We start from the raw sequence: 72,089 nt of genomic DNA on the forward strand, positions 1-72,089 counted from the left end.
AGGATTGTCTTGAAAATTTCACTGCATTTCATTTGATCTTAGGTGAAGAAAAGTAAAACATCTTAAAGATTTGTTTGTACAAAATTGGGATGACAAATTTTGAAGTCAATTTATAAAAGATTCTCAAACTTTTATGAATACTGCAAATGAAAATTACTGTCAACATTTTTGAAATTCTGAGCAACTTTTCTTCACGAATGGTTACTCTATTAGCAAGCCTTTTAGACTTCAAATAATGCTTAGACCCTTAAAAGAAAAACCAAAGACTTTAGTGTACTAAATTAAATTCCTGGATTTTCTGATATTTTAGGTTTCAGAAATTAAATTTTTCATGATGTGAAAAAAAGAACAAACATTACTGGATTAGACCAACCTTGATTCAAAGTTGGAATCTGATACTTTAAAAGCTGTACAACTTTGGGGAAGTTATTTAACAGTTCAGAGAATTAATTTATTGATTTCTAAAGTGAGGCCAATAATTCAATGACTACCTAAATAGAGAGGCATCCAAGAATCTCTACTTGATGGTCACATTCTTCCCCCTGATTTCCTAATGTTTGAATATGTTGACTCTTGGTTGCTGCTGATTGGATCAGGGAATCCCTGCTTGATGCACAGAAAGGGACTTAGCATCACAATTCTGCCCAACGGAAGGCTCCAAAACAGGCTCTGATTCTCTGAGCCCATATGTCCCCACCTTTACAGAATTTATTTTACCTTGTTTTCTTTTACTGAAGTATAATTGCTTTACAGTGTTTTGTTAGTTTCTGCTGTGCAACAGTTATATGTATTCATATATCCCCTCCCTCTTCAGCCTCCCTCCCACCCATCACCCCAGTCCTCTGGGTCATCACAGAGCCGTGAGCTGAGCTCCTGTGCTATACAGCAGCTTTCCACTAGCTGTCTGTTTTACACATGGCAGTGTATATATGTCATTTGTCCTTTATAGAATTTCAATTCTTGACATGGGAAGTCAGCTGGTCTGAGAGCTACTGTATTGTACTGAGGAGGCTGAACAAGGTGAAGCAGTTCAATACAGCGGTTAAGATGATTTCTGGAATGAGAGCACATCATTTGAAAATCTGACTCTGCCCATTCACATCCAGTAACTCTGGGTAAGATATTTCTCTTTGCCTTTGTTTATCTGTAAAATGGGGTTAATAGTATTTGCCTAATAAAGTTACTTTGTGGATTAAACCAAGCCATATATGTAAGGTCCTATCATACATGGCACTTAGAACATGTTCAACAAATGGCTGAGGCTTGGGCTGTTTTTAGTATTATTATTTTTCATGCAGCTTATCAGTGCAATCTCATTACCTATATCCATTTACTGCAGGGGATAAGAAGATAAAATTAAAGGAAATTGTCAGGAAATTTAGAGATTGCCTATGGCCTTTGTAAATCCTCACTCTCTCTCTTTTCTCTTCTTCTCCCATACACCCCTTATAATCTAGCTAATACACCTCCAGCAAATTCCTCTTAACTTAAAGGCTGAGTAAGAATCTGCCTCCCACTATATTCCCTGTGACTACATTGTTACATTGACCCCTCAGTTTAAATGTGACATTAAGTCTGCTACTTAAACTATCTGGGAAAATATAGCTAATATACTAGTGCTTATCATTGTGATAGTATTAAAAATTAAGTATTTAGCATAATGCCTGTCAAATGCTAGAGAATTGACAGTACTACGTTCTGTATATTTCTATATTATTTATAAGCACAGTTACTGAGATATCTTATTCAGTTGTTTGTGACAGAGCAAATGTATCAATTAGAAATGTAGTGGAGAAGAACAGTGTCTTAAACATCACTTAACTCTAGCAAATTTATATACTAACTTAGTCCCAACTGAGCCAGAACCATTCTGCTCTATGGGTATCACCCAGATTTTTCTCTAGATTTTTGCAAACTTTTTCTATAAAGGGGCAGATAGTAAATTCAGACAATTCAATCTCTGTTGAGACTACTTTTCTGTAATTATAGAGTAAAAACAGTCATAGACAATACATAAAGGATTGGGTATAGCAGTGCTGAAACAAAACTTTATCCACAAAAACTGACTGCCATCAGTCAAATTTGACCCGTGGGCCATAGTTTGCAGATCTTTCACAGGTAATGAAAAGATAGTATGTATTATTACTAATAACTCACATTGTTTATTTCTTCCTTAGTTTTAAAATGTATGATTTTTTTGTTTTACAGAAACATTTTAAACCTTCTTAGAATTTCTGTATTTTCTTACCTGCACAATAATAAGAAAAGATATTCTAGTTAGAGCTGAATAAGAGTTACCTATTTTAGAGCTGGGAAAGTCATCAAGATGAATGGTTTTTAAGCTTATTTTAAGATAAATGATTTATTTTAAAAATAATGTGTATCAAGGTCTTTGATTAAAGGTTGCGTGGAAATCTTGGGGCCCTACCCACCAGCTCTGCACAGGATAGTTTGGGAAATAATGGCTTGAGGACAGGGTGCATACTCAGATGTCAACAGAGGCAGAGCAGGGAATGTAATGTGTGACAGTGGTTGAGTTCGAGACTACTGGGAGAGGTGGAGACTAGGGCATGCAAAGGAGCTGACCACATAGAGGGATGAGCTGCTACCACCAGCTGATTATTGTACTAACAAAATTGGGGCTTATTTTTCTTTTGGGGAGAGGGGCCTATTATGCTAGATGGTTTCTTTTCACAATAACCAAGCATTTTTCTTCTTTCATTCTTTTTTTCTTTTTAATACTTATGAAATATCTAATTTAAAAAGCCAACAACTAGTTAAAAACAAACAATAAAGAAAAATTCCTTGTCAAACCAAAGACACAACTCCAGGGTATAGCTGCCAGTCAGCAACCTCTGCTCAGGATCGAAGTCCTCATTTTAGGGGTAGGATAATGGAATGTCAAAAATCATGACTTGGGTAAGTCTGGTACATATGTTCCTTGACTTCACTGCCTAAATGCACTTTTCACTAACATGTTTTCTTTGATTTGAGAAGAGAACTTGGTTGATCAAATAGCAGCTAAGAGTACACTTTGTGATTGGGCAGACTTGTGCTAGAAATCCCAGCATTGTCCTAGATTTCTCATTTGTAACAGAAGGTGATCAATTAATACTTCACAGGGCTGTGATGAGGGGTAAATAAGATAGTGAATGAAATGTCCCCTCCATTCCTGGCATGCAATAAACATGATAAATGGGACTATTAAATTTTAAATTGTAATGAAAATTTTCATATGAGGAAGTGAGAAAATAAGGCTTCCTTGGTGGCTCAGTGGTAAAGAATCTGCCTGCCAGTGCATGAAGTGTGGGTTTGATTCCTGGTCCAGGAAGATCTGGAGAAGGAAATGGTACCCACTATAGTATTCTTGCCTGGAAAATTCCATGGCAGAAGAGCCTGGTGGGCTATAGTCCATGGCGTCACAAAGTGTTGGACACAACTTAGCCACTGAACAACAAGTGAGAAAATACAAGTCTAATCAGCTTCATTAGGTAAGCATGCCCATGCACACATATGCATTTTTGTCTTTCTGGATCTATAGACTAAATATCTCAAATATTATCACACAAATCAGAATTATTTGGCCACATTTATACCAAAAGGGTGAGGGTCTGGCTGTTTACTGCCCAAAAGCCAGTAAACAGGCCAGGTTGATGGAAAGGAAAGTTTGCTTTATTTCAGATTCCAGCAACTGAGCAAGAAGGTAGACACCTGTCCAAAGGCCAACTCCTCCCTAACTGACAACCAGTGGGGCAAGAGTTTTTATAGACAGAAATGGAAGTGCTGCTACTGCTACTGCTAAGTCACTTCAGTTGTGTCCGACTCTGTGTGACCCCACAGACGTCAGCCCACCAGGCTCTCCTGCCCCTGGGATTCTCCAGGCAAGAACACTGGAGTGGGTTGCCATTTCCTTCTCCAATGCATGAAAGTGAAAAGTGAAAGTGAAGTCGCTCAGTCGTGTCCAACCCTCAGCAACCCCATGGACTGCAGCCTACCAGGCTCCTCCATCCATGGGATTTTCCAGGCAAAAGTACTGGAGTGGGGTCCTATTGCCTTCTCCAGAAATGGAGGTGGGAGGAGGCTAAATACAGAAACAACATATTCATCTTTAATAGTCATCTTCAAACTGGTCATCAGTGTCTGACTACCATCATCTTGGTTGTTTTAGGTGCAGTTCACTTCAGTTCAGTTGCTCAGTTGTGTCCAACTCTTTGAGACTCCATGAACCACAGCACACCAGGCCTGACTGTCCATCACCAACTCCCAGAGTTTACCAAAACTCATGTCCACTGAATTGGTGATGCCATCCAACCATCTCATCCTCAGTAATCCCCTTCTCCTCCTGCCTTCAATCTTTCCCAGCATCACAGTCTTTTCCAATGAGTCAGCTCTTCACATCAGGTGGCCAAAGTATTGGTGTTTCAGCCTCAGCATCAGTCCTTCCAATGAACACCCAGGACTGGTCTCCTTTAGGATGAACTGGTTGGATCTCCTTGCAGTCCAAGGGACTCTCAAGAGTCTTCTCCAACACCACAGTTCAAAAGCATCAATTCTTTGGCACTCAGCTTTCTTTATAGTCCAACTCTCACATCTATACATGACTACTGGAAAAACCATAGCTTTGACTAGATGGAACTTTGTTGGCAAAGTAATGTCTCTGCTTTTCTATATGCTGTCTAAGTTGGTCATACCTTTCCTCCCGAGGAGTAAGTATCTTTTAATTTCATGGCTGCAGTCACCATCTGCTGTGATTTTGGAGGCCAGAAAAATAAAGTCAGCCACCATTTCCACTATTTCCCCATCTGTTTGCCATGAAGTGATGGGACCAGATGCCATGATCTTAGTTTCCTGAATGTTGTGCTTTAAGCCAACTTTTTCACTCTCCTCTTTCACTTTCATCAAGAGGCTTTTGAGTTCTTCTTCACTTTCTGCCATAAAGGTGGTGTCATCTGCATATCTGAGGTTATTGATATTTCTCCCCACAATCTTGATTCCAGCTTGTGCATCTTCCAGCCCAGCGTTTCTCATGATGTACTCTGCATATAAGTTAAATAAGCAGGGTGACAATATACAGCCTTGATGTACCTTTTCCTATTTGGAACCAGTCTGTTGTTCCATGTCCAGTTCTAACTGTTGCTTCCTGACCTGCATACAGGTTTCTCAAGAGGCAGGTCAGGTGGTCTGGTATTCCCATCTCTTTCAGAATTTTCCACAGTTTATTGTGATCCACACAGTCAAAGGCTTTGGCATAGTCAATAAAGCAGAAATAGATGTTTTTCTGGAAATTTCTTGCTTTTTCCATGATCCAGCGGATGTTGGCAATTTGATCTCTGGTTCCTCTGCCTTTTCTAAATCCAACTTGAACATCTGGAAGTTCACAGTTCATGTACTGCTGAAGCCTGGCTTGGAGAATTTTGAGCATTACTTTACTAGTGTGTGAGATGAGTGCAATTGTGCAGTAGTTTGAGCATTCTTTGGCATTGCCTTTCTTTGGGATTGGAATGAAAACTGACCTTTTCCAGTCCTGTGGCCACTGCTGAGCTTTCCAAATTAGTTAACCTTTAATTCCAGGGTCCACTTGTTCCCATTTCTTTGAGTTCAGTTCTGAGAATTATGGCAACTCATGTCCTAGGTACAGTCTGGTCATCATATACTTAACTTCTTCCATCTGGGGTTTCAGTACCTATAAGACAGCTCGCAGGATATGGCTCAGACTATTATATATAGTCTTTGAGAAGGAGCTAAAGATCCTTTACTATGCTTAATGACTACATTATTATTATTTGGTCTCCTTTGGCTGTTTTCCTTTGTTTCTGCATTCTTCATTTCTCTGATTAAATTTATTCTTTGGCTAAAGTATTCCACAGACAAAAGGCAGGCAGAAGGCATGGGGCAGGGCAGTTGCGAAGGGAGTGGGGCTGGCGTTGAGGGGAGTTTCCAAAGAGAGATAGGATAACACTGCTTATATAACACTGACAGTTCACAGGCAACCGGTCACATAGGGAGCCCATTGCTGCTAGGTGACAGTGAATGTATCTGTTTCATCCTTCATGTTGTGACAGTCTGAATGAGAAAGGAAGTACATCTCAATATAAGCAACAGATGAGTGTAATTCACTACCAAAGGAGACTGAGAAAATTGCCATGTTGAGGAAACATGCGGCTTCTTGTAAATTATGTCATGTTGAGCAATGGTTTTAATGAGAGACTTCTAGTAAAGTGAAACCTTTGACTTGTTCCTCTCTAACTACCAAAGAAAATCCTCAGTCTAGTTTCAGGGAAGTGAATTTCCTGTCTATTATTTCTTAGAGCTACAAGCTGTTTCTAGTAAGTGGCTGTTTCAACTTTAGGCAATAGTGAAAAAGGCATGTGCCATTAAAGCACTGTAATAAAAATATTTTGTAGATGATACAGGACAATATCTAAATTGAATGAAGAACGTTTTTAAAAAACAATTCGGCATGTTTAGATTTTATTTCTTAAGACCAAGTTAGTAACTCACTATTAGAAACAGGATATAACACAAGAAGATTTCTGGGAGTCCTTGACCAGGAAATCATTTTTATGTGCTCTTTAATCTTTATTATTTAAATAGTGTTCAGCTTGCTTTAATAAATCAGCATGACCTATTCTTAATGATAATGACTGAAAACTATAGAATATAGTAAATGTCAAAGTAGCAGCACAGCTGTGTTTTACAGTGATGAAGTTTTAGTATTACAGTAAAAATAAATGGTAATGAGCATTCTTTTCATTTAGAGATAGACTGACCACAATAATTCAGATACAAAAAATTTCATAAAAATCATTTGTTTCACTCAAATTGGATTGGGTACATCAGATCAGATCAGTTGCTCAGTCGTGTCCGACTCTTTGTGACCCCATGAATTGCAGCACGCCAGACCTCCCTGTCCATCACCAACTCCCAGAGTTCACTCAGACTCACGTCCATCGAGTCAATGATGCCATCCAGCCATCTCATCCTCTGTCGTCCCCTTCTCCTCCTGCCCCCAATCCCTCCCAGCATCAGAGTCTTTTCCAATGAGTCAACTCTTTGCATGAGGTGGCCAAAGTACTGGAGTTTCAGCTTAAGCATCATTCCTTCCAAAGAAATCCCAGGGCTGATCTCCTTTAGAATGGACTGGTTGGATCTCCTTGCAGTCCAAGGGACTCTCAAGAGTCTTCTCCAACACCACAGTTCAAAAGCATCAATTCTTCGGCCCTCAGCCTTCTTCACAGTCCAACTCTCACTTCCATACATGACCACAGGAAAAACCATAGCCTTGACTAGATGGACCTTTGTTGGCAAAGTAATGTCTCTGCTTTTGAATATGCTATCTAGGTTGGTCATAACTTTGCTTCCAAGGAGTAAGCGTCTTTTAATTTCATGGCTGCGGTCACCATCTGCGGTGATTTTGGAGCCCAGAAAAATAAAGTCTGACACTGTTTCCACTGTTTCCCCAACTATTTCCCATGAAGTGGTGGGACCGGATGCCATGATCTTCGTTTTCTGAATGTTGAGCTTTAAGCCAACTTTTTCACTCTCAACTTTCACTTTCATCAAGAGGCTTTTGAGTTCCTCTTCCCTTTCTGCCATAAGGGTGGTGTCGTCTGCATATCTGAGGTTATTGATATTTCTCCCAGCAATCTTGATTCCAGCTTGTGTTTCTTCCAGTCCAGCGTTTCTCATGATGGACTCTGCATATAAGTTAAATAAACAGGGTGACAATATACAGCCTTGATGAACTCCTTTTCCTATTTGGAACCAGTCTGTTGTTCCATGTCCAGTTCTAACTGTTGCTTCCTGACCTGCACACAAATTTCTCAAGAGGCAGATCAGGTGGTCTGGTATTCCCATCTCTTTCAGAATTTTCCACAGTTTATTGTGATCCACACAGTCAAAGGCTTTGGCATAGTCAATAAAGCAGAAATAGATGTTTTTCTGGAACTCTCTTGCTTTTTCCATGATCCAGCAGATGTTGGCAATTTGATCTCTGGTTCCTCTGCCTTTTCTAAAACCAGCTTGAACATCAGGAAGTTCACGATTCACATATTGCTGAAGCCTGGCTTGGAGAATTTTGAGTACATACTGGATAATTAATATGCTTGACAGATTAACAACTTTAATCATTTACTCAGTCAACAACCAATTCTTGAGACTACTGGGTTCCTATGATTCTCACCCTTCTCCAACATCAACACACAATGTGAGTTTGAGACATTTTCTTATCTCTAAAACTTCCATAAATTCTTTCCAAGATCTTTCCCCCTTAAATCTATAAGTAGGCACAACTATAACATTAAAACACTGACTACTAACATTAAAACAACACAACTCTAATGATACAATGCTAACATTAAAACAAGATCAACAGCAGTAGAACAGTTTAAAATCCCTAAACTATTTATTAATGAAAAGGCTAGGAACTGGGACCTGGGGCCCTTTGCTGCAGTGCTTGAATTTAGACAGATGTCTCCTTAGGCAACAAAATATGAAGAAACTATAAGGTACTAAAAATAACTGCACACGTGTGGTTGGGGCAAATTATGAACAATAAGATACAAAAAGACCAAAGATCCAACTGTCACTTCTGAAGAGACAGGAGCACTGTGCATGCCCCTTGCACACACCACCACCAAAGGGGTGGGCAAACCATCTATGCCACCGCTCCAGCTGGACCCCTGGACACACTCCCACCCTCATTCCATAAAAGGAACCAGCTTGCCTACCCCCTTGGGGAGCAAGCAATCAAGGGAACTTGTTACTTGTTCTCTCTCCTCTCTGCTGCAGCTGCTGCTGCTGCTGCTAAGTCGCTTCAGTCGTGTCCGACTCTGTGCGACCCCATAGACGGCAGCCCACCAGGCTCCCCCGTCCCTGGGATTCTCCAGGCAAGAACACTGGAGTGGGTTGCCATTTCCCTCTCCAATGCATGAAAGTGAAAAGTGAAAGTGAAGTCGCTCAGTTCTTCTCGATCTCAAGGACTGCAGCCTCCCAGGCTCCTCCGTTCATGCGATTTTCCAGGCAAGAGTACTGGAGTGGGGTACCATCGCCTTCTCCCTCTGCTGCAGCAGGAGTCCCAATAACACCTTGTCTGAATTTCTTTTCTGGCCTCTTATCAGTTTCTATTGATTAAGGAGGCCAAGAACCCTGGTCAGTAACACTAATATCAAGCTTCTTGATAGTCACATGTATCATTTTCATTTTTTTCATTTAGAAGTACACTTTCTTGAAAACAGAGCACTTGAAGGATTTATATGTCTTTTCTTTTTCCCAATTCATTTATACTTTCTTATAGAACTAGCACACAAGTACTCAATATCAAGTTGAATCAGTAAATCTATTTTGTTGATTTAGTTCATTGAGATGGCAGAAGACATAAAGGTGTAAAAATTCTAAATTAATGCACAGAATACCATGAAGACCCATAAAGAAAAAAATCTGTCAAATATACTGTTACCTACAAAAAAATAAGTTCAAAGCCAAAACTATTGTGACTTTGTTCTGCTATCACTAGTTAAAACTCTTTTGATATATATAAGAATCAAAAGCTTCATGACATATAATGTAATTTCAAAAGACAGGAGTTTGAAAAGGACCTATTTTAATGGTCAAATTCTAGGAAATTCTAGTACTATGTAAAATGATACAAAAATTCTAGCAGTATGTAAAATGATACAAAACCTAAACTATATGATGTTAAATATACTCCACTTTTTTTTAATTTTATTTATTTTTAAACTTTACAAAATTGCATTAGTTTTGCCAAATATCAAAATGAATCCGCCACAGGTATACATGTGTTCCCCATCCTGAACTCTCCTCCCTCCTCCCTCCCCATACCATCCCTCTGGGTCGTCCCAGTGCACTAGCCCCAAGCATCCAGTATCGTGCTTTGAACCTGAACTGGCAACTCGTTTCATACATGATATTTTACATGTTTCAATGCCATTCTCCCAAATCTTCCCACCCTCTCCCTCTCCCACAAAGTCCATAAGACTGTTCTATACATCAGTGTCTCTTTTGCTGTCTCGTACACAGGGTTATTGTTACCATCTTTCTAAATTCCATATATATGCGTTAGTATACTGTATTGGTGTTTTTCTTTCTGGCTTACTTCACTCTGTATAATAGGCTCCAGTTTCATCCACCTCATTAGAACTGATTCAAATGTATTCTTTTTAATGGCTGAGTAATACTCCATTGTGTATATGTACCTCAGCTTTCTTATTCATTCATCTGCTGATGGACATCTAGGTTGCTTCCATGTCCTGGCTATTATAAACAATGCTGTGATGAACATTGGGGTACACGTGTCTCTTTCCCTTCTGGTTTCCTCAGTGTGTATGCCCAGCAGTGGGATTGCTGGGTCATAAGGCAGTTCTATTTCCAGTTTTTTAAGGAATCTCCACACTGTTCTCCATAGTGGCTGTACTAGTTTGCATTCCCACCAACAGTGGAAGAGGGTTCCCTTTTCCCCACACCCTCTCCAGCATTTATTACTTGTAGACTTTTGGATCACAGCCATTCTGACTGGTGTGAAATGGTACCTCATAGTGGTTTTGATTTGCATTTCTCTGATAATGAGTGATGTTGAGCATCTTTTCATGTGTTTGTTAGCCATCTGGATGTCTTCTTTGGAGAAATGTCTATTTAGTTCTTTGGCCCATTTTTTGATTGGGTCTTTTATTTTTCTGGAGTTGAGCTGTAGGAGTTGCTTGTATATTTTTGAGATTAGTTGTTTGTCAGTTGCTTCACTTGCTATTATTCTCTCCCATTCTGAAGGCTGTCTTTTCACCTTGCTAATAGTTTCCTTTGATGTGCAGAAGCTTTTAAGTTTAATTAGGTCCCATTTGGTTTTTTTTTTTTTTTTTCTTTTTTTCCCAATATTCTGGGAGGTGGGTCATAGAGGATCCTGCTGTGATGTATGTCAGAGAGTGTTTTGCCTATGTTCTCCTCTAGGAGTTTTACAGTTTCTGGTCTTATGTTTAGATCTTTAATCCATTTTGAGTTTATTTTTGTGTATGGTGTTAGAAAGTGTTCTGGTTTCATTGTTTTACAAGTGGTTGACCAGATTTCCCAGCACCACTTGTTAAAGAGATTGTCTTTAATCCATTGTATATTCTTGCCTCCTTTGTCAAAGATAAGGTGTCCACATGTGCGTGGATTTATCTCTGGGCTTTCTATTTTGTTCCATTGATCTATATTTCTGTCTTTGTGCCAGTACCATACTGTCTTGATGACTGTGGCTTTGTAGTAGAGCCTGAAGTCTGGTAGGTTGATTCCTCCAGTTCCATTCTTCTTTCTCAGGATCGCTTTGGTTATTCGAGGTTTTTTGTATTTCCATACAAATTGTGAAGTTATTTGTTCTAGCTCTGTGAAGAATACTGTTGGTAGCTTGATAGGGATTGCATTGAATCTATAGATTGCTTTGGGTAGTATACTCATTTTCACTATATTGATTCTTCCAACCCATGAACATGGTATATTTCCCCATCTATTAGTGTCCTCTTTGATTTCTTTCACCAGTGTTTTATAGTTTTCTATATATAGGTCTTTAGTTTCTTTAGGTAGATATATTCCTAAGTGTTTTATTCTTTCCGTTGCAATGGTGAATGGAATTGTTTCCTTAATTTCTCTTTCTATTTTCTCATTATTAGTGTATAGGAATACAAGGGATTTCTGTGTGTTGATTTTATATCCTGCCACTTTACTATAGTCATTGATTAGTTCTAGTAGTTTTCTGGTGGAGTCTTTATGGTTTTCTATGTAGAGGATCATGTCATCTGCAAATAGTGAGAGTTTTACTTCTTCTTTTCCAAATGACAGCATACAACTTATCAAAAATATCTAAAGTTCTGGAACTCTCCATTGTCAAGTGGATATATACTTTGTTAGGACACATCTAAAATGGATCCACCTGTGCCCTCTGAAACAGCAGAAGCTCATGCCAAAAAATAATTAGTATGGAAAAAATCAAAAATAGCCCTTTATATTCATATTCTATTACAAATAACATCCAAGTATAATCATGAGATTAGAAAAGAATTTTTGTTGTTAATAACAGTACAAAATAACCTAGAATATTTTTAAAATGGATGAACAAAATGAAAAGATTACCACTTGATAATGTGTGCTAATTCCACACAGTTTCCAATGTAAAGCATCAGACTGGGCTATCTTAACTACAGTTTGGTCATGTATGTAAGAGGCTTCCTGGGCTTCCCTGGTGGCTCAGAGGTTAAAGTGTCTGCCTTCAATGTGGGAGACCTGGGTTTGATCCCTAGGTCGGGAAGATCCCCTGGAGGAGGGCATGGCAACCCACTCCAGTATTCTTGTCTGGAGAATCCCATGGAGAGAGGAGCTTGGCGAACTAGGGTCCATAGGGTGACAAAGAGTTGGACATGACTGAGTGACTTAGCATAGCACTGTTCAGTTCAGTTCAGTTGCTCAGTTATGTCTGACTCTTTGCAACCCCATGCACTGCAGCACTCCAGCTTCCCTGTCCATCACCAACGCCGGGAGCTTGCTCAAACTCATGTCCATCAAGTCGGTGATGCCATCCAACTATCTCATCCTCTATCGTCCCCTTCTTCTCCTGCCTTCAATCTTTTCCAGCATCAGAGTCTTTTCTAAGGAGTCAGTTCTTCACATCAGGTGGCCAAAGTATTAGAGCTTCAGCATGAGTCCTTCCAGTGAATATTCAGGACTGATTTCACCAACAGTCATGTGTAAAAGAGGAGAAAGACTGATGAAGATTATTTTCAAACGTATGTTGATTTTATATTTGAACAAGTTCTAAAATATCATTGGTGTGTAAATTTAAAGATTGCAAATGTTTAATAACATTATATGTTATTATTGGGCTATATGTTCAAAAAATAATAAGAAATATACAGTAAAGAAAGTATATTGTTACACCCAATATGTGAACAAACAATTAACAAACAAAATCTTAAGTATAATACATGAGAGAGTTTTTCCTCTGTGCCTGCAGTATATATTCAGAATACAATATGTCTGACAATTAGAAATATGTCAACTGTTTTAACTGGATCCTCCTATTTTGACTTAAGTCTATTTTCTCTATAGCTTCTTCTTCAAGAGAACCAGGTATAAGATAGCTTTATTTCCCATAAAAAAATTTTCCATACTGGTTCTAAATTGGGATTTCAATGAAAATTTACCTTATTATCTTTATATTTTTTTAATTTATTTTATTTTATTTTTTAACTTTACAATATTGTATTGGTTTTGCCATATATCAACATGAATCCGCCACAGGTATACACGTGTTCCCCATCCTGAACCCTCCTCCCTCCTCCCTCCCCGTACCCTCCCCCTGGGTCATCCCCGTGCACCAGCCCCAAGCATCCAGTATCGTGCATCGAACATGGACTGGAGACTCGTTTCATATATGATATTATACATGTTTCAATGCCATTGATGCCAAAATTGAATATCAGTTATAATCTTATGAAGATATTCTAGTAAGTAGCTATAACAGGATTAAAAAGCATTGACTCCATAGTTACTTGCAGACGCTGTAAAACTAAGGTATCATCTATTGTGTGTGTGCATGTGTGCTCAGTCACTCAGTTGTGTCCAGCTCTTTGTGACCCCATGGATTGTAGCCTGCCAGGCTCCTATATCCATGGGATTTTCCAGGTAAGAACAGTGGGGTGGTTTGCCTGTTCCTCTTCCAGGGGATCTTCCTGACCCAGGGATCAAACCCAGGTCTCTTGCATCTCTGCATTGGCAGGTGGATTCTCTACCACTGAAGCCACCTGGGAAGCCCAGGATATTATCTAATACCACATGTCAAAGATAAACCTGCTATATTTCTGGTTCTAATGACATAAATAACTCTATGGTACTTCAACTGAAATGATCTTTCAGTTTAATGAAGATTGTTTATAAGGGCTTCCCTGGTAGCTCAGCTGGTAAAGAATCCACCTGCAATGCAGGAGCCCCCAGTTCTATTTGTGGGTTGGGAAGATCCCCTAGAAAAGGGATAGGCTACCCACTCCAGCATTCATGGGCTTCCCGGGTGGCTCAGCTGGTAAAGAATCTGCCTTCAATGCAGGAGACCTGGGTTCGAGCCCTGGGTTGGGAAAATCCCCTAGAGGAGGGCATGGCAACCCACTCCAGTATTCTTGCCTGGAGAATCCCCATGGACAGAGGAGCCTGGTGGGCTACAGTCCATGAGGTCGCGAAGAGTTGGACATGAGGGATATTATCTAATACCACATGTCAAAGATAAATCTACTATGTTTCTGGTGCTAATGACTTATAAATAACTCTATGATACTTCAGCTGATCTTTCATTTTAATGAAGATTGTTTATAAATATTTTCATGTCCCTACAATGCTTGCTAAACATAAAGGATGCTCAATAAACATTAATTTCCTCCTCTCACTCCTCTCCTGTCTCCACTTGATTAAATGATATTACCTACTTTACTTTTATAGGATCTTAAAAGTAACCTGGTAAGGGACAATATTTATTTTAGAGATGCCAATGCAATTTATGTGAAGACTAAAAAGGAGACATGGGGTCTATAACAAAATAATGAACTTCCTTCCTTATTAAATTTTGCTCAAGTTTTTTTTTAATATTTTGTCTAACTGAAATAAGTGCATATTTACTACTAAATGTTTTCATTTAAATAAGATGTTTATTACATCTTAACCATGGTAAATCTGCTAGCAAAGCAAGGGAGGTACCAGTCAATGAAACTTGGAGTTTAGAACATGTTTGAAAAATAAACATGTTTGCCCACAGAAGACAGATGACAAGACTAAGTTAAGGGTAAAAAGAGGATATGTGGTCTATAGTAAAACTATAATAAAGCCCAAAGTCTCTTCTTCTTAAATTTTTGTGAAGTATTTTTCGCAAAATGTTTTGTCTAGCTATAATAAGTACATATTTTATACATTATATGCATCCATTTTAAATGATCATTATAAGACATGGTATTTCTGTTAGAAGAAAAAAGAAAGGACTCATATGCAGGTGAGTTATTTCAGGATATGATCTAATAAATTGGGTCTAATATTCATTTAAAAATTTTATGGTGGGTGAGAAGATAACTCCCCTTTTACAAATCAGACTAAACTTAATAAAATTGATTACAATCCACACAATAATAAAAAGACGGTGTGTTGTTGTGTTCAGTCCTATTTGACTCTTATGGCTGTAGCCTGCCATGCTTCTTGTCCATGGGATTCTCCAGGCAAGAATACTGAAGTGGGTTGCCATTTCCTTCTCCAGGGAATCTTCCCAACCCAGGGATCAAACCCGTGTCTCTTATATCTCATCACTGGCCAGCAGATTCTTTACCTCTGGTGCTACCAGGGAAGTCCAAAAAGACAGAATTATATCCTAAATGGGTACGTCTTGAACTTAATTTTTTTAATTATTATTTTTCTGCACTTCTTAAAAGCTGAAAATAGTTGTACTTCACATATATGAGACAGATTTAGCTTTTCAAAAACATAAATATACTTGGAAAATAAGAATAGCCTATTTTTACTTTGATTTTCCTTTCTATATGAAAAATAAACAGTAACTAGGAATGAATACTGTTCTTGTTGTTATACATTAGCTATGTTTTCTTTGCATAGATTAAAGCAGTTGGGAGCGGGAGGATTGTCCCTCAAAAGAGATCTAATTTACAGTAGCAAGAGGGATCGAAACAGAAGCAGTGTCTGATGATCCTTTTTGCTAATTAGAATTTCCTTGCTGCTAGAATGCCGGACAAGCGCTGAGATTATTGAGGGAATTTTAAGGAGCAGGATACCAGCGACAAAAATAGAAGACAAGGGCCAGTATGCAGAGGAAAACTAAAACCAATGGAAGAAATGTGACCCCTGAAAAATCTGGATCAAGGCAGGGTGGCCATGGGTCAGGGTCAGTCACAACCTCTAGTTGTCCAGGAAGATGCTCCTCGTGTCGTCTCATAGACGGAGCCTCCTACCTCTCCAACCTTCTTCGTGGCCAGGAACACTAGCTGGTGACCAGCCTCCGAAGACGTCAGGGAGCCCAGGTCGCGGGAACGGGGAGGATGGGGCCATCCTGGGCTTCCCTGTCTGTTCCCCCTCCAAGTTTGGGTTGACCGCGGGTTCTCACTTGGATTCTCAGCCAGGCCTTCTCTTGGACAGCGATGACAACCTGTGCTCCCGCCTCCGTGACTCCTGCCTGAGACACCAACCCAAATCTGTGCTCTGTCCCTTCTATGGCATTTCCAGCTCCGGCATCGCACTGCCCGTGGGACCCAAGCGCCTGTGCTCACTGAAGGTAGCATGGCCCCACGCGGCTGGCTAGGTGCAGTTATTTCAGGGAAAGATTCAGGAAGTTTCAGAGTAGTTTCAGAAACTTCAGAGATGGACTTTTAAGAGGTATGGTTCAGCTGGAAGAAGCAGCACCCCTAATTATCCCTGCAGACAAGTTCCTCACTCTCTAATGGCTCGTACTGGACTGTGCATGAGAAAGATGCTTCTCAGAGGATGCTCCTGGCACCTTCTGCCTCAGTGAGGAGAGGTTGGAGGAAGTAGAGGGTTAAAGTTGTAGCAGTGACATTCCTCTATCCCTGCAGCTTTCACAAAATTTCAGAAATGAAAAGAGCAACCTGAGATGTGTCTTAGACATGGATTTGGGTGGACTCAGGGAGTTGGTGATGGACAGGGAGGCCTGGCGTGCTGCAGTTCATGGGGTTGCAAAGAGTTGGACACGACTGAGCGACTAAACTGAACTGAACTGAACTGAGACGTGTTTTTAAGTACTCGGCACCAGTCATTGCTATATCATGGTGTTTCCAGGGTTTCCTCAGACACAACCACTCAACTGCTCTCCTGACTCCACTCAACTGCTCTCCTGACTCCATACCCATAAGACCAAATGCATATTCAACAGCTAGCTTGTGGTCTCCACATCCCAGCATGCCAACTCTGGACACATGCACCATTTACACATTAAGTTTCAAAATTCTTCTCCATGATCTCCTATCTCAGGAATAATTCCCTTGTCTCCTCTCAACTGAAAGCCTGCAGGTCATTTTCATTTCCCTCCATTGCGCCTCCCACAGTCAGACAGTCCCTTCAACCCATCTGTTCCTTTAACACCACTCGGTCCCATTCATGTTCTTCTTTCCCTCCTGACAATACATGGGCAGATAGCCATCACTTCTTGCCTAGTTTATGGACAACAACTTCTTTTTTGTTTTCATTTTTATCCATATGTCTATTTAAATCTGTCAGTTCATCCTCACTATCTTTTGCTTGAGGCCTCATGTTCAAAATATAAGCTACAAAGTATTCAAAGTGGCCCCTCTCCTTATCCTCTTCTTCAACCAGAATGCACACCTTTGCTCCTAGGCAGCAGATCACAATCCTGATAGGACAGGCTCTTATTCTTGTCTTGTTTTTTGTTTTTTTTTTTTTTTTTTTTTTTACTTTTGGGTGGCCTCATGCAGCATGTGGGATCTTATTTCCCCCACCAGGGATCAAACCCGAGCCCCTTGTACTGGATACACGGAGTCTAAATCACTGAACCACCAATAAAGTCCCCATTTCTTTCATATCCCTGGTTGTAAGGCTTTCTGTTTCTTATCTTTTACCTGGTTATTACCTACTCAGGTTTGATTTTTCCAGTGTTTTCTTAACATGTCAAAGATTCCCATAGTTCGAAGTACCGAACATTCTTACAGCTCTTTTTCAGTAACCATTTTTAAAAATTGTTATATAGCTAATTTGCGATGTGTTAGTTTCAAATGTACAGCAAAGTGATTCAGTTATATACATAAATATACACATGAATATTCTTTATTATTCTAGATTACTAGAAGATATTGAGTATAATTCTCAGTGCTATATGCTAGATCCTTGGTGTTTACCTGCTTTATACTGGAGTGGGTTGCCATTTCCTTCTCCAGGGGATCTTCCTGACTCAGGGATCAAACCCAGATCTCTGGCATTGCAGGCAGACGCTTTAAGCTCTGAGCCACCAGGGAAGCCCATATATATGTTAATCCAAAACTCCTAATTTATCCTCCATAAATTTCACACATATATATGTGTGTGTGTATATGAATATTACATCTTCTTTAGCCATTCATCTGTCAATGGACTTTTACCTATTTCATGAAAGTTTCCCACTTCCCTGTATGCCAACCCCACCAAATTTTGAGGTCCTTGAAATAAAGATTGTCTGGATCAATGTGTTATTTGCAGACGATGGCTCAGTAACTGAGACACTGATGACACTCAAAAAGTTCTTCATTAAATTACCAGGTTTGTTGCAGGATACAGGATGCTTGGGGCTGATGCACTGGGATGACCCAGAGGGATGGTATGGGGAGAGAGGTGGGAGGGGGGTTCAGGATGGGGAACGTGTGTACACCCGTGGCAGATTCATGTTGATATATGGCAAAACCAATACAATATTGTAAAGTATTTAGTCTCCAATTCAAATAAATAAATTTAAATTAAAAAAAAAGAAAAAAACACATACAGCAAAATAAATAAAAAAATAAATTTAAGCCAGGTAAAGTATGAATTATGCTGATTAGGAAAGGTACGTCAAGGATCTGAATGGACACTGTTATTCAGTAGGTTCATGAGGGAGTTAAAAATAAGCTTCATTATTGGTCTCAGAAGACCCAGTAACTTCTGTACTCCTTGCTGAGAGACCTGGCATTAATACACAAGGGCACCTAAAAACCTGCTTAAAAACAACTGCTTTGTCCTTTCAGTTTTGCCCCTCAAATATTTAAAAAACAAAAATGATAAAAGCCCAAGTTGTTATACAATCACTGCCATTTGGCTCTAATTACCTACCTGATCAACAAAATGCTTGCTAATTATTCATATTCTCAAAAATGTGTCTAGCATTTTTTCAAATCACAGTATAATCCACTCCAGTTATACTTGCTTAGCATGACACAACTCAGTGATATTATATCTAGACAGCAGAATATCAGATGAAAGAGGGGTCTTGTATTTGAACTAGGAAATTGAGATAATGCATGTCCTTTTCTGCGATCACATATATTGCACTGTGACGTCAAAATGTGCCATGTGATTTTCCATGACCATACTCTTGTTCTCGCTGTTTCCTTTGCCTAAACTACTTTCCCCTTATTTCTTACTGGAAAGATCACCTTCATGATTCAGCTGAAATAAATCCAGTGATAAAGGAGTTGTAAATTTCATGCCAAGAAAAGTGAGCCGTCTCCAGAGTGTCTCATGCATCGCTGACTCTGCTCCCTCTTTGTTGCCACCATTAATCTTCATTTATACTTGCATAGTGATTGTCAAGCTCTATTTTAATAAACTTTATATGTCTCTCCCTAACATTAAAAGTGATTTATTTCTTGTAAATAAGTGGCTCTGGCAAGCTGTGTTTGGAAAAAATGTTGCTGAACAGGCAGCACTGGAACTGTAAAGCAAATATGGCATTTTTCCAAGGATTAGTCTCAGTTACATAATGCTGTGTGAAAATAGACGGACTGAAGTGGCTATTTACTGTATGATTCCATTTATATGATATTCTTGCAAGGCGATATATCTGCTCAGAGAACACGTAACTAGATTCCAGGGGCTGACAATGGGATATTTGTTGATTCCAAATGAACGAAGAAATATTAATACATTTTGGGATGAGATATATACTGTATACTCTCCTTATAGAGGTAGGTGCACACTGATTATGTTCATGAAAACTCTCAAAACTATACATAAAAGGGTACATTTAGTGTATGGAAATTATGTTATTTTCAAAGGGAAAAGAAAAAAGAATTGGAAGCAGTCATATTGGTGTTTTAGACCCATAAACCCAAACCTTATTTGTGGTTAAGCTTTCCAACTGTGTAAGAAGTGAGGTGGTTGAGGAGAACTTGCTGTTAATACTCTCTCGAGTAGGTGCTGTAACAGGAGATCACTTTGTACTTGTATATCACAGAACACTGTGTACCTCTGGTTTATTTACATTTCTGTATGTGTGTTATGAAGTGAAGTGAAGTGTATTATATGTGACATTAAAAAGTTCATAAATATTTTAAAACTCTAAGCCACAGATAACCTCATTCCTAAGTATCAACCTGTGAAAATACATGCCAAATTTAGTAAAACATGGAACAAATAATGATAAATTCTGAGATATTAAATAATATGCATAGCTCTATACTTTTTGATTAGCTCACAGAATTCAACAAAAATAAAGAGCAACAACTGAAGTGCCAGTGTTTTATTTCTCACCGAATATGAGAAAGTGAAGGATGTGGTATCATGCCATAATTTTTTAACAAGTTCACAAAATGATGTGGGGCATATTTGGGCTAAATTAGGAAACCTATCATCAATATAACAAGATAATTATAATGTGTTTGGTGTGGGGTTGGATCGTGAGTGTGTATTCGACTCAGGGAATTTTTAGAAGATAAGAGTTCTTGCTTCATGTGGTATGTCCCTGGTATTGTCAGTACTGGGGGCCCCGCAGAGTGGCAAGGCTTTGTTAATTTGGAGAGTTCTGCCCCTCTTCTTATCCACTGCAGTAGACTTTGCCTTGCTAGTCATGTGTACCCAGGTTGCTGCTGCTTCATAGCCATTTTCAGGGCACTGAAAACTTTCTTCAAGGCTGATCCTGATCTTTCTGCCTAGATCTGCCCTATAGCCACTCCTTTAAAATTCTGCCCCTGCCTCTCCTCCCTTTTCCAAATCTAGGTTAGTCTGGCTAGAGCATGCCCATATGTCTTTGTGTTTCAGGTGGGTGACAGGTGAAAGGGTACATACTGTTCCTGCCATCTTTCTCCCAAAGGTATTTTATTCCCTCTCCAAATTCTCTCTCTCCTCCAGGGTTTAAGTTTTCAAAATAAAAGTTGAAACACATGGAACAAGTTTCTGGTTTCTGTTATCTTCCTGTTTTATCCATTCTCTCAGAGGTTATGCAAAGAGGCTAACTGAAGGAAAGAAAGAAGGAAAAAATGAAGGAAAAAAAGCTTAACACCTTAAAATGTTGTATTTGCATAATTATTGGCAGGTTAACATGCTTAAAAACAAGTCTTAAATGTGCAGCATGTGAATGAAGAAAATTCTGCTGAATATATGAAAGACAGTTTATTAAATACTCATGTATGTTTTTCTGTGGATATGAGACATCATTAAAGATGTCAACTCACCCTAAAATAATCTATAAAATTCTTATTAAACCAATAAAAATCTTAATAGTAGGTTTAATCGGGGCTATCGAAGAAACTAAACTAAATTATATCGAACTCTGTACTGTCTAAACTACATGATGGATATGAAAGGCAGCATCAATTGAGGAGGGGATTTATAACTTAAAATGGAGTAGAACACACAGAGACGAAGGCAATGTAGAAAATGAAGGCAGAGATAGGAATGTTGCAGACTCCAGGAGCTAGAAAACACGGGAAAAGAACTCTTCCCTAGAGCATCCAGAGTGTGAGCCCCTGCCAGCCGATTACTGACTTCTGGCTTTCAGAACTGTGACAAAATACATTTGTTGGTTAAAAAAAATGAGAGAGAGAGAGGAAAAGAGTACAAACTGCCCAAAGTTTATGAAAACATTACCTTTACATACTGAAAACTTGATACCTACAGTAACATGGCCAAATGTGGGGAAAGAATCAGAAAGCACCACTTCTTTCTAGATACAGGATTTTCTCCTATGACAAAAAAATTTGAAGTTGCTTGGCAGCTCTGTTGACTGAAAGCTCAAAGAGCTAAGAAAATGATCAAAACAGACAAAAATGAGCAGAATCAGAGTTTAGAATCCAGTCTTTGCCACACCTGGTATTCCACTTGCAGCCCAGGGCAGCTGCTAGAGAGGGTCAGGGAATTTCCTGCATCCTCAAGGTGCCAGGGGAGGAGGGGGATGTAAAGGCACCGGGTCCAGGGTGATGTGCAGGTTTGATTCAGTTGCTGAGAACATCCATATGTACAGCCAAAGATCTGTGTGATTTCCCCTCCTTAAAGAAATTTTGATTGACCTTTTTCTAGTGTAGGTGCTGCCCTTTAAATGATGACGCATTTTCTCTTATTAAAGTTTTATATAACTCCTAAAAGAGTAGTTTTAGAATATAGATAGCTGAAACTATAATTCTTATTAAAACATTATTTTCATTTCAATTGGACCCCCCAGAATTCGATTGTTTAAGTATTGTATTTTAAATGAATAAATTAGTCCATGACAACTGCAGCCATAATTGAAGCCTGACGTGAACAGTCAGAGATATTTGAAATATAAAAGTCTATTTCTATGTGCTACCAGTTATATGAAGAAATCAGTACAAATAACCTAATATTTACTTTAATAATCAATGACTGGCTTTGAAAATAATGCTGTAGCCACGTGTTCTGGGAAACAAACTCACTTAGAAGGACAATGGAGATAGTGGAGTGCAGTTTATTACACCGGCGGGCCCAAGGCAGAGTCTCCTCTTAGCCAAGGACCCCGACCAGCTTTTGTGAAAACCTTATATACCCTAAGTGTACGTGCCCAAACCCACCTCCCCAAATTCCCTGAAGCTAGTCTGAACAAAGGAAAGAAAGATACAATCAAAGTTAGCCCATGATTCATATGCCTTAAGCCTAGGTAGTTAGCAGTGGACAATTATCAATAGGCCTGTGGTCATACCCCAAAAAACATAATAGAATTTATTATTTTATTCGATTACACAGATAATTAGTGTGTTCTTTTAGGCAATGGAGCGTCTAGGTACAAGCCCTGGGGCTCTTCCATCTGGGGGGTCTGGTTTTCCAGTTGCTATGTCGTTTCCATAAATACTGGGCCTACAGCTAAAAGTCCACAGTCCAGCCCAAGTTGGAGTCCTGCTTTCAAGATGGTGCCTGTTCTGTCTCATTTTTCTGAACCACCTTATCCCCTCTGATTTCAAGTTGCCTTCATCAGTGTAAGTCTTCTCTAATGAGATGAGGTACACTTATCCTCAGGAAGTTTCAGAGATTTTAACTGTCTCTCTTTATCACTTACAAGTTCCCATTGTGTGTTGAAGTTTTCAAGCATTTTGCTGTTGTTATTCTTTTAGTTTCCCATTCTTTCCTGCCATTCAGAACCTTTAAGCTTTCTGAAGTTGAGCATTTGCATCAAAACTATTATTCCCATGTGACATAGTTCTTTAAGGTTCTGAGATGACTTGAACTTATTTTTGGACTCAGTCACTCTGAGTTATAGGGATTTTGGTGCTCTTAAGTGATTGTGACTGCCTCTAGAGATAAGTTTCCCTGGTAGCTCGCTGGTAAAGAACCTGGCTGCAATGTAGAGGACACTGGTTTGATTTCTGTGTCGGGAAGGTGCCCTGGAAAACAGTGACCCCTTCCAATATTCTTACCTGGAGAATTCCATCTAGAGGAGCCTTTTAGAGATAAGCTATCCTCTTTCCATTAAATGAAACTTTTTGTAACTCTCTTTACTGTTCTCTGCCAAGGTTTTTTGTATCCCTCAGGGACCTATTTGCATCTCTACTAAGTGCTGCCAAACATAGTTTGTAACTTCAGAGGACTGGTCTCCACTGTGTGTGATTTGAAGATTTTAAAGTCGTTTGTAATCAGTCTGATCTCACTGATTTCTTGATATTCTTCAACTCAAACAGAAAATCTTTCCATTGTTCTTTCTTTTTCCCTTCTTAAAGTAAATTGACTTTTTATATGAAACCCAATCAAAGCAGTTTGCACTAGAACTTCATGGGGAAATCTAAAGACTAGAGCCTTGTGTTCACGACACAGACAACACCATCAGAGTGTATTCATTGGGTTCATTACAAGTTCAAGTACCTGGCCGCCAGGAGGCCCTCTCTGGTTCCAAAGGGCACTACAGCTCTACTGTGGAAGTTATTAATAGTTTGTGGGTTACAAGTGCTTGCCTTGACCCCTGCATGTGTTTTACTCCAACACAAACAAGTACCTGGCAGCCAGTACAGACCATTCATGGGACTGGTGTGGGGAATGGGTGGGGTGGGGCAGATTTTATAAATTAGTGCTCTCTAAAGATAGAATATTCAAAAGCAGAGACATTACTTTGCCAACAAATGTCCATCTAGTCAAGGCTATGGTTTTTCCTGTGGTCATGTATGGATGTGAGAGGTGGACTGTGAAGAAGGCTGAGTGCTGAAGAATTGATGCTTTTGAACTGTGGTGTTGGAGAAGACTCTTGAGAGTCCCTTGGACTGCAAGGAGATCCAACCAGTCCATTCTGAAGAAGATCGGCCCTGGGATTTCTTTGGGAGGAATGATGCTGAAGCTGAAACTCCAGTACTTTGGCCACCTCATGCGAAGAGTTGACTCATTGGAAAAGACTCTGATGCTGGGAGGGATTGGGGGCAAGAGGAGAAGGGGACGACAGAGGATGAGATGGCTAGATGGTATCACTGACTCTATGGACGTGAGTCTGGGTGAACTCCAGGAGTTGGTGATGGACAGGGAGGCCTGGTGTGCTGCGATTCATGGTGTCACAAAGAGTCAGACACGACTGAGCGACTGAACGGAACTGAACTGAACTGAAAGATTCTGTCTCAAGGTATAGTCACACTGGGGCTTAGGGCTTCATCATCTGAATTGGGGGTAGAGGCCAGAGAGGTAGGCACTCAAATCAATCCATAGCAGGACACTCCAAGATAGAGCTGATTCTTTAAACCCATTCTCTAGACTCATTGTGTCTTTACCTTTGGAAAATTGAATTCATTACTTGAAAAGTCAGCTGGGTATGGGGTGGGTTGCTGTCTGGTTGCCATTCCTCAGAGGGCTACTGCATCATAATCAAGGACTTTCCCAATGTAAGGCACTGCAGTGCAGTGGTTAAGAGACCTATATTCAGAATGGCAAGTTTTGAAAACTAGCTCTGCCACTTACCAACCAGGTGAAAATTGAAAGTGTTAGTCACTCAGTTGTGTTTGACTCTTTGTGATCCCATGGACTGTAGCCCACCAGGCTTCTCTGTCCCAGGGATTCTCCAGGCAAGGATAACTGAAGTAGGTTGCCATCCCTTTCCCCGTGGGAACTTCCCAACCCAAGAATCGAACCTAGGTCTCCCGAATTGCAGGCAGATTCTTTACCATCTGAACACCAGGTAACTCTGGCAATATATTTAACTTATTTCTACCTGTTTTGACATCTGTAAAATCGGGATAGTAATAATATTTGCCTCATAAAGTTATTTTTTTAATTGTTGTTGTTCAGTTGCTAAATCATGTCAGACTCTTTGTGACCCCTTGAAGCATGCCAGGCTACTTTGTCCATTGCTATCTCTCTGAGTTTCCTCAAACTCACGTCCATTAAGTCAGTGGTGCCATCCAACCATCTCATCCTCTGTCACCCGCTTCTTCTCTTGCCCTTAATTTTTGCCAGCATTAAGGTCTTTTCCAATGAGTCAGCTCTTTGCATCAGGTAGCCAAAGTATTGGTGCTTCAGCTTCAGAATCAATGAATATTCAGGGTTGATTTCCTTTAATATTGACTGGTTTGATCTCCTTGTTGCCCAAGGGACTCTTAAGAGTCTTCTCCAACACCACAGTTGGAAAGCATCAATTCTTTGGTGCTCAGCCTTCTTTATGGCCCAACTCTCACATCCATACATGACTACTGGGAAAACCATAGCTTTGACCAGGTGGACCTTTGTCACCAAAGTGATGTCTCTGCTTTTTAAAACACTGTCTAGGTTTGACATAGATATTCTTACAAGGAGCAAGCTGCTTTTAGTTTTATGGCTGTAGTCACCATTCACATTGATTTTGGAGCCCAAGAAAATGAAATTTGACACTGTTTCCACATTTCCCCCATCTGTTTGCCATGAAGCAATAGGGCCGGATGCCATGACCTTAGTTTTTTGAATCCTGAGTTTTAAGCCAGTTTTCACTCTCTTCTTTCACATTCATCAAGAGGCTCTTTAGTGCCTTTTCACTTTTTGCCATTACAGTGGTATCATCTGCATATCTGAGATTGTTTATATTTCTCCCGACAATCTTGATTCCAGCTTGTGATTCATCTAGCCCAGCATTTCACATGATGTACTCTGCATATAACTTAAATAAGCAACAGACTTTATGTTTTTAAAAAAGTTTTACTTTATTTATTTGTTGATTTATTTTTGGCTGTGCTGGGTCTTCGTTGCCATGGGAGGGCTTTCTCTATTTGCAGCCAGTAGGGGCTATTCTTCATTGAGGTGCACGGGCTTCTTACTGTGGTGGCTTCCCTTTGTTTGGAGCATGAATTTGAGGCACATGGACTCAGTAGCTGTGGGACATGGGCTCAGTTGCCTCGTGGCATGCAGGATTATCCCAGACCAGGGATAGAGCCCATGTTTCCTGCATTGGCAGATGGATTCTTAACCACTGGGCCACCAGGGAAGTCCTCATAGAGTTACTGTGTGGATGAAACAAATGGTACATATGAAGCTTTAGCATTCCTGGTATAGAATGTGCTCAATAAGTGGGGAAACTTTTGTTATTTTGAGTATTATTATTTCTTAGCTGACTGTGGCTCAGACCATGAACTCCTTATTGCCAAATTCAGACTTAAATTGAAGAAAGTAGGGAAAACCACTAGACCATTCAGGTATGACCTAAGTCAAATCCCTTATGATTATACAGTGGAAGTGAGAAATAGATTTAAGGGCCTAGATCTGATAGATAAGAGTGCCTGATGAACTATGGAATGAAGTTCATGACATTGTACAGGAGACAGGGATCAAGACCATTCCCATAGAAAATAAATGCAAAAAAGCAAAATGGCTGTCTGGGGAGGCCTTACAAATAACTGTGAAAAGAAGAGAAGCGAAAAGCAAAGGAGAAAAGGAAAGATATAAACATCTGAATGCAGAGTCCCAAAGAATAGCAAGAAGAGATAAGAAAGCCTTCTTCAGCAATCCATGCAAAGAAATAGAGGAAAACAACAGAATGGGAAAGACTAGGGATCTCTTCAAGAAAATCAGAGATACCAAAGGAATATTTCATGCAAAGATGAGCTCGATAAAGGACAGAAATGGTATGGACCTAAGAGAAGCAGAAGATATTAAGAAGAGATGGCAAGAATACACAGAAGAACTGTACAAAAAAGATCTTCACAACCCAGATAATCACGATGGTGTGATCACTGACCTAGAGCCAGACATCCTGGAATGTGAAGTCAAGTGGGCCTTAGAAAGCATTACTACGAACAAAGCTAGTGGAGGTGATAGAATTCCAGTTGAGCTATTCCAAATCCTGAAAGATGATACTATGAAAGTGCTGCACTCAGTATGCCAGCAAATTTGGAAAACTCAGCAGTGGCCACAGGACTGGAAAAGTTCAGTTTTCATTCCAATCCCAAAGAAAGACAATGCCAAAGAATGCTCAAACTACCACACAATTGCACTCATCTCACACGCTAGTAAAGTAATGCTCAAAATTCTCCAAGCCAGGCTTCAGCAATATGTGAACCATGAACTTCCTGATGTTCAAGCTGGTTTTAGAAAAGGCAGAGGAACCAGAGATCAAATTGCCAACATCCGCTGGATCATTGAAAAAGCAAGAGAGTTCCAGAAAAACATCTATTTCTGCTTTATTGACTATGCCAAAGCCTTTGACTGTGTGGATCACAATAAACTGTGGAAAATTCTGAAAGAGATGGGAATACCAGACCACCTGATCTGCCTCTTGAGAAATTTGTATGCAGGTCAGGAAGCAACAGTTAGAACTGGACATGGAACAACAGACTGGTTCCAAATAGGAAAAGGAGTTTGTCAAGGTTGTATATTGTCACCCTGTTTATTTAACTTATATGCAGAGTCCATCATGAGAAGCGCTGGACTGGAAGAAACTCAAGCTGGAATTCAAGATTGCTGGGAGAAATATCAATAACCTCAGATATGCAGATGACACCACCCTTATGGCAGAAAGTGAAGAGGAACTCAAAAGCCTCTTGATGAAAGTGAAAGTGGAGAGTGATAAAGTTGACTTAAAGCTCAACATTAAGAAAACGAAGATCATGGCATCCGGTCCCACCACTTCATGGGAAATAGATGGGGAAACAGTGGAAACAGTGTCAGACTTTATTTTTCTGGGCTCCAAAATCACTGCAGATGGTGACTGCAGCCATGAAATTAAAAGACGCTTACTCCTTGGAAGGAAAGTTATGACCAACCTAGATAGCATATTCAAAAGCAGAGACATTACTTTGCCAACAAAGGTTCGTCTAGTCAAGGCTATGGTTTTTCCTGTGGTCATGTATGGATGTGAAATTTGGACTGTGAAGAAGGCTGAGCACCGAAGAATTGATGCTTTTGAACTGTGGTGTTGGGGAGAAGACTCTTGAGAGTCCCTTGGACTGCAAGGAGATCCAACCAGTCCATTCTGAAGGAGATCAGTCCTGGCATTTCTTTGGGAGGAATGATGCTAAAGCTGAAACTCCAGTACTTTGGTCACCTCATGCAAAGAGTTGACTCATTGGAAAAGACTCTGATGCTGGGAGGGATTGGGGGCAGGAGGAGAAGGGGACGACAGAGGATGAGATGGCTGGATGGCATCACTGACTCGATGGACGTGAGTTTGAGTGAACTCCGGGAGTTGGTGATGGACAGGGAGGCCTGGCATGCTGCAATTCATGGGGTCACAAATAGTCGGATACGACTGAGTGACTGATCTGATCCGATCTGATCTCTGATTTCTCATATGACCCATGAATGAAATCTTGTTACTCAGCGCACCCAGAAACAAACTAAATTACATATTACTCTGCAAAATGTTCAGGAAGTTTAGAGATTGCCTATGGCCTTCATATACCCATCCCCTCTTCTGTTTTTCTGATTAATGCTTCCTCTTTCCTTATAAGTTAACTAAAATATCTAACAAAATTACCTGCACTCAAAGGATGGGTATGAACAATCCTCTACTATTTATCCCTTGGCCCTCTAATCTCATATTAAGTATTTAGACTCTTGACATTGATGGTGTTGGTTTAAATGTGACCTGACGATGCTACACAAAGTAACCAAGCCTCATTTTATCCTCTCGAAAATGGGAATAATATAGAATCATTTGCAACTGAGTGGTATAGTTTATATAAATAAAGTGATGCATATAAAATGTTGAGCATAATGCCTAGCAAGTGCTCAATAATCAGCAATTCTTACTGCACTATCATTGCTGGGTCATTATTACAAGCACAGTGATTGAAATATCCTCTTCTGTTGTTGGTAACAGAGTAAATACACTAATCAGCATATAAGCGCTAAGAGAACAAAAGGCTGCCTTAATCAACACTTAGCCAGAGATCTCTAAATACTATTTAGTCCCCAGCTGAACTAGAATCATCCTGCTCCATGCACGCTGCCCAGCTTTTGTTCTAGGTTTGGCAGGGTTAGATAGTAAGCATTTTTTATTTTACTGGCTAATCTTTTGTAGAAACTATTTATCTCTGCTATGGTGAGGCAAAAGCAGATATAAACAATCTATAAACAAATGGGTATAGCTGTGTTCTATTGAAACCTTATTTACAATAACAGAGCCCAGCTGTATTTGGTATGCCAGCCATAGCTTGTTGACAGATTGCTTGCAAATTAATAATTGTCAACATGTCATCCACAGACTGTACACTGTATTTTTTTCTTTAAAAATATCTGCCTATTTTGGAGCTTCTGTACATTCTAATCTGCACAATAATAAAAAACAATAAAAATATAATCTAATATCTGGATAAAAAAATAACTCTTTTAGAACTGGTGATCTCATCCAGATTGATAGTTTTTAAGCTTTGTGAAGATAAAAAAACTTCGAAGGAAATTTTAATGTGTCTAGAGCTTTTGTTAAAGATAGAATGGGAATCATGGAGTCCTTCTCTTGAATAACAGGACAGCTGCCAACCTGCAGTCACACATTATTAGTAGGACAAACTTTGCCAGAGAGGTTGATCTTTGCCATCATCAATCTGAAGACAAAGGCAAAGACGTAAAAGGATCAGCTTAGAGTCTTGGAAAATTCTGATGTTACATTACACTTGCTTACGCTTTTTTTGCAGCATGGGCTTTGTAGTATATATTCTATATATAGCTATGTCATTTTATGAGTCAAAGTTTTTTTTAGCACAAGATTAAATTAATTTAGTATAATATATAATCATTATTTCACACATAAAAGTCTGTTCTGAAAATTAAGAATCAAATAATGACATCTTTTCTAATAAACTCTGCTTTTTTCTTACTTTCAGTTTTCATTTCTATATTTGAAAATATAAAACTAGAGGTACAAGGGTGTAACTATTAGTTAATACTGACTGTACAAAGCACATTAACTTCTACAAGTGAATACTAACTATATTGGTTATACTGGCTATTATTAGTTAATATTGCATATTCTATTTAACATTATTTAATATTGATTTTACTGGACAAATGCACACATGTTTTTATCAGATATTATACAAGAATCCTGTGACATGGTAAAAAAGTTTTAAATCTCTTTTTAATGCTTTAGGGATCTCCTGGTTTTACCCTTATAAACTCCTGGTAGATTTCTTGCTCTTCTGATTCTCAATAAATGTGTTCTTAAACTCCCTTATTTGGCCCCTTTTCCTCACTTTGCCTGTATAGTAGTCTCTCATACTTTATCTGTTATTCATATCCACCAACCCATCAATGTCAATCTCCAGTCCCAATCTGTTGTTGGAGCTTGAGATATACATAATTAACTTCTTCATTCAACACATGTAGGACCTAACTTATTGTATATTATCATCAACACACAAATACACTTATGTTGTATTAATTTACTTGAATAATTTTCTACTTTTAAGCACACTATTTTCCATATCTGGACTGTGTCTAATTTCCCAGCCTTTATTTTCACATTTCCTGCTTTATGCCTTTACATTATTAAAGCTAAACTCTGCTCTTGCCCTGTAGAACATTTTCTTTTATCTCATGGTATTGAAATTTGATCTGTTTCTGGGTTTATCTCACTTACTAAACTCTAAGCTACTTGAGGATCAAAGCCTTGTTTATATATCTCTGATTGTCCAGTACCTAATCAAGTGTTAAATACTGATGATAACATTGTTTGAACTGAATTGAAATGTATGAAACTCAAGCTATATCTGCAATTCACTGCTATGTTATTACTCACGAGTGGACTGATGTTGGACAGTCTTAATGCAAACCGTAAAACTCTATTCTTATCCATACGTGGCAGCAGTCTCCTAAAATGAAGAAAATTGTCTGTGCACAGTTAATGATTGATCATAGAAGTTAAAACCACATATTCTAATATATATTTTGGCCTTCATATGAATAACAACTATGTAAGTTCTCATTTTCCAGAAATACTAAGGTGAAGAGAACACACCTTGAACTAGAAACTCTTTGAAGTATCTTTTCTGTCTTAATTATTCAGTATCTCCACAGTCACCTACAAAGCCTTTGTCTAACTCCTTCCAGTTTATTCTATATAGAGGCTGTTGTGCGGCCTCTACATTTTTGTTTGCTGGTTGCTGAGAAAAACTGTGAAGTTTTTTCTATTCACTTTTAGTGACATCTTTTTTTTGCTGACCAGAGCATTTATCACATATTGCATATCAGCCTTCCTGAAATATCCACAAATCAATTTTTAATAAAATATTATTTATATCTTCTGTCTATATAGCCATGGACAGGAGTTAGAAACATTCTTTTCTTTTCTTTTTTTTGGCTGCACTGGGTCTTAGTTTACACTACTCATGCAAAGACGTTAAGGAGAAAAATAGGCCGGAATGGACCCAGTTGTGAAGGAGAATGAAAAAGTTGGCTTAAAGCTCAACATTCAGAAAACTAAGATCATGGCGTCTGGTCCCATCACTTCATGGCAAATAGATGGGGAAGTGGAAACAGTGAGGGACTTTATTTTTTTGTGCTACAAAATCACTGCAGATGGTGACTACATCCATGAAATTAAAAGACACTTGCTCCTTGGAAGAAAAGCTATGACCAACCTACACAGCATATTAAAAACAGAGACATTACTTTGCCAACAAAGGTCTGTCTAGTCAAAGCTATGGTTTTTCCAGTAGTCGTATATGGATGTGAGAGTTGGACTATAAAGAAAGCTGAGTACTGAAGAATTGATGCTTTTGAACTGTGGTGTTGGAGAAGACCCTTGAGAGTCCCTTGGACTGCAAGGAGATCCAACCAGTCCATCCTAAAGGAAATCAGTCCTGAATCTTCATTGGAAGGACTGATGCTGAAGCTGAAACTCCAATACTTTGGCCACCTGATGAGAAGAACTGATTCCTTGGGAAAGACCCTGACACGGGAAAGACTGAAGGCAGGAGGAGAAGAGGATGACAGAGGATGAGATGGTTGGATGGCATCACCGATGCTATGGACATGAGTTTGAGTAAGCTCCGGGAGTTGGTGATGGACAGGGAGGCCTGGCGTGCTGCAGTTCTTGGGGTCGCAAACAGCTGGACACAACTGAGCAACTGAACTGAACTGAACTGGACCCAGTTGTGAGAGGTTTGGTGGAATAATATTTTGAAGTATCAGTCCATCTTTCTCTTCCTTCCAATATTTCATCTTTTTTCTGCTTAGGTATGAAGTATAGTCTTCTCTGTCTTCCTTGCCTCAAGGAGAGTTCTGAGACAGAAATCGAGAATATAGTACTGAGAAACGTTCAGCTTTTGCTTGAGTTGCATGAGTTTGTAGGATAACTTAGTGGATGACAATACAGAAAGAATAATCTGTACCTTGAGAATAGAGTGATACAAATGAACTTCTGTACTGTATGTAAAAAAATATTCCAGAAAAGGATGGATTAGGAAAAGGAGAGTGATGCTACGTGCACAGAGAACACCAGTTGGAGAGTAGAGGACCATGCTCTGTGTCATTGTCCCAAAGACCTGGCTAGACCAAGCTAGAGCACATGTTTCCTGGCTCATTATTTTTGTATTTACAACTTTCTATATCTTGCCAAACGTGAAGTTATTATAATTAGAGTGACATCTTATTTTTCTAGAAATAGCTGCTTTGTTGATGTAATTATTATAGACTTTCAATTTCACTCTCAAAAAATGCCATGGTTTGAGTGATAAATTATAGTCATTCTAATTATAATCAGTTCATATCAAATGTATGCTCTTCTTTATGTTCTTCCTTATCCACCTTTTTCATTTTCAAGAGAACTTAAAGCATCCTTATAAATAAACATGATAAGAGAACATGAAAAAATAAATATATTGAATTCAAAAGGCCATAAATAGAGAAAATAAAATAAAGCAAAGAATAATATCAGCACACACAGTGAATAAAATAAGGTTTCCTGTATCCAAGCTAGGAACATGCATTTAGGTTTAAAACCAACAACAGGATTTATAGCAACAGTGTGATGAAAACATATCACTAGTTCATTGCAACACACCAACAGGAACTATTTGATGGACTAAAACCAGATGATCTGAATGAAAATGTTTTTGAGTCAGAGTTTATCAGTTTTCTCATTGGATACCTGCTGTAAACAATGCATGAAACTGAAGTACTAGAATGAACAAAGCCAGATCTAGACCTCGTGAAACTTATATTCTGTTAGAAAAAACAGATAATTAACAAATAAAATCAATAATTTTATTCTATTCAACTATAAAGGAAGTAAAACTGGTGCTAGTTTTAGATAGAGGTATCAGAAGGATCCAAGAATAAAATATAAAATAAGAGTAAGATAATGTGGCCTCAATATCAATTAAACAAGCTAACACTGTTTCTGAGAATTAAAGGCTCAATTAATAATTAACCAATCTGTAATTTAAACTATGTTCATTAGATTTACATGTTCATAATGAACACCTAAAAAGGTTTTTCTAATTCTCCAGTTTGATTTTACATTTTATCCATGTTTGCTATTAACATCAACTCAATAAAGCTATATTTTAAGGTTGAAGTAATAGATGTTTAAACTAGAAAATTGAATGTATGAAGAAAAAATTTACATCCTTCCAGACTTTTTCTGTGTGACTACTTACATTTAATTATTGTTTTGTAATAATTTTTTTATTTTTATGATATATTATTATTTTTGATTATAATAGATAAAACTGTATGTCATCACTTTATTGTTACATACACCTGTATAATTGTATGAAGTGAATGGTTATGCTTTAGTCTTTAGCATGAAGAAATTTATAATGATGGTACTGTATTTGAAATGACCTAAGAGATTATTCAGAGAAGGCAATGGCACCCCACTCCAGTACTCTTGCCTGGAAAATTCCATGGATGGAGGATCCTGGTGGGCTGCAGTCCATGGGGTCGCGAAGAGTCAGACATGACTGAGCGCCTTTACTTTCACTTTTCACTTTCATGCATTGGAGAAGGAAATGGCAACCCACTCCAGTGTTCTTGCCTGGAGAATCCCAGGGATGGTGGAGCCTGGTGGGCTGCCATCTATGGGGTCGCACAGAGTTGGACACAACTGAAGCAACTTAGCAGCAGCAGCAAGAGATTATTACAAGTAGAAAACCCTACTAACTCATTGGCCAGTATATTTGGAAATGAAATTTCTAACTATTTGTAAATAAGGACACTAAGCATTAAAATTATTTTGGGCTAAAATTTTTTACTAATATTTTAATCTAGACATGTTCAAGAATAATGCATATTAATTAATTTCATAATAAAAGAAAAATTTTATTATACATTGTTTACTAAATATGCACACAAAATGCCAACATGTTTGACTTTTAATGTTTGTTGATAGTGTAATAACTTATTCTATTGTTTATTCTAGAAGTTATAAAAAGGCATAAGTATTCAAATTCTAAGATATACTTTCAGTTCAGTTCAGTTCAGTCACTCAGTCATGTCCGACTCTTTGCGACCCCATGAATTGCAGCACGCCAGGCCTCCCTGTCCATCACCAACTCCCAGAGTTCACTCAGACTCAGGTCCATCGAGTCAGTGATGCCATCCAGCCATCTCATCCTCTGTCGTCCCCTTCTCCTCCTGTCCCCAATCCCTCCCAGCATCAGAGTCTTTTCCAATGAGTCAACTCTTCACATGAGGTGGCGAAAGTACTGGAGTTTCAGCTTTAGCATCAGTCCTTCCAAAGAAATCCCAGGGCTGATCTCCTTCAGAATGGACTGGTTGGATCTCCTTGCAGTCCAAGGGACTCTCAAGAGTCTTCTTCAACAACACAGTTCAAAAGCATCAATTCTTCAGCGCTCAGCTTTCTTCACAGTCCAACTCTCACATCCATACATGACCACAGGAAAAACCATAGCTTTGACTAGACGGACCTTTGTTGGCAAAGTAATGTCTCTGCTTTTGAATATGCTATCTAGGTTGGTCATAACTTTCCTTCCAAGGAGTAAGCATCTTTTAATTTCATGGCTGCAGTCACCATCTGCAGTGATTTTGGAGCCCGAAAAAATAAAGTCTGACACTGTTTCCACTGTTTACGTTTAATCATATATTTGTATTATATATTAAGAGCATTTTCTGTGTCAGCCAAAGGGGTAAAGTGGTCTCTGACATTATCCTGTCCAGAGCTTGGAGGTGCGCAAGGGACATTTTAATCTTTTTAAATTATAGCTGCAGTCCATGGGGTCACTGAGTCGGATCCGACTGAGTGACTTTACTTTCACTTTTCACTTTCATGAATTGGAGAAGGAAATGGCAACCCACTCCAGTGTTCTTGCCTGGAGAATCCCAGGGATGGGAGAGCCTGGTGGGCTGCCGTCTATGGGGTCACACAGAGTCGGACACTACTGAAGTGACTTAGCAGCAGCAGCAGCAGCAGCCAATGATTATATAATATATAAGAAATTGAGCAGAGCCTGACACCTAAATATTTTTCTGTGGCTAGAAAAACTGCCTTTGGGGAAAATTGCATATAGATCCTGCCTCCTTGGATAGAGACAGTGCTTTGTCTTTCAGGCAAATGTTCTTTTTTTCTGTGGAGGATTCCTTTGGTAGGGCTTTTTATTGGAAGTTATTGCTTCCTCATAGTTCCGGGGCAATCATAGTACAATGAAATAGCCCAAAGCAGATGTTTCAGACCACGAAACATGTGTTAAGTCAGTACAAGGAGAGGCCATATGGTGAAAACAATCATTTTCTCCCTGGGAGATAATCTTAGCCATGTATTTTGCTTACAGATTGTCAGGATCATTTTCCCTCCAACCCAGCTAACTGGACCAAAGATTGTAAACTAGAAGGATGGAATTTTGATGGCACAGCACATAGTGTGGAATGGACTATTTGTACTGCGTTAGTTTTGTGTGTGTGTGTGAGTCCCTTGGACTGCAAGGAGATCCAGCCAGTCAATCCTAAAGGAAATCAGTCCTGAATCTTCATTGGAAGGACTGATGCTGAAGCTGAAACTCCAATACTTTGGTCACTTGATGTGAAGAACTGACTCCTTGGAAAAGACCCTGATGCTGAGAAAGATTGAAGTCAGGAGGAGAAGGGGATGACAGAGGATGAGATGGTTAGATGGCATCACTGACTCAATGGACAGTTTTATGAGTTTGAGTAAGCTCCAGGGGTTGGTGATGGACAGGAAAGCCTGGCGTGCTGCAGTCCATGGGGTTGCAAAGAGGCAGATACAACTGAGCAACTGAACTGAACTCTGTGTGTGTGCATGTGTGTACACAACAAGTCAAACTTAGATAAACGTATCATCAAATACTTTGACAGTCTTCAGTGATTCACAGGAATGGACTCTTCCTTGTGGTAAAATACCAAGCTAAAGGGAAGGGATATGTTTTCACTGTCAAGAAACCCAGGAAGGATTTAAGTATGAGATAGGAAATGAGAAAGGCCTTGGCCTTGGCAGGTGAGAATCTGCTTTCTCCATAGAGAATAGGTAGTTGGGCCCAGACTGTGATGTAAGAAAATGCCTGGTGCCTTCAATGAAAGATGAACTGGCTTCTCCTTTGTAGAGAATGGCTTGCCTCTGAGGGACTTGTTAAAAGACTTACTGAGGTATATTAAAATTTTTACAAGCTTACAAAACTCTGTAATAAGCTAACTTGGAAAATAATTTGAAAAGAATTGATACATGTGTATGTATGACTGAATCACTTTGCTGTACACCTGAAACCATCACAACATTGTTAATCAACTATGAAAGTGGGGTTTCCCTGAAACTAGCACAACATTATAAATCAATTATGCTCCAATATAAAGTGAAGTTAAAAAAAAATTCATGAGTTTATTTGAGCAAAAGTTGATTGGAATCAGACAGTGCCAAACTGGAAGTGGTTAAGAATGCTCCATGGATAGGAGCTCTGGGAGAGACTCTTCTACAGAGAAGAGAGAAGCAAAGCAAAGAGATTATTGATTGGCAGTCGCTTAAAGCCTAAACTGTTTGTGATTGATTGATCTTGGGTTTTGATTTCTTAACCTTGAGGCATTTACAGGCTTAGAATTTGGTTTGCTTACATCACTGCCATGGCATTAGAGCCACCTCAGCCTAATGATTCATTTTGTTTAATTAGTTTAACAGACTCTAATGCAAATTGGAAGTTGCCCTAGAAGTAATGCTTCTGTTCTAATGAGACGCTTCAACAAATTCTAGATGATAAAAGTAACAGCTTGCTCTCAGTTGTACTGTGGGAAATAGGAGCACACAGTATCTTACCTGTACCAAGGCTTGGGGCAGCATCAGCAGTCTTCCCACAGAAGGATAGCTCTAAATCCTGGATACATGTGAGTCAATAGCCTGGAAAACTTAAAAAACTAGGAAGAAGCTTAGAGCTAATTTTATTAGTTGGACTAGTGGGATTTAGCGTTAACATATAGTAGGAAAAATTATGACCTTGTTTTCTAATCATAGACTAGAGTGGCCATATATATAAGGGTTCTGTTATAGCATGGGGGGGGTCAAAGAGGACCCTCCCTTGTGGGCCTAGGTTCTTGGTAAGGCCACAGAGAAGAATCTGAGGCCTTATCTGTGGCAAAAACAAGTTTATTAAGTAAGGAACAGAAATAACACCACAAGGGAGAGGTGGGCCAAGCCAAGAGAGGCACTGGCACAGGAATGATGAGGTATGGGAGTTTTCAAGACAGGGCTTTTACATATTCATTTAGGTGGGTATGGACTGACAGTTTTGATTGACAGTTGCAAGTTACATAACAACAGGCTCTGATATGCATGCCTTTCCCATAATTCAGTCTATTATAATCATATGTATGTGTAGAATATTTATGACAATTAAGGAACTCCTGACTGCCTGAAGTCACTTGAAGACATAGCTGTGTTTTAAGGGCACATGTGCTAGAGTTCAAGAAGTTTCTGTGATTAATTTGTAGCACATCTGTGAGCTCTCTTGGGCTGCACTAGGGTATGTCTGGGGTGGAGTTTAAAGACCAGCTTGAGTCTTTTTTGGCGAGGCCACCCCTTGTTACTCATGCCTATCTTCTGGTTTCTAATAATACACTTTCATACCATTTATCAAAAATTCTTACCAAAAAACTATTCAGAGAAGTTATACAAATTGTTGCAGCTATTTTACAGATAAGGGCATCAGACATTTTACAGGTAGAAAACAGAAACTTGGAAAATTGGAGTTACTTGTCCAGAATAGACCACAAGCAAACAACATACAGAGCTCTCAAATCCATAGACCTTTGGCCATAAATTCTATATCCATTCTATAATAAATCAGTCATCTTCACATTTTACATACATCTCAATGTACTTTCTTACAGTTTTATTGAAATAATTCATGTGTGTCTTGATTCTTATCATTCATTTATTCACCATAATTTATTGTAAGTGACCTAGGTGTCAGCACTCCTGCTGACCTCTGGCTCCTTTACCCGTGGAACCCAGGTCTCAGCTCTTGTTTAAGCCTCCTTTTCCAAAGAGTGAAGAGGCTTCAAGCCTATACATCAAATCAAAGATTTCTTAATAGTGTCACCCAGGATTCAAAAGAGAGGGCCTATATTGCACAATTCACAATAAATACCTCAGAAGTTCTCATTCATCCTTGTGTATCCTCAAGCACTTTGCAATTTTTCATCAAAGACTCTGCCTGGCACACTCTTCCTCCTTCCAGTTCCCTTTTGGAAGGCAAGTTCCTCTCTCTGTAGCAAAATCCCTCTTCCCAAAACCTTGAAGCTAGGCAGCACAGTCTTCTAGAGGCTTGGTTTGAACCCTGAAATAGCTTTGCTAACTCAAGCCATTCATAAAGAACAAAGAGAAGCTCTCTCTTCAAGGAATATTCTCACCAACAGAGGTTGAAGTGCTTCCTACATGTGAATGGGAATTATCTTCCTGTGGGAAGATAACCAAGAAGCTGAAGTTGAACGGTTCTATGAAGACCTACAAGACCTTTTAGAACTAACACCCGAAAAAGATGTCCTTTTCATTATAGGGGACTGGAATGCAAAAGTAAGAAGTCAAGAAACACCTTGAGCTACAGGCAAATTTGGCCTTGGAATACGGAATGAAGCAGGGCAAAGACTGATAGAGTTTTGCCAAGAAAATGCACTGGTCATAGCAAACACACTTTTCCAACAACACAAGAGAAGACTCTACACGTGGACATCACCAGATGGTCAACACCAAAATCAGATTGATTATATTCTTGACAGCCTAAGATGGAGCTCTATACAGTCAACAAAAACAAGACCAGGAGCTGACTGTGGCTCAGATCATGAACTCCTTATTGCCAAATTCAGACTGAAATTGAAGAAAGTAGGGAAAACCACTAGACCATTCAGGTATGACCTAAATCAAATCCCTTATGATTATATAGTGGAAGTGAGAAATAGATTTCAGGGGACTAGAGCTGATAGATAGAGTGCCTGATGAACTATGGACTGAGGTTCGTGACATTGTACAGGAGACAGGGATCAAGACCATCCCCATGGAAAAGAAATGCAAAAAAGCAAAATGGCTGTCTGGGGAGGCCTTACAAATAGCTGTGAAAAGAAGAGAAGCGAAAAGCAAAGGAGAAAAGGAAAGATATAAGCATCTGAATGCAGAGTTCCAAAGAATAGCAAGAAGAGATAAGAAAGCCTTCCTCAGCAATCAATGCAAAGAAATAGAGGAAAACAAAGAATGGGAAAGACTAGAGATCTCTTCAAGAAAATTAGAGATACTAAGGGAACATTTCATTTAAAGATGGGCTCGATAAAGGACAGAAATGGTATGGACCTAATGGAAGCAGAAGATATTAAGAAGAGGTGGCAAGAATACACAGAAGAACTGTACGAAAAAGATCTTCACAACTCAGATAATCACGATGGTGTGATCACTGACCTAGAGCCAGACATCCTGGAATGTGAAGTCAAGTGGGCCTTAGAAAGCATCACTACGAACAAAGCTAGTAGAGCTAATGGAATTCCAGTTGAGCTATTTCAAATACTGAAAGATGATGCTGTGAAAGTGCTGAACTCCATATGCCAGCAAACTTGGAAAACTGAGCAGTGGCCACAGGACTGGAAAAGGTCAGTTTTAATTCCAATCCCAAAGAAAGACAATGCCAAAGAATGCTCAAACTACCGCACAATTGCACTCATCTCACATGCTAGTAAAGTAATGCTCAAAATTCTCCAAGCCAGGCTTCAGCAATACGTGAACCGTGAACTTCCTGATGTTCAAGCTGGTGTTAGAAAAGGCAGAGGAATCAGAGATCAAATCGCCAACATCTGCTGGATCATCAAGAAAGCAAGAGAGTTCCAGAAAAACATCTATTACTGCTTCATTGACTATGCCAAAGCCTTTGACTGTGTGGATCACAATAAACGGTGGAAAATTCTGAAAAAGACAACAGACCACCTGACCTGCCTCTTGAGAAAGCTATATGCAGGTTAGGAAGCAACAGTTAGAACTGGACATGGAACAACAGACTGGTTCCAAATAGGAAAAGGAGTACGTCAAGGCTGTACATTGTCACTCTGCTTATTTAACTTATATGCAGAGTACATCATGAGAAACGCTGGGTTGGAAGAAACACAAGCTGGAATCAAGATTGCCAGGAGAAATATCAATAACCTCAGATATGCAGAGGACACCACCCTTATGGCAGAAAGTGAAGAAGAACTAAAGAGCCTCTTGATGAAAGTGAAAGTGGAGAGTGAAAAAGTTGGCTTAAAGATCAACATTCAGAGAACTAAGATCATGGCATCCAGTCCCATCAATTCAGTTCAGTTCAGTCACTCAGTCATGTCGGACTCTTTGCGACCCCATGAACCGCAGCACACCAGGCCTCCCTGTCCATCACCAAATCCCAGAGTTCAGCCAAACACATGTCGATTGAGTCGGTGATGCCATCCAACCATCTCATCCTCTGTTGTCCCCTTCTCCTCCCATCCTCAATCTTTCCTAGCAACAGGGGTTTTCAAATAAGTCAGCTCTTCACATCAGGTGGTCAAAGTATTGGTGTTTCAGCTTCAACATCAGTCCTACCAATGAATACCCAGGACTGATCTCCTTTAGGATGGACTGGTTGGATCTCCATGCAGTCCAAGGGACTCTCAAGAGTCTTATCCAACACCACAGTTCAAAAGCATCAATACTTCAGCACTCAGTTTTCATTATAGTTCAACTCTCACATCCATACATGACCACTGGAAAAACCATAGCCTTGACTAGATGAACCTTTGTGGACAAAGTAATGTCTCTGCTTTTTAATATGCTGTCTAGGTTGGTCATAACTTTTCTTCCAAGGAGTAAGTGTCTTTTGATTTCATGGCTGCAATCACCATCTGCAGTGATTTTGGAGCCCAGAAAAATAAAGTCTGACACTGTTTCCACTGTTTCCCCATCTATTTCCCATGAAGTGATGGGACCAGATGCCATAATCTTAGTTTTCTGAATGTTGAGTTTTAAGCCAACTTTTTCACTCTCCTCTTTCCCTTCCATCAAGAGGTACTTTAGTTCTTCTTCACTTTCTGCCATAGAGTGGTGTCATCTGCATATCTGAGGTTATTTATATTTCTCTTGGCAATCTTGATTCCAACTTGGGCTTCCTCCAGCCCAGCATTTCTCATGATGTACTCTGCATATAAGTTAAATAAGCAGAGTGACAATGTACAGCCTTGACGTACTCCTTTTCCTATTTGGAACCAGTCTGTTGTTCCATGTCCAGTTCTAACTATTGCTTCCTGACCTACATACAGATTTCTCAAAAGGCAGGTCAGGTGGTCTGGTATTCCCATCTCTTTGAGAATTTTCCACAGTTTATTGTGATCCACACAGTCAAAGGCTTTGTCATAGTCAATGAAGCAGAAATAGATGTTTTCCTGGAACTCTCTTGCTTTTTTGATGATCCATTTAATGTTGGCGATTTGATCTCTGATTCCTCTGCCTTTTCTAAAACCAGCTTGAACATCTGGAAGTTCACGGTTCACATATTGCTGAAGCCTGGGTTGGAGAATTTTAAGCATTACTTTACTAGCGTTTGAGATGTGTGCAATTGTGCGGTAATTTGAGGATTCTTTGGCATTGCCTTTCTTTGGGATTAGAATGAAAACTGACCATTTCCAGTCCTGTGGCCACTGCTGAGTTTTCCAAATTTGCTGGCATATTGAGTGCAGCACTTTCCCATCACTTCATGGCAAATAGATGGGAAAACAGTGGATACAGTGGCTGATTTTATTTTGGGGGGCTCCAAAATCACTGCAGATGGTGATTGCAGCAATGAAAATAAAAGACACTTATTCCTTGGAAGAAAAGTTATGATCAACCTAGACAGCATATTAAAAAGCAGAGACATTACTTTGTCAACAAAGGTCCATCTAGTCAAGGCTATTGTTTTTCCAATAGTCATGTATGGATGTGAGAGTTGGACTGTGAAGAAAGCTGAGTACTGAAGATTTGATGCTTTTGAACTGTGGTGTTGGATAAGACTCTTGAGAGTCCCTTGGACTGCAAGGAGATCCAACCAGTCCATCCTAAAGCAGATCAGTCCTGGGTGTTCATTGGAAGGACTGATGCTGAAGCTGAAACTCCAATACTTTGGCCACCTGATATGAAGAGCTGACTCATTTGAAAAGCCCCTGATGCTGGGAAAGATTGGGAGCAGGAGGAGAAGGGGACGACAGAGGATGAGATGGTTGGATGGCATCACCGACTCAATGGACATGAGTTTGGGTGAACTCCGGGGGTTGATGATGGACAGGGAGGCCTGGCGTGCTGCAGTTTATGGGGTCGCAAAGAGTTGGACATGACTGAGTGACACTGAACTGAACTGACACTACCATGAAAAATGTCTAACTGTAATATTTTTGATGCAAACTTTCTTTTTGAGGGTCAAGAAAGGAAATTTAAAGGGATTTAAATAAAGAGAAATTAATCTGTCTCCCTGAAGGCTGACTATGGTGACAGCATCAGGATGCAAGTTAGAAGGTCATAACAAAGAAGTTGTTGGATTACTTCTTCCCTCCTAAAGATTCTCCTTTTGGAGTTCTTCTTTGTAAATTCCTTAAGGGACAGAACCAAGTCTTATGAGTTTATATTATCTGGGCCCTCTTTATTTTTAAAAAATATATAAAATTAGGCATACAAAAGTGAGAAATATTTAGAAAGAGAAAAATCACAATCACAGTACTTTTATTAATAATTCCCTCACTTCTAAAATACATTTTCATGCATTTTTGGATGATAGTTTTTGAGTGCCTCCTCACATAAAGCAATATTATAGCACTTAAAACATAGAATAGGAAGATAATTCAATACTTTAGCATAGGTGACTGAAATGTTTTATCATTAATAATAATTTAGAAAAGTTTATTTCAGTTTCACTATTTACCACTAGTGCTAAAAGTTTTAGGGTTGCTGTTTCGTTTGTTTGTAGGCTGTAAAGCTAGGTCAAATTTTTAAGACTAGCTTTTGAGTATGTTTATTTTTAGACCAATTTTTCATCCATTTCTACACTTCTAGTGTTAGATGTTGTTGGGATGTTTATAAAGGTTCTGACTCAGGTGCTCATATCCTTGTGACATGATTTAACAGAGAAGAAGAAATCTGACTTCATATCGGATCTATTTCTTTAGCTCTAACCCTTGTGCTCGTTGCCTGTGCTTAGTCATGTTGGCTCTGCACCTCTCTAAAAGAATGTTGCTTATGACCTGAAATATGCATGGTAGCCCATTCTTAAGGCTCTGACCTTTAAAGGTATACCACTTTTCCATTCACAGAGAAAGTTGTGTAACAGTAAATAACAACTGTTTTGTTGGAGGTTTACAGCAAGACTGTAACCAAACCTACATGAACAGCTGCAAAAACAAAGGATTCTGGCACCAAGAAGTTTGCAACAACCAGCCACACCCCCTCCTCTGGTAGTATAAAGAAGCCTGAATTTTAACTGGGATGGGAAGATCCCCTGAAGTAGCACATGGAAACCCACTCCAGTATTCTTGCCTGGAGAATCCCCATGGACAGAGGTGCCTGGTGAGCCAAGTCCATGGGGTCTCAAAGAGTCAGACACGACTGAGCGATTAAGCTCACCACACAAGATGGTTCTTTGAGACACCAGTCCACCATCTTCTTGGTCTGCTGGCTTTCCAAATAAAGGTGCTATTCCTTGCCCCAAGGGATGTAGGAAGCAGTACGAATTTGGACTCCTGATAATGACACCAGCTGAATTGGTATGATGGATGGTAGGAAGCCATTCCTACACAGAGACAGCTAGCTCTTATGTAACTATTCATGTAAGAGACTGTGAACCACATAACTATACCATATTAAACTTAATCTCAGTGCATCACCAACTCAACTTGTTTTTAGACATATCTCACAAATTGCTGTGTCACTCCAGTCCCACTTAAAATGAGGAAGGTACAAAGAAAACATTTTCACTTTCTTAACTTTCACAAAGAAAACAAAGTGAAGGGAGGCCAGTCTTAGTAAATTTCAGATAAAATATTTTGCTTTTGCAAAAGTTACCAAAAAAACTGTGTTCACACACATTGCCATGGTCCCTTATAAGGCCCTGGAAGTAAATAGCCAGTGATAATAAGAGGCCCTGAAACATTTGTTTCATTAGCTTTTGGTAATTCTACCTCTGCCTGGAAAGTTGTGTTTTATTTTTTCAAAAGCTGGTGTCCTGAAATTTCTCCCTCACCCAAAGCTGTTAACTCTTCACAGACATTGAGCTGTGTGACACTAAGCATCTGAACAACTTAATGAACATTTGAGCAAGTAAAGAGATCTCTTCCTATCCAAACATTATTTAAGTATTTCAGCTTATTGGATTACTAAATTTAATAATGGATTTAAATTATAACATATTTACATTCAGTTCAGTTCAGTTCAGTCACTCAGTCATGTCCGACTCTTTGCAACCCCACGAATTGCAGCAGGCCAGGCCTCCCTGTCCATCACCAACTCCCAGAGTTCACCCAAACTCATGTCCATTGAGTCGCTGATGCCATCCAGCCATCTCATCCTCTGTCATCCCCTTCTCCTCCTGCTCCCAATCCCTCCCAGCATCAGGGTCTTTTCCAATGAGTAAACTCTTTGCATGAGGTGGCCAAAGTATTGGAGTTTCAGCTTTAGCATCAGCCCTTCCGATGAACACCCAGGACTGATCCGTATGTTTACATGGTATTTAACTTTTCCACATACATTTCCATAAAACACGATGGCTATTAACAAGATTCACTGTCAACAGTGAAAATCTGGATAATACATGTAAATATGGATTAGTAAAAAGACCCATCATCTCACTTATTTACATAGAACAAAACCTACATTTACCTACACTATGGTGATTTAATGTCAAAGCAGACACAGCAGGAACTACAACCCTTCCACCATGTAAATATGTATCATTCTGTATATACAGACTACCTTGATAACAAAATAAAGATTAGATAAATTGGATTTAAAACCATAGTACATGATTTTATCTTTGTAAATATGCCATTTAAACTATTTTAAACATTATTTAATAATCTCTTTTATTACTTCACAGATTTAGTTATTTTATTATATAACCTAGTCAATAATGTAAAAGTTAAAATAATATTCTTGTATTAGCTATGAAAGAACAATACAATAATTAATCATAAAAATATATATATTTTGGTGATGAATTATGACCCAAAGATATGTAAGAAGATGTGTATTTTTGTCTTTCTATACATATCCTAAAAATTATAACTAGAACAATTTCCAAAACATATACATGAAACATGAAAATGAGATTTCTTATAAAGACACAAGAAGTATTCTGATTTTTAAGTGCAGTTCATCCCAATAGATCAATAATGTGTCAGTTAATCAGAAAACAGTCAGGAATCCAAATTCACTGGGGGCACAATAAATCCACTGTGTCACAATGCTCGTTGAACATGATAAATATTCTGAATTTACATTATATGAAACCAAAAAGCTGTTTTTATAATCAAATAGTGGGCATCATTATGTCTAGATGATTTCCTATGGAAAAAATTGACTCAAAAATGTATTCCCTATAAGCCAATCTTGGTTTTAATTGCTAATGCCTTTTTAAGGTAAAAATTGTTTTTCTCAATACACCAGACAAAATGCTATAACCAAATCTCATTCAACTAAATTAATTAGTCTTAAAAACTTACTTGAAATTAAAGTTAAACTTGAAAATAAGTAAATGCACTCCTGATCAAAGGAAGTTTGAATTGATCCACCACTGCTTTGAGGGCTCCTCTGGTGGCTCAGTGGAATCTAAGAAATAAATAATGATTCCTTTATCTCCATGCCGTGTGGGTTAAAAACCAGTTGTTTTCAACGTCAGTTATTACAATCTTCCAATACATATATCTTTTTTCCTTTAGGATAAGGACCTTAATCTGGGTATGTAACTCACTAATCAACCTCAGATTCTGTGAAACTTCTAAGAAAGTGGTTTATAAAGTTCATTAGTTCTAAGAAAACAAAAGGTCTCAATACCTAATTGACATCACTGGCATCTGCAATGTAAGAAAGTGAAAAACTATAATCCAAGAAAAATTCTTGGAGCCCTGAGAGATCATGAGTGTCTGTATCCAACTGAATTTTCATATTAACTTTATGTATAACTATTATTTATTTCACTCAAGGTAGATTTCCATCTTCCTTCATTGCAAACCAATCATATATCACAGAAAATACTTAAATGAAGTATTCAAAAATTTTCACTTAGTATTTCTGAAAACTACTAAACTCTTAGGATACATATTTTTCTTTCAGTTCCAAATTATTGTGTAACAAGAACAGTAATTTCTGTTCAAAGTAAATAAAAAAGGATCCCAAACTGGTTTACTCATTTTGTTATACTTAACATAATAGGCTAATTGAAAAATAAGAAATGCTACTTTCTATTTATGTGTGGTATGTGTATCATTTGCTAAAGAAGAGCCTGTATACATATATAGTCTATATTCATATTTTCAACTTAACTTTTCATCACTCTGTTGCCTACTTCCCAAAAGTCATTAATTTTCTCTTCATTCTCTTTTCAGCACATTGTTGGTATTCACTGATATTTAACTTGTTAAAATGGACAGTTTGGAAATTACCAGTATATATAGGCAGGACTTAAGCTTTTATGGTAATATTTTTAGAGATTCACTTTAAAAGCAAAAAGCTTCTATGTTGCATTTTAATCTTCCTAATTAAAGAAAGTACTGCCTTCATTATGTATTGTTTTTTGTTTTGTTTTGCTTTGTTTGCTCTTCCTATGTGAATAAGACACCTTTTATATTTTCTTCCCTCATGGGGCTAACTTTGGCTTCCCAATAGTTTGACATAGAATCTAGAGTTGTAATATATATATCTAAATTCTTAAGAAAATAAACATATGTGTTTTATTGATATTTTCAGTAAAAATTCAATCAGAATAGCCAGAATTGAGAGTACAAGTAGACAAAATCCTTTGTATATGAAAGACAGAGTAGTCTGTTGGGTCTGGCAGGTTGTTATAAACTAGTAATATCATCTTTCTCAGAAGATTTTGCTCCATCAGACACTCATTTTCTGAGTTACTTTATTTGAGATAAATAATTAGAGCTTTAAAAAAAAGTTTTGACCACATTGTAAGTCATTTAAAAAAGTTTAAGTTTAAATGGTAATTTTGCCCTTCATAAAATATGTATGAACTTCATCCAAGAAAAAATACTATTAAAATTCAGATTTATTGGGAGAAAAAAATTTCCATTTTCCTTTTATTACATTGAATGATGTATGATCTTAATATTGTGAAATTATTTGAAGTCTGCTATATGAGAAGACTGATTAAAACCAATTGAAATAGCTTAGAGCATTTTATAATTTCTCTGTAACTTATTCATAAGTCCACTGCCTGGAATGAGTAGAAAATATTCAGATGGCTTAATTCAGTAAGTTCTTAATGTGAGATATTTCAAAAGACCAGCCTAAAAGTAGTTCTTAATGTGAGATATTTCAAAAGACCAGCCTAAAAGTAGTTCTTATTAATAAAGTCCACAGAACAGTGAGACTATATTTGCAAATTTTAAAAAAACAGATTTTTGACATAAGCTTTTTGGTTTACGTAAGATGTTCAGTTCACTCAGTTTCTAGTGATGTATATGCAGATGACTTTGCTGCCCCACCTAACATTTTCATTTGATCTTTATTCTGACTAGCAACATGGTTTTCACCTAACAATGATAAACTGTTGATTTAATATAGGAATTTAATGAAATCTTTAGATAAGTAAGAAATAATTTTAAATACTAATTTGAAGGACCTTACCCAAGGGATCAACATTGCAAGGAAATAAAATGAATTCCATCTTTAAAAGTAATCTCCATTCTCTCATATTCACAAACAGTGAAATGTGCCTAAGGGAACTGGATGAAACAATTGCTTACTTCATCAGTCTATAACGATCTAGGTACACGTGGCCCTATAACCAAGAAGAGCCTAAACTCTTGGCAGAATATGTTACCATTCATAAGGCTCTCTCTCATACTTACCAGGAGATTTCCAGTGTACTCTGGGCTCCATTTGTAGAAGATGTATTAAAATATATCAAGGGAGATTAAAAAGTAAAATGCATAGTAGCTAAAGTGTTCCTATTAGAAATGCTTTTTAAAATGATGCAAGAAGTTATAAGTATATTATGACTTTAATTGCATATATATAATTAAGTTTGCCTTTCTCATTAGGAAAGTGTTTAAAGCATAAAGATGAAAGAAATTCCCTTTTACCTTAATTTAAAATAAAAAAGGCAATAGATATAAATAGCTGAGTCACAGAAAAGTGGAGCATGTATATATCTAGAAACATTCATATAAAAATGCAAATAAAAATTAAATGCCATTTTCTCTATCAAATTAGTACATTTTTATCAAATGTACTACCAAATGTAATTTTATCAAATTAGTACAAAAAATACATTTTTACATAAAAAGCTGGGAGATGTTTAGGAAACAGAAACTCTCATGTTATGCTGATGGGATGTAAACTGATATAATTTCTCTGGAAACCATATGGCAATATACATAACATGAACTTAAAAATGGTCATATACTTTGGTCCACTCTTACATCCCCATCTAAGGAGGTAATTAGAAATGAAATCAAATGCAAAGATGTTCTGGTTAGCATTACTTATATTATCAAAAGTTAGAAACAACTTAAGAATGGTTAATTATTATTTGAATGTACTATAAAATTTTGCCTATTGGAGGTTTGGAAGATCATTTTCCAATATAATGGGATGAAAATTAATCTACGGCATCAATGAGTTGTCAATTAATGCTGTATTATCACACAAAACCCTTCTTATAACAAATGCATAGTCAATGTTTATAGCAACTGCATTCTTTTCAAAAGAAAAACAGTATAAAAGTATTGAAAGCTGTGCAACTGTGATCCTAGACCTAGATTAATCATTCACCTATACAGTATTTAACAAAAGATATTTAATGATAATAGGACTTCCCTGGTGGATCAGCTAGTAAAGAATTCACCTGCAATGCGGGAGACACCTGGGTTTGATCCCTGATTTGGAAAGATCCTCTGCAGAACGGAAAGGCCTCCCACTCCAGTATTCTGGCCTGGAGAATTCCATGGACTGTATAGTCCATGGGGTTGCAAAGAGTCAGACATAACTGAGTGATTTTCACTTCACTTCACTTCACTTCATTTAACGATAATAGGGCTTCCATTTTTAGAACTATGCCCAGCCATCACTGAAGATTTTACTATTCATTCAAGATACTGCCAGCTAGAAAAGTGTCTAAGTGTTCACGTAATTTATGTCAAAATACTGAGAAAATTTATTCATGAATAATTTGTTTATGTCAGGGACCACTTGGGAAACAGAGAAAGGTAGAAGGGAATCTGATTTGGACTCTGGAAAGCAGTGGGACATGTTCATATCAGTTCACATGATAATACATGTTGAACTGCATAAAGAATATCACAGGTTTCGATGCTTATTTCTCAAGCTAAATGTGATGTCAATCTTAATCCAAAATGTGCTGCTGCTGCTAAATCACTTCAGTCATGTCCGACTCTGTATGACCCCATAGACGGCAGCCAATAGGCGCCCCCGGTCCCCGGGATTCTCCAGGCAAGAACACTGGAGTGGGTTGCCATTTCCTTCTCCAATGCATGAAAGTGCAAAGTGAAAGTGAAAGTGAAGTCGTGTCTGACTTTTAGCGACCCCATGGACTGCAGCCTACCAGGCTCCTCCGTCCATGGGATTTCCCAGGCAAAGTACTGGAGTGGGGTGCCATTGCCTTCTCCGCCAAAATGTGCAAATACAGGATACTTTAGATGCCAGTTCAGCTCAGTTCAGTCGCTCAGTCGTGTCTGACTCTTTGCGACTCCATGAATTGCAGCATGCCAGGCCTTCCTGTCCATCACCAACTCCCAGAGTTCACCCAAACTCATGTCCATCAAGTTGGTGATGCCATCCAGCCATCTCATCCTCTTCTCCTCCTGTCATCCCCTTCTCCTCCTGCCCCCAATCCCTCCCAGCATCAGAGTCTTTTCCAATGAGTCAACTCTTCACATGAGGTGGCCAAAGTATTAGAGTTTCAGCTTTAGCATCAGTCCTTCCAAAGAACACCCAGGACTCATCTCCTTCAGAATGGACTAGTTGGATCTCCTTGCAGTCCAAGGGACTCTCAAGAGTCTTTTGCCACACCACAGTTCAAAAGCATCAGTTCTTCAGTGCTCAGCCTTCTTCACAGTCCAACTCTCAATTCCATACATGACCACTGGAAAAACCATAGCCTTGACTAGACAGACCTTTGTTGGCAAAGTAATGTCTCTGCTTTTGAATATGCTATCTAGGTTGGTCATAACTTTCCTTCCGAGGAGTAAGCATCTTTTAATTTCATGGCTGTAGTCACCATCTGCAGTGATTTTGGAGCCCCAAAAAATAAAGTCTGACACTGTTTCCACTGTTTCCCCATCTATTTCCCATGAAGTGATGGGACCAGATGCCATGATCTTTGTTTTCTGAATGTTGAGCTTTAAGCCAACTTTTTCACTCTCCTCTTTCACTTTCATCAAGAGGCTTTTGAGTTCCTCTTCACTTTCTGCCATAAGGGTGGTGTCATCTGCGTATCTGAGATTATTGATATTTCTCCTGGCAATCTTGATTCCAGCTTGTGCTTCTTCCAGCCCAGCGTTTCTCATGATGTACTCTGCATATAAGTTAAATAAGCAGGGTGACAATATACAGCCTTGATGTACTCCTTTCCCTATTTGGAACCAGTCTGTTGTTCCATGTCCAGTTCTAACTGTTGCTTCCTGACCTGCATATAGGTTTCTCAAGAGGCAAGTCAGGTGGTCTGATATTCCCATCTCTTTCAGAATTTTCCACAGTTTATTGTGATCCACACAGTCAAAGGCTTTGGCATAGTCAATAAAGCAGAATTAGATGTTTTTCTGGAACTCTCTTGCTTTTTCCATGATCCAGCGGATGTTGGCAATTTGATCTCTGGTTCCTCTGCCTTTCTAAAACCAGCTTGACACATGTCTGGTTCCTCTGCCTTTCTAAAACCAGCTTAACACATGTATACCTGTGGCGGATTCATTTTGATATTTGGCAAAACTAATACAGTTATGTAAAGTTTAAAAATAAAATAAAATTAAAAAAATAAATAAATAAAATAAAATAGAAAAAGCATAAAAAAATAAAATAAAATAAAATAAAACCAGCTTGAACATCTGGAAGTTCACAGTTCACATATTGCTGAAGCCTGGCTTGGAGAATTTTGAGCATTACTTTACTAGTATGTGAGGTGAATGCAATTGTGTGGTAGTTTGAGCATTCTCTGGCATTGCCTTTCTTTGGGATTGGAATGAAAACTGACCTTTTCCAGTCCTGAGTCACTGCTGAGTTTTCCAAATTTGCTGGCATATTGAGTGCAGCACTTTCACAGCATCATCTTTCAGGATTTGAAATAGCTCAACTGGAATTCCATCACCTCCACTAGCTTTGTTCGTAGTGATGCTATACTAGCTTGATATTTCAGATTCAGAAGAAATAATGTCTCCTAGAAGTGTTGGCATTTATATATGTGAATATCTTTTGGGGTAAAGCTCAATTTACACATACTGCTTAATACATAATCTATTTTTTTCTTTTAGTTGGCACAAAAGGCCCACATGATTATATCCATATGTAAATCAAGGAAGGTTTGTGCCACCTTTTTTATCCACTGTAGATGGACTTCTTCATGTGACCTTCTGAAAGGCTCATATATTGCCACTTCAATTCATCAAGAGCTCTGAAATGTCAGTATCACCAAAATTGAACACAGAGCTTCTTATTTTCTACAAATGTTGTCTCCAGGTAACATCAGCTATATCTCAGACAAGGAAAAATACTGTTTGATTAAGCTTTTGATATCTCTCTTAAACAAAGGTCATTAAAAAAAAAAAAAACAAAGACAGAAATTGATCTTGGATCATGGATAGCCCAAACTAACATACTGAAGCTAAAGAAGATAAATGATGGTTTTGGAGTTTTAACTGAATAATGATTGGTTTCTAGTTGCTATAAATCTTTCCTTTTAAGAATTTATCCTTGAGAAGATCAGGAAAATAGTAACAAATATGTCAGTCTCCAACAAATTGCTATTGCTTTTCTTTTTGAGTCCAGAGCACCTCCAGAAATATAATCGTATAGCAGGGTCTCATGTTGGAATAGAATCACTTCATATATGAAATAGATATTGGAAAAATGAATATTAAAAACACACTCAGAGAAAGCACAGATCACTGTCAAAATATCTAAACACTTTATGTTTATTTAAATTTATTGAAACAATCTGGTCTTCAAAATGGGCTAAATAATATCAACTTTGCATGATTTATTTTTATTTTTTATTGTATGTGTTCTGAACTATGATTTGGAATTGTATTCTTTTTGTATTTCAGAATATGAAATCTCTCAACAATGTAGAAAATGTGACTAATGTGCCTGGAATGTATCCATTTGTGTATATGGAAATCAAAGTACATTTCTACCTTGATCATGGATTGTCTGGTTAAATTTAGGTAAGTTATCTAATATCTCAAGATGTAGTTTCCTATCTCTATTTTCAAAAGAGGTAATTCTAACTTTTAAAATTATCAGAAAAATTTAAAAATTAAATGAGCTTTTTGCACTCAATATTTTGGTAGAAAATGTATTATTTAATTTATACACCTCTTACTCGCTCATAAATTATTTTATAACATCTCAACTTTGGAGAGTACACTTATTTTTATTACAATATTTTCTGCTGTCAGCTACTTTTCCTGGTTACATGTGTGTTACTAAGGAATGTTATACATCTGAAGGTGGGCTAGAGTGCATTTCAGGATGGAGATATAATAAAATGCTTGTGTCTTACTTTTAACAGTACACCATTCTAATTACTTCTCTCTGAATTTTGCACTAAGCCTTTCTTCTTTGGTCTGCTTCTATTATGTTATTTAAGATTTACTCAGTTTCAATGAAAAAAATTAAAATGTCCCTATCCCAAATTTACATCTATTCTATTTCTTAGATATATATATATATATACATCATATTCAACCAGTTTATAGCAATTATTTACATTTTGCACCTTTATGCAATTTTCAAAAGTATTGCATTATTAATTTCCTGTTGGTTTAAACTGTCTCATGGCAGAGTGAAAGTTGAATGTTAGTCATGTGATAAGGAGATAGAGAAATCCTTAACTACACAGTCTCTTTGAGAAACTGAGCTCTTCTCTACCTCCTCATTCACTGATTCTCTGAGATACAAATTATAATTTGCACATAGAAAGACCATCAAAGTAGAATTACAATAAACATTATGACTAGGCTAGGGTGGGGTAAGTTGAGAAGAATTAGCTCAAAAACTGGATATTAATCCAATATATTAATCAGTGAATCATTAAATCCTATTCTCTATCTGTCCTACATGGGACATTGCTCATGCAGAGGCAGCTCAATTAATTCAGGGTTCTGCAAGAAACTTTCCAACATTGGGCAGAAAATGTTGACAAAATCAAAATTGTAGGTAATTCATTTTTTCCCCATACACTCATTTTGCCTTTGAGAAACGGTAAGTTCAGAAAATTGAAACTGCCTACACTAGTTCTGTCAGTTTTTACTCATTTGAACCTTAAATAAGTCACTTAATTTTTAGGATTCCAAAATATCCTTCCCTATAAAATGTGGATTTTTGTGATGGTATCTGATTCCTTTCTTCTTCCAATTAGGTTTTTCTGAATCCTAAGGAATTCTCTACCATTCCAGAACTGAGTTGTGTCTCATCTTCCATAGAAAAATTCAGTAACGATATTTATTGAGCGCTTACTACTAGATTGTATTTGCTGTTTGCTGCCTTAGTCCCATGACATCCAGATGCAGTCAGATATGTTAATACTCCAGGGTCTCTGTGGCTTTATCATTCCACTGGTGTGATCTTCAACGAATGGATTTTATTAAGTCTTCCCTACCAATGTATATGAGGAAGGAAAGGACTATGGCTGTTAAACTGTGATTCTCCAGGTGATTTAACATATATTTTCTGATTATTTTGGTCAAGCAAAGTATTCCAATCTGAATATGATGTCATGTTTTGGTCAATAATATGGGCTCTGGACAGAAGCCAACCACCTGTATTCACATCCTTATTTACCCTCTCCTGAAGTTTCAAAACTGAGACTTCACTGTGTTCATCAAACAATTCCATAGTTTCTCAGTAAGAATTAAGTGAGAGTAAGTATTCCCCAATGGCTCAGCAGGTAAAGAATATGCCTGCAATGCAGGAGATGCAGAAGATGCGGGTTCGATCCCTGGGTCAGGAAGACCCCTGGAGGTGGAAATGGCAATCCACTCCAGTCTTCTTGCCTGAAAATTCCTATGGACAGTGGAGGCTAGAGGGCTACAGTCCAAAGGGTCACAGAGTCGAACATGACTGAGCATGCATGCACACATGTAGAATAATGCCTAGAATATATTTTAAAAATAAAATAAATGTTTGTCAGTCTTATGGCAAGTTAAATATTATTGTCAGATCTGAATACAATTAGCAAATTTCCTTAATTTCTATTATTTAAATTTGAAGTCTTTTTTTTTTTTCCCCCAGAAACTAACCTCCTGAATGCAATATAACACATATGGAGAAATTTTTTGGTGGCTTGGATTATTAGCCTGATGCTCACCCAATTTGGATTCTTCTTCACTCACCTGATACTTAATATTATTCTGGAAACTCGGGGAAGGAATTCAGAAACTAAATTTAAAAATTTGTCTTCAAAATAAAAATCCACATAGACAACCCATTAGACTAGTAAAATCAATCCAACATAAAATAGAAACTACATTGAACATTGAAAGACATGAAGACATATTTCATAGACTCTAAAATATTGCTTCTCCAGTGAGTCGAGTTTGGTCTCAGCAAGGAAACAATGCCCAGATGCTGCTAATGAGAAAACAAGGTGTCAATGTTCTTGCTATAGAAATTCAGACATCTGTACAGTTACAGCCAATGAGAACCAAATAAACTGATCTCTGTGCATGGGAAACACCTAGGGGTAATAACAGTATTTAAAGTTTATCCTAATTTTAGAAGCTATTTATGAACATCATCTTAGAATCAAGTGACTCTTACCATGTTGTTCAAAGCAAAAGCAGAGCAAGCAAACAAACAAAAATTTCATGAAAGTACACTAGTTTGCAAGGTTCGTGTGAGCATTTAGAAGCATATGTATTTACTGGGAGGTGACTAAACTGAAATTCTCCTAATGAATCATAAATATCCAATGTCTCTTGGTAGATACTGTTATTTCTCTTTTCAAAGAAATCTATTTTTTTAGTAAAACTACCAAATATTGTTTAATTTGAAAAATTGTCTTTCTCCATTTAACCACTGCCCTTCCAAGATCTATAAACAAGCCTATAAATTACTAATTTCAACAAGGTCCCACTTGCCGTGAACTTTTCCCAGATCTAAGAAAGCTCTTCTCTAAAATTCTCCTTCCAAAACAGGGTTCAATAAGGGCACATGCAAAACAATTCACATATGACAGGAAAATCACGAATGCAAATACAAGCCAGCAAAAGGGTAGTTGAATGCCAATTACACTTTTAGAATAGTTCTTGGAATATCCAAGCTTTGTATTCAATTAAGTAATGCAGTATTTAGAGAGGCAAATTAGAGCTGTAATCCAGGATTTCAAAATGAAATAAATTCTTTAACAAATTCATATAACCCACAAATCAGACTGCCAGATATACCTGTGAAAATATGACAAAACCAAGGTTGTTTAAAACTAACTCAGCAAAAAATTTTAAAGCAGTTGGGCACTCAATAAGAATAGATTCCAGATTATAAATTACATCTTTATCTATTAAGTGTGATTCGAAAAACCTACCCATAAAATGTTCTTTGTGATTTTATATTATCTTAAGATGTTATGTCTCTGTGGCAGATGTGCATTCTGAGGTAGCAAACAAGAGTTTATATATATTGGCCCATATTTTACTACCCTAGTTTGCTGTGGAAATTGAGAGAAATAACCACAGAAAAGGGATAACAGGGAATGAAGAAGATAGTATGATTGTTGTCTCCCCAAATACCAGTTATTGTTGTGAAGATATCTGAAATATAAAAGATCCCCATTGCTGCACTAGAATAGAATACATTTTGGCCATGTTCATATACCATTTCCATAATGCCTTGCAACAATATTCTCAAAGGACAATGAACATCTATTATAATGAAAAAAAAAATTACCCCAATAGTCACATTTTTAGTTAACATTACTTAAGTTGTCATATAAGTATCATCTGACTGATTAGGTACATGCCAAATTATTGTACATCACTTAATTCAACAAGTTCATTCAGTGAAATACAATCATAACAAAATATTAATTAAAAAAACTTATTGTTAATGGAAGGCTACGATTGCTTGACTTTTTATTTTGACTAAGACCATATTCCTTTGAGTTCTATAGTATTTGAAAACTCAGTTATCAGAAACTTTTAAATGCAGTCACTCAGTAGTTGTAACTCAGTCTCAGGTGACTTAGGACATCAAGTTATGAAATGTACAAATCCTGTTTCTTCTTCATCCCAGAATCATCATTCTGGTCTAGAGTTTGGAATTGAGAAGAAGCTTCCTCGCCTGTACCTAGAATTGGGAATAGACCCTAGAGGTCATGTCTGCATGCATGCTCCATCATATCTGACTCTATCCAGGGATTATAACCCCACCAGGCTCCTCTGTCCATGGGTTTTCCCAGGCAAGAATACTGGTGGGTTGCCATTTCCTATTCCAGGGGATCTTCCTGACCCAGGGATCGAACTTGCATCTCCTGAATTAGCAGGTGGACTCTTTACCACTGCGCCATCCCCAGGCAAGGCAAATACTATTCACTGGACAGTCATGGTTTATAGAAAAGAATGATTGCAAATTCAGACACTAAAGGGAAACTGATGTATTGGTCACAAAACCAGCCTTTTAGAAGAGATAAAGATGGGACACATCTTACTACATTTTGGATATCTGTGGTGTATAGAAGATGTGTGGGGAGGTCACCTGAAGGTGTCTGGAGAATGACACACAGGTGGCTCTGAAGGTGCATTTATGGGCTAGCAAAACCATGAATAATGTGTACAGTGGGTGGCAAATCCAGTACTATGCTTTTTTTATTTTCTATACTCTTATAATCTTATTTCTTATTGAAAGCATTTATAACTGCCTTATTAAAAATGTTAACAGAATCAGGTTTTTATTTTTTTGCTGAGGTAAATACAATAAGAAGACATTTGATGCTTTTGAACTGTGGTGTTGGAGAAGACTCTTGAGAGTCCCTTGGACTGCAAGGAGATCCAACCAGTCCATCAGAAAGGAGATCAGTCCTGGGTGTTCATTGGAGGGACTGATGTTGAAGCTGAAACTCCAATACTTTGGCCACCTGATGCAAAGAGCTGATTCATTTGAAAAGACCCCGATGCTGGGAAAGATTGAGAGCAGGAGGAGAAGGGGACAACACAGGATGAGATGGATGGATGGCATCACGGACTCAATGGACATGGGTTTGGGTGAACTCTGGGAGTTGGTGACGGACAGGGAGGCCTGGCGTGCTGCAGTTCATGGGGTTTCAAAGAGTCGGACACGACTGAGCGACTGAACTGAACTGAACTTAATAGTATTGATAAATAGTTACTGTATGTTGAGTACTTAGTATGACCTAGCCACTGAACTAAACAGTTTGAGCCCCATAACCAAACAGTTATGAAGTAATACTGATTTGGGCCTCCCTAGTAGCTCAGACGTAGTCTGAAAATGTAGAGACTACATTGTGGAGTCTACAAAATGGAGACTACATCTTTCATGCATTGGAGAAGGAAATGGCAACCCAGTCCAGTGTTCTTGCCTGGAGAATCCCAGGGACGGGGGAGCCTGGTGGGCTGCCGTCTATGGGGTCGCACAGAGTTGGACACGACTGAAGCGACTTAGCAGCAGCAGCAGCAGCAGCAGTAGCTCAGACAGTAAAGAATCCACTTGCAATGCAGGAGACCTGGGTTAGATCCCTGGATTGGGAAGATCCGCTGCAGGTAGGCATGGCAACCCACTCCAGTGTCTTGCCTGAAGCATCCCCATGGACAGAGGAGCCTGGTGGGCTACAGTCCATGGGATCGCAGAGAGTCAGACATGACTAAGCACAGCACAGTTCAGTTCAGTTTGGTCTCAGTCTTGTCTGACTCTCGGCAACCCCATGAACTGCAGCACGCCAGGCCTCCCTTTCTATCACTAACTCCTGGAACTTGCTCAAACTCATGTACATCAAGCCAGTTATGCCATCCAGCCATCTCATCCTCTGTTGTCCTCTCCTCCTGCCTTCAATCTTTCCTAGCATCAGGGTCTTTTCCATTGAGTTGGCTCCTCGCATCAGGTGGGCTTCAGCATGAGTCCTTCCAATGAATATTCAGGACTGATTTCCTTTAGTATTAACTGGGTTGATCTCCTTGCAGTCCAAGGGACTCTCAAGAGTCTTCTCCAACACCACAGTTCAAAAGCATCAATTCTTTGGTGCTGTTTTCTTTATGGTACAACTCTCACATTCATATATGACTACTGGAAAAACCGCAGCTTTAACTAGGTAAACTTTTGTTGGCAACGTAATGTCTCTGCTTTTTAATATGCTATCTACTTTGGTCATAGCTTTTCTTCTAAGAAGCAAACACTCTTAATTTCATGGCTGTAGTCACCATCTGCAGTGATTTTGGAACCCAAGAAAATAAGGTCTGTCACTGTTTCCATTGTTTCCCCATCTATTTGCCATGAAGTGATGGGACCAAATGCCATGATCTTCATTTTTTGAATGTTGAGTTTTAAGCCAGTTTTTTAATCCTCCTCTTTAACTTTCTTCAAGAGGCCTTTTAGTTCCTCTTTGCTTTCTGCCATAAGGGTGGTGTCATCTGAGTATCTGAGGTTATTGATATTTCTTCTGGCAATCTTGATTCCAGCTTGTGCTTCATCTAGTCCAGGATTTCTCATGATATACTCTGTATATAAGTTAAATAAAGCAGGGTGACAATAGACAGCCTTGACATACTCCTTTCCCAATTTTCCCAGTCTGTTGTTCCATGTCTAACTGTTTCATGTCCATGTTCCAGTTCTAACTAAGAACTATGAACAGAGGTTTATGACATTGTACAGGAGGCAGTGATCAAGACCATCCCCAAGAAAAAGAAATGCAAAAAGGCAAAATGGTTGTCTGAGGCAGCCTTACAAATAGCTGAGAAAAGAAGAGAAGCTAAAGGCAAAGGAAAAAAGGAAAGATAAACCTAGCTGAATGTAGAGTTCCAAAGAATAGCAAGGAGAGATAAGAAAGCCTTCCTCAGCAATCAATGCAAAGAAATAGAGGAAAACAATAGAATGGGAAAGACTAGCGATCTCTTCAAGAAAATTAGAGATACCAAGGGAACATTTCATTGAAAGATGGGCACAATAAAGGACAGAAACAGTATGGACCTAACAGAGGCAAAAGCACAGCCCAGTGATGATTTATTTACATTTTACATGTGCTGTAACTAAAGTTCAACAAGGTTATATGACATCTCTTTGTAAAAAGGGAGAAAAATCATTTTAACATGTATGCAATTACACTCTCTGCTGTTGGCTTTAAGTTTCTGTACCATCTATCTTTTGTAATGATGATCTTCAGCATGAGCACATAAGCATGTGAATAAATTACACACTACCTTTATCACTGGGGTTTGCTGACCCTTAGGTCAGAGTTTTACCAAGAAGACTGAAAATATGAGAAATCATTTAGGGTAATGAAGGATTCTTATACAAAGTTAAGTCCCAGGAAATAATGTTCAATTCTGGAGAAAAAATTAATTGCCTTTTGGAGGGCTGGGGTTGGGTGGGGGAGAGTCAGGAAGAATTCATTTAAAGTGTCTTAGAACGAGTATTAACAGAGAAAAAGGGTACTGAAGAAAGAGCCACATCTAAGAGTGGATACTTGTGCCAATAATAAGAAATTGTTTTCTGTCCCAAGAATGTGGCATTTGGAAAAAATGAAAACAGTAGTAACCTAAATAAAACATTTATAATCAGATTTTTTAATATAATTGAGTAATTGTGAGAACTGAATAATGTCAACATGATAGTTTTTGTCAGGATGTAATTGGAATACTTTACCATCATTCAAATCTTTGGATTTACATTCCCACCGTTTTGAATAAAGGGCATCAGATTTAACAAGTACTCCCTCTGATTCTCTTCCTTAAGGAAGAAGTCTAGTGTAGACTCTAGATTCACTCTGCTTATGACCCAGGAGTTGGCAGAGGGTCACATTTCTCAATGCTGTATGCTTCTATCTGCAAGATCATCTGGAGGAGGTGTGGAACAGTGTCCACAAGGAAAAGCTAAGATTTGTGGTAGGAAACATGATCTCTTTGTCAGGTATTCCTCATGTTATCATCATGTCAGCAGAATTTATCACAGGGGTTACAGTAAATGGATTTCTTATAATCATCAACTGTAATGAATTGGTCAAAAGCAGAAAGCTAACACCAATGCAACTCCTGTTCGTATGTATAGGGATATCTAGATTTGGTCTACAGACGGTGTTAATGGTACAAGGTTTTTTCTCAGTGTTCTTTCCACTCTTTTATAGCACAAAAATTTATGGTACACCAATGCTGTTTTTTTGGATGTTTTTCAGCTCTGTCAGTCTCTGGTTTGCCACCTGTCTCTCTCTATTTTACTGCCTCAAGGTTACAGGCTTTACCCAGTCCTGTTTTCTTTGGCTGAAAGTCAGGATCTCAAAGTTAATGCCTTGGATGCTTCTGGGAAGCCTGCTGACCTCTGTGAGCATTGCAGCTCTGTGTGTCGAGGTGGATTACCCTAAAATTGTGGATATTGATGTCCTCAGGAATGCCACAGCTAAGAGGACTAAACTCAACACAAAGCAAATTAATGAAGTTCTTCTCGTCAACTTGGCATTAATATTTCCTCTGACCATATTTATAATATGCACTGTTATATTATTCATTTCTCTCTACAAGCACACTCATCGGATGCAAAATGGACCTCTTGGTTTTAGAAACACCAGGACTGAAGCCCATATTAATGCATTAAGAACAGTGATAACATTCTTTTGCTTCTTTATTTCTTACTTTGGTGCCTTCATGGCAAATATGACATTCAGTATTCCTTATGGAAGTCATTGCTTCTTTGTGGTGAAGGATATTATGGCAGCATATCCCTCTGGTCACTCGGTTATAATGATCTGGAGTAATTCTAAGTTCCAGCAACCAATCAGGAGACTTCTCTGCCTAAGAAGGAGTCAATGAAGAGGAGGATCAATGTAAAATATTTTGTACTTCCTTATCATGGATTCAATGGACTTGTGTTTTATTTTTGTTTACTTACATGTTTTGTGTGACCTCTCTCTCTCTCCACTGAAAGCACTGATTTTAATGTTGGATGGATGTCTCTTTTTCCAGGACCTGTGTACTTAAAAAATATTATGACAGTAACATATAAATAACTAGTGTATACTTGCATTGGAATACCAGTTATGTTAGAAAAAAAAAAAAAACAAAGATTTCATTTCACTGACCAAAGTAATTCTGTTACCTGTCTTCTGGTTTAGATAATCAACATCACATTGATTTAGTCTAAGACTTGGAACAATATAATAATTTGGTTATTTGATTGCACATAGCTATTTTGCAAAGAGTATAACTTATAATAATTATGCTAATTATAGTAATAATTTAGTATAATTATTTAAAATGCAAATTATATGTTGAAAGTGTATGTATGTAGGGCAATGTACTTAGATACACAGGTTAATGTCATATTTTGCTAGATATACAGATTAAAGTCTTATTTTGCTAGATATACTTTTGAATTTAGTTACTAGCTCAGGTTGGTAAATGGTAAGGTCAAACAGAGCTGGCATATAGATACACAATGCAACTGAAGAAATAGTTTTTACAAGTTAAATAAACATTTTTTAATCCCTTGAGGTGTGAAAGTCATGCCCAAATTGGTTGTGAGGGAGGTTGCTGACAAAGAAGTTCTAGCACAATATCATTCAACTAGTGTTTTAATTTCCCTCCAACTGGGAATCTTGTCTAAGGTATGGCTGTTGCAAATGACTTGAAGATCTAAGGTAACAGCTTTGAAATCTATTGCTAGATTTTAATTGATTCTCCTCTTTTAAAATCGTAAATTCTGTTGCTTTGGGGAAGAAAATATTTTTTGTAATATCTTACATCTCAGAATACCTGTTCAAATCTGTGACATCTTCATTGGCTTTTAAATAAACAAAAAAGTCTAGGTAGTCATTTTAATTGTAAATAAATTGTAATTTAAATGGACTAAAAGTTGCCAGGGTAAGGGAAAAAAACTAGATACGTGTGTGGGTATATGCATATGTATGTGTGAAGTCTTTTTTTACTTTACAAAATATTTCCACACACAATTGCTTATTTCATTCTCAGAACATTTTGTAAAGTAGGCAGTAGAATACTCTCAATTTTACAGTTGAGAAACTAAGGTTTGGAGAGGTTATTATATATGTCTAAGTCCACTCAACTACACTCCAGTGCCATAACTGGAACTCAAACCTGGTTCTTCTGTCACTAAAGTCAGTACACTCTCTGGTTTTCTTTCCATTATTCTTTTTTTTTTTTTTTTTGATGGTTGATGATGTCTTTTATTTTTTATTTTTTTAAATTTTATTTTATTTTTAAACTTGACATAATTGTATTAGTTTTGCCAAATATCAAAATGAATCCGCCACAGGTATACATGTGTTCCCCATCCTGAACCCTCCTCCCTCCTCCCTCCCCATACCATCCCTTTGGGTTGTCCCAGTGCACCAGCCCCAAGCATCCAGTATCGTGCATCGAACCTGGACTGGCGACTTGTTTCATACATGATATTTTACATGTTTCAATGCCATTATTCTTTATAGGCAACTTTAGGTTCTGAAAGTTGTGATAAGAAATGACATTCAACATATGACCTGTGACATCCTATGACCTTTCTTCATTATGTCCTAGAAAGATAATTTTAAAAAAAAATTTCATAAACGTCTGAAGTATTCTATTATTTGGGTCAAGTTATCTGTTTTCTATTTCCTCTCATATTTGGTTTCCTGACAGCCTGAGGGAGCAATACATAGGCGCCCAACTTACATTGTTGTAGCATCTGACTCACGTGGTAGGGAAACCTCTGTAGCAGTCTCACTTTTATTGTCAGGTGGCACTAAACTCTTTGCTGGGAAAACTGTTGCTAACTATGTTTACACCTTGAGTTTTGGAATACTGTGTAACTGGAACCTACCCTTCAGATTATAAAACAGACCTACACACTTTTGCATCACACCCCCTGGTCTCCTAAGCCAAACCAAAAGTCTTACTCATGCTAGTGTCTAAATTATCCGGGGAATTGTGGTATATATTTCCATAGTGACGTCTAATATCAGTAGGCCATTTACATCCTCTACTATGCTCCATCTATTTTTTTAATTTAAAAAATAATTGTAGCAATTGTCTATTAAATTGTAAAATAATACACAATATAAAAATATGGAAAATACAGAGGAATTTCCTGTCAGTCCATTTATTAGGATTCCGTGCGTTCACTGCTGAAGGCCCAAGTCTGATCCCTGGTCAGGGAGCTAAGATCCTGCATGTCATATGTCATGGTCAAAAGAAACAAAACATTTGGAAAAATACAGAAATATTAGAAGTGAACCTGATACAATCACAGGTAGTGCTAGTGGTAAAGAACCCTCTAAGAGACATGGGTGCGATTCCCGGGTAGGAAAGATCCCCTGGAGGAGGGCAAGGCAACCCACTCCAATATTCTTGCCTGGAGAAGCCCATGGACAGAGGAGCCTAGTAGGCTACAGTCCATAAGGTCACAAAGAGTTGGACATGATTGAAGCAACTTGGCACAGCACAGCATAATTTATTATATTATGAAGAACCTGCTATATACATACTTTATACTCTATGCTACCTTTGATTTAAATTATATGTGTGAAATTTTGCAGATTTTAACAGCTTAATAATATTTTATTTTGTGTTTGTAACTTTGTTTTTAACTACTTTTCTATAATTAACCTGTATCTCCATTAACAAAGAGAACTATAGAGTTGAAAGCAATATTTATATTATTGAAGGGGAAAAAAAGAAGCTCACCCAAACAAAACAAAACACATAAAATGTGAAATAAAAGTTTACAATCAAAAGAGGAGAGACTTAATAATATTTATACATGAGTAACCAAATTGGTACTAATGCCTTGAAAAAATCTGGCCGGGCAATCTCTTGGCATGGGGCCTGTTGGCTTGGGAACCTGTTGTGATGATGCTATGGGCTTGAAATTCCTTGGAATAGGTTTCAGGCTGGGAATATTTTAGAAAGAGGCTGTGTCATTGCAGGCATTCTAAGATTTCATAAAATCTGTAAAAAAAAAAAAAAAGCATCACTGCCTTTAAAAGGAATTTTAGTAGTAATTAATTTTCTATTCCAAAATTGCCTTTTTTGTGTATATTATTTCAGGGATCCTCGCAACCTCATAGAGAATATTGTTATCTATGTTAAAGATGAGGAAATCTAACTTGAAAATACAATAGAATTGGTCTGGAATTATCTAGACTTGAGTCTCACCTTCTAAATCTAACTTTCATATTTTTTCCTAAAGTTAATTGTACATCAAAATCACCTGGGAAGCATTTTTTTTAATTGTATATTCCCAGGCTTATCTTAAGACACTGAATACAGTCTCTGGAGATGGAACACAAAACATCAAAATACGTAATAAACCTCCCCAGGAAATTCTGATACAACTTTTTATGGACCAAGGTTTGTGACTTATTGCACCACAGCATATCAGTGCTACTGATTGGAGCCTATTCATGTCAAAATAAAGTCTTTTTTAGGAGAAATTTAATGGCATTTAAATAGTACTATCATCCATTACAAAACATTCAAGTTTTAACTCACCCTTTCATTTCTACTCTTTTGGTTCATAGGAACTGATTTATATTTTGATTATCTAATGTAGCAACATATGGATTGCATGTGGAATGATAAAGAAATACTATCATGGAAATCCAAAAACAGAAGCCAATGCTGGCTAGTCGAAGGCAGCCCATAGTGCCCAATAGCCATAATTTCTGGAACCTTCTCTAGTGCTCCTCCATGGCTATGAGTCAGCTCTCTCTGCCTGTCTATTTTCCTTCTCTCACTAGAGACAATCAGTCTCTACCTTCTGTGTGTCTTTTCTCTACCGTAGTTTTCTCCTTGGATAACTCCTACCTCAGTATAATAACATGTCAGTTTTTGCAAATCCTTCAGTGAGCAGTCGTGTCAAATTCAGACATTTACCAAGCAATCTCAAACATAAAAGAGACAGCAACCAATTCACAATAGCTCTCAAAAGCTTTAATGAATCTATTCTGTACATAATTGACAGACAGTAGCTTATTCTCAAATGCCCTCTTTACCAAACTTACACAATATTAGAAGTTGGAGGCAAAAGAAGAATCAAGCTCTTCCAATTCCACAAAAAAACAGGATTACATGTTTCCAGATAAATTTCATGAAAATGTAAACAATCTGGCTTGGATTAGCTCACCTATGGGTTTTCAAAGACTTTTATATTTGCAAGTGTCTTTTATCTTTTCTCGGAGAAGGCAATGGCACCCCACTCCAGTACTCTTGCCTGGAAAATCCTATGGACGGAGGAGCCTGGAAGGCTGCAGTCTATGGGTCGCTGAGGGTCAGACACGACTGAGTGCCTTCACTTTCACTTTCACTTTATCTTTTCTAGTGTAATGTAACTGTCAACCTAGTTATTAACCTTTTACACAGAAATAGACTTATGGCCAATTAGTTGTGCACTGAAATGGTTTGAGGCAAAGATGTTTAGTGCAAAAATACAGAATAGGACTTTTTTAGGACTTCGGTAAAGCAAGGGGTACCCGTAGATTCCACAAAGACTTTTCATGTCACTGGGAGTGGGAGTTTGAAATCTGCAAATAGAAGTTCAGCTTAACTTCCCAATATGTTCTAGATAATGTTGTATCCAAAAAGACTTCATATTATAGGCAGGTGAGATCTTTATTGTATAAAACCACATATACAGTATTCAGGAAATAAGCCAATACTGAAAGGTGCAGAGGTTTTTATGTTTCCATCTCTTGGGCAAGTCACAGCTGATTCAAACCTAAAAATGAATTTGAGGATATCTATATTTATTCTGTTTCTTCTGGCTTCTCCCTCAATAGTCACAGCCCTCTCTTCCTCCGATCAACACTATAGAATTTATATTTAATTAATCAGTAAAAAGTTTTAGTTTTAGCTATTAGTAGAGAGAACACTTTTCTAGTTAAGCCCCAATATCTTGTGCCTCCTCTGTGTGACACTGCTTAAATAGTAAATCTTTTGAAAGTTAAAAGCTTCCTCCTCATGTACACACACATATCTATTCAATCCCCTAAAAGAATAAGAATTACAAAATTTTATTAAGAACTGCTTCCCTTTTATTAAGCAAGCTTCCTTATTTTTACTAAAGGATAGATAGGGAAATTACGAATAAATTACACAAAAGCAATTTCAGGATGAAAAGATGCATGCAGTTTTGTTTTTTTTCTTAGTTGAGGTTATGACTATGTTACTCATAGTACTAGTGACACCAAACATTGATTTGTTATCAGAAGGGAGAACTCTGATAAGAGCATGAATTAATTGTGTGTTAGTTACTTGACCTCTGATCACGGAGTAAAGAGATAAGGTCAGTTTGATTTGTTATCAGAAGGGAGAACTCTGATAATAGCATGAATTAATTGTGTGTTAGTTACTTGACCTCTGATCATGGAGTAAAGAGATAAGGTCAGTTTCAATAAGGTGGTAAGTTCTAAAAATTAAACTCTCTGCATGCTTGACTTGGATGGAATGAATCTTGTTTGAAAGCCAGTAAGGGATAGAATGAGAAAAAGGTCAAGAAATAAAGGTATATTGTATCAACTTTGCAATTTTTTTCTAGAGCTCTGCTGTGATTCTTTCAAATTTAAATTTGCATTTTCAGAGGCCCTCAGTTTGTGCAACATGTTTTACTATATAATTTAAAAAGTTGCTACGTCTATCCTTACATCCCTTTAAAAAAAAATCTTGCTTCCCCATTATGGTCCGTTATAGTTTTTTCACTACCTATCTTCACAGAAGTAAAATAAAATGATCAAATATTTTTCTTTAATCATTTTAAAATCATTAATAGATTTTGGTTTTGCTTATTATTATCAATTTTTTTGATGTTATTGCACTGTGTGGCTTGCATTATCTTAATTCCCTAACCAGGGATTGAACCTGTGCCCTTAGCAGCAAAAGCACTGAGTTCTAATCACTGGACCACCAGAGAATTCCCTAGTTTTACTTTTTAAATTAAGTTTTAAAAAGTACATTAAGTTTTCTATTCTAAAACTTAAGTACATTAAGTTTTCTATAGCTCTATCAGTGTTCCCAAGTGTTCTAACATATGCACTGTAGTGTGTTAAAGCTTCTATAATAATTTCAGTCATCATTCAGTTCAGTTGCTCAGTCGTGTCCAACTCTTTGCGACCCATGAATCGCAGCACTCCAGGCCTCCCTGTCCATCACTAACTCCCGGAGTTCACTCAAACTCACATCCATCGAGTCAGTGATACCATCCAGCCATCTCATCCTCTGTCGTCCCCTTTTCCTCTTGCCCCCAATCCCTCCCAGCATCAGAATTTTTCCAACGAGTCAATTCTTCACATAAGGTGGCCAAAGTAATGGAATTTCAGCTGTAGCATCATTCCTTCCAAAGAAACCCCAGGGCTGATCTCCTTCAGAATGGACTGGTTGGATCTCCTTGCAGTCCAAGGGACTCTCAAGAGTCTTCTCCAACAACACAGTTCAAAAGCATCAATTCTTCGGCGTTCAGCTTTCTTCACAGTCCAACTCTCACATCCATACATGACCACAGGAAAAACCATAGCCTTGACTAGATGGACCTTTGTTGGCAAAGTAATGTCTCTGCTTTTCAATATGCTATCTAGGTTGGACATAACTTTCCTTCCAAGAAGTAAGCGTCTTTTAATTTCATGGCTGCAGTCACCATCTGCAGTGATTTTGGAGACCAAAAAAATAAAGTCTGACACTGTTTCCACTGTTTCCCCATCTATTTCCCATGACGTGATGGGACCAGATGCCATGATCTTCATTTTCTGAATGTTGAGCTTTAAGGCACTTTTTCACTCTCCACTTTCACTTTCATCAAGAGGCTCTTCAGTTCCTCTTCACTTTCTGCCATAAGGGTGGTGTCATCTGCATATCTGAAGTTGTTGATATTTCTCCCGGCAATCTTGATTCCAGCTTGTGCTTCTTCCAGCCCAGCGTTTCTCATGATGTACTCTGCATATAAGTTAAATAAGCAGGGTGACAATATACAGCCTTGATGTACACCTTTTCCTATTTGGAACCAGTCTTCTGTTCCATGTCCAGTTCTAACTGTTGCTTCCTGACCTGCATACAGATTTCTCAAGAGGCAGGTCAGGTGGTCTGGTATTCCCATCTCTTTCCGAATTACCCACAGTTTACTGTGATCCACATACAAAGGCTTTGGCATAGTCAATAAAGCAGAAATAGATGTTTTTCTGGAACTCTCTTGCCTTTTCCATGATCCAGCAGATGTTGGCAATTTGATCTCTGGTTCCTCTGCCTTTTCTAAAACCAGCTTGAATATCAAGAAGTTCATGGTTCACATATTGCTGAAGCCTGGCTTGGAGAATTTTGAGCATTACTTACTAGCGTGTGAGATGAGTGCAATTGTGCGGTAGTTTGAGCATTCTTTGGCATTGCCTTTCTTTGGGATCGGAATGAAAACTGACCTTTTCCAGTCCTGTGGCCACTGCTGAGTTTTCCAAATTTGCTGGCATATTGAGTGCAGCACTTTCACAGTATCATCTTTCAGGATTTGAAAGAGCTCAAGTGGAATTCCATCACCTCCACTAGCTTTGTTCGTAGTGATGCTTTCTAAGGCCCACTTGACTTCACATTCCAGGATGTCTGGCTCTAGGTCAGTGATCACACCATCATGATTATCTGGGTCGTGAAGATCTTTTTTGTACAGTTCTTCTGTGTTTTCTTGCCACCTCTTCTTGATATCTTCTGCTTCTGTTAGGTCCATACAATTTCTGTCTTTTTTCAAGCCCATCTTTGCATGAAATGTTCCCTTTGTATCTCTAATTTTCTTGAAGAGATCTCTAGTCTTTCCCATTCTGTTGTTTTCCTCTATTTCTTTGCATTGATCCCTGAGGAAGGCTTTCTTATCTCTTCTTGCTATTCTTTGGAACTCTCCATTCAGATGCTTATTATCTTTCCTTTTCTCCTTTGCTTTTCGCTTCTCTTCTTTTCACAGCTATTTGTAAGGCCTCCCCAGACAGCCATTTTGCTTTTTTGCATTTCTTTTCCATGGGGATGGTCTTGATCCCCATCTCCTGTACAATGTCACGAACCTCCTTCCATAGTTCATCAGGCACTCTATCTATTAGATCTAGGCCCTTAAATCTATTTCTCACTTCCACTGTATAATCATAAGGGATTTGATTTAGGTCATACCTGAATGGTCTAGTGGTTTTCCCTACTTTCTTCAATTTAAGTCTGAATTTGGTAATAAGGAGTTCATGATTTGAGCCACAGTCAGCTCCTGGTCTTGTTTTTGTTGACTGTATAGAGCTCCATCTTTGGCTGCAAAGAATATAATCAATCTGATTTTGGTGTTGACCATCTGGTGATGTCCATGTGTAGAGTCTTCTCTTGTGTTGTTGGAAAAGTGTGTTTGCTATGACCAGTGCATTCTTGGCAAAACTCTATTAGTCTTTGCCCTGCTTCATTCCATATTCCAAGGCCAAATTTGCCTTTTACTCCAGGTGTTTCTTGACTTCCTACTTTTGCATTCCAGTCTCCTATAATGAAAAGGACATCTTTTTTGGGTGTTAGTTCTAAAAGGTCTTGTAGGTCTTCATAGAACCATTCAACTTCAGCTTCTTCAGCGTTACTGGTTGGGGCATAGACTTGGATTACTGTGATATTGAATGGTTTGCCTTGGAAACAAACAGAGATCATTCTGTTGTTTTTGAGATTGCATCCAAGTACTGCATTTCAGACTCTTGTTGACCATGATGGCTACTCCATTTCTTCTGAGGGATTCCTGCCCGCAGTAGTAGATATAATGGTCATCTGAATTAAATTCACCCATTCCAGTCCATTTTAGTTCGCTGATTCCTAGAATGTCAACATTCACTCTTGCCATCTCTTGTTTGACCACTTCCAATTTGTCTTGATTCATGGACCTGACATTTCAGGTTCCTATGCAATAGTGTTCTTTACTGCATCAGACCTAGCTTCTATCACCAGTCACATCCACAACTGGGTATTCTTTTTGCTTTGGCTCCATCCCTTCATTCTTTCTGGAGTTATTTCTCCACTGATCTGCAGTAGCATATTGGGCACCTACTGACCTGGGGAGTTCCTCTTTCAGTATCCTATCATTTTGCCTTTTCATACTGTTCATGAGGTTCTCAAGGCAAAAATACTGAAGTGGTTTGCCATTCCTTTCTCCAGTGGCCCACATTCTGTCAGATCTCTCCACCATAACCCTCCCGTCTTGGGTTGCCCCACGGGCATGGCTTAGTTTCATTGAGTTGGACAAAGCTGTGGTCCTAGTGTGATTAGATTGACTAGTTTTCTGTGAGTATGGTTTCAGTGTGTCTGCCCTCTGATGTGGAGAAGGCAATGGCACCCCACTCCAGTACTCTTGCCTGGAGAATCCCATGGATGGATGAGCCTGGAGGACTGCAGTCCATGGGGTCACTGAGCGTTGGACACGACTGAGCGACTTCACTTTCACTTTTCACTTTCATGCATTGGAGAAGGAAATGGCAACCCACTCCAGTGTTCTTGCCTGGAGAATCCCGGGGATGAGGGAGCCTGGTGGGCTGCCGTCTATGGGGTCGCACAGACTCAAACAAGACTGAAGTGACTTAGCAGCAGCAGCCCTCTGATGCCCTCTTGCAACACCTAACGTCTTACTTGGGTTTCTCTTACCTTGGGCGTGGGGTATCTCTTCAGGGCTGCTCCAGCAAAGCGCAGCCATTGCGCCTTACCTT

General features: G+C 38.3%; 1 protein-coding gene and 1 long non-coding RNA gene across 2 annotated transcripts; both read left to right on the forward strand.

Annotated features, from left to right (window-relative positions):
• Positions 1–953: 953 nt before the first annotated feature.
• Positions 954–19,778, forward strand: LOC123334882. Its single transcript, XR_006553075.2, has 2 exons — positions 954–1,115; positions 19,153–19,778. It is a non-coding gene; the product is annotated as an uncharacterized LOC123334882 (long non-coding RNA).
• A 41,539-nt stretch (positions 19,779–61,317) lies between these two features.
• LOC123334883 (taste receptor type 2 member 7-like) lies at positions 61,318–62,533 on the forward strand. The gene has a single exon (XM_044947205.2). The coding sequence runs from the start codon at positions 61,318–61,320 to the stop codon at positions 62,224–62,226; it is 909 nt and encodes a 302-aa protein (XP_044803140.1). The 3' UTR covers positions 62,227–62,533.
• Positions 62,534–72,089: the final 9,556 nt, after the last annotated feature.

Source organism: Bubalus bubalis, chromosome 8 (assembly GCF_019923935.1).
Source record: "Bubalus bubalis isolate 160015118507 breed Murrah chromosome 8, NDDB_SH_1, whole genome shotgun sequence".
NCBI classification, from domain to species: domain Eukaryota; kingdom Metazoa; phylum Chordata; class Mammalia; order Artiodactyla; family Bovidae; genus Bubalus; species Bubalus bubalis.

What these genes read in the sequence shown, in the direction of transcription:
- LOC123334883 (XM_044947205.2), top strand. Translation starts at nt 61,318, where the DNA reads ATGATCTCTTTGTCAGGTATTCCTCATGTTATCATCATGTCAGCAGAA.